This window comes from Tetrao urogallus, assembly GCF_951394365.1.
Source record: "Tetrao urogallus genome assembly, chromosome: 12".
In the NCBI taxonomy this organism is placed as follows: domain Eukaryota; kingdom Metazoa; phylum Chordata; class Aves; order Galliformes; family Phasianidae; genus Tetrao; species Tetrao urogallus.
In genome coordinates, this window is record NC_136825.1 from 16,458,872 (window position 1) to 16,530,960 (window position 72,089).

Genomic DNA, 72,089 nt, shown 5'->3' on the forward strand with positions numbered 1-72,089 from the left:
TGTCTAAGGAGATATTTGCAGTGTTTTTTCTTAAATACATATATCTCTCTCCTTTCCTGTACTCATGCTTTTTCCAGTATTAGCTGTAAACAGCATGACCATAGATGCAGCCAGAGAGCATTATCTGCTGATTCCAGGAGTCCTTCTCTGTGCTTTCTCATCTGCCCTTTCCTTGCCACACTGGTGTGTGTGGCTTCTAAACAGGTCCAGATCCGACCACAGAAGGGAACGAGATCAAGCATCTGAAATACAACCTTATGCATTATATTCCTAATTCGAGGCTGTTTGGTTTATTGAATCATGCAGAACAAATGCCTGGCCATGCTTCTTCCAAAGCCTATTCTGGCTACAATTGCACAGCTGGGTTTGATTTGCTGCCCATAGGAAGGGGGAGGAATCCCTGCTACTCCAAGACAAATACAGATCTGGGATGTGGCTGCAGCTCAGAATTCCTTGCTATCCAGCATAGGATGATGCGTGGAAAATAAAACACAGCACAATGCAGCCCTCAGGTTTTTGGAGCCGAAAGTCACAACACGCCTAGAAAATAGCCCCAGTTTGGAAAGGATTCAACCACAACAGGAAGCATGCTCTTTCCTTCCCAGGGCACAGGCAGTAACTCCAGCTTCTGAGCACATCAAGGTGTATCCCCATCTGGATGCAGTAACGCAGCCTGAAAGCAGTGAGGAGAGGAACCACCTATGCATACTGAACAAAGGAGTACACAAAAGCATTGCTGTGGCACAAAACCACGGTGAAAGAAGGCCGCCCTGCTTGTGCTGCTGGCTGAGCTCAGGGCAGCATACGTGTACCAGGTCGGCCATTCGTGCCGCAGCCGGGAGCATCGGGCTGACCCAGGTCCCTGCAAATTGGTGCAAACCCACGTCAGTGCACTGAGGGCTGCTGCCAATGTGGTTATGCCCCAATTACTCTTTGGCTGCGTGGAAAGGTTCGCAGGTCTTTTAGGTTTGGGGGATTCAGCACAGAAAGGATATGTGGTGCAGTGGGGGAGAGTGAAATGAAAGATGTGGTGGAGAAAAGACAAAGGATTGGCAAGAAGCACAAAGAGCTGGATATATCTGACTTTGAAGTACAAAGCCTTGTGGAGATAATTGTAAATAGCCATTAATTGCTCAGAGCGCAGCCTTACTTTCTACAAAGTCTGTAAGTTGCTCCTCTTGCCTTGATGGTCATAAGATAACAGATTGCTCCGCTGTATTTCAGGGTATAAAGTCCATGCGGCCTTTTTTCCCTTTCACTGACAGCACTCCCCGATGACCTGAGCTACCACTGGTTGCTGGATACCTGCCTCAAGCAGGACACAAAGGATATGTTTTGCATCTAAAGGAACAAGGCAGTATTTTACATATTCAGCATGCTGATTAGAACTTCATGCTGAACATCTTATCAAGGAACCTGGATTGTATTCACGTGGCCCCTTACAGAGAGAACAAATTTGGTTGTATTCTTCTCCAGGGACATGCATAATGAATAATCTCTTGGTACAGCAGAACAGGAAACAGCTACAGTTACTCCACGTGCTGTAATCTGACACAGCCATTATTTAACAATAAGATGAATTCTGATACATCTGCTTTGAAATTGTGAAAGGTTGCACAAAAATTTTCAAAGAAAAAATAGCCAAGAACCATTTTATATATACCACATCACCCCAAAGTGTTCATTGTAGACCTCTTTTCATTCAGGACTGCACAAAGGCTTTTTTAAACCCTTGGTCAATCCAATTACACATTCTTTTCCAGCTTGCCTTGCTGCGTGACCTTGGCCTTAGAAGTAAGAGGAGGCTGCAGCCAGGGCTGAGCTCATGGTGCGGGGCTGGGCTTCCTGGGGGGGACCCAGGTACACCGAGAGCATCACCCACAGCCTCAGCACTGAGTGAACAGCAACTGCAGCCCCACATGCATTTCATAGCAAGGAACAACCACTGTGTGGGGAGCAGCAACAGAAAGGATGCCACATTAGGACAATAAGGGGGAAGAAAAACGTGTGTTCTTTAGCACAGATCACGGAGCTTCCTTCTCTCCACATCAGTTTTCTTGTCTGGCTTCTACTCAGCCTATGAAGAGAATATCCAGTGATAACACAGGAGTGGGGCTGGCATAAGTCCGTTTGGATCCACCTCAACAATAACAAGACAGACGGGACTGCTGGAGAGCCCAGTGCAGAGCTTCAAAGATGATGGGGGGCCTGGAACATCTCCCATATGAGGAAAGGCTGAGAGCTTTGGGGCTGTTCTGCCTGGGGAGGAGGAAGCTGAGGGGGGAATCTCATCAATGCTTACCCATATCTAAAGGGCAGGGAAGTCAAATGGATGGGGCCAGGCTTTTTACAGTGGTGCCCAGCAACAGAACAAGGGGTGACAGGCACGAACTAGAACACAGAAGTTCCAGATAAGCACAAGGAAGAACTTCTTTACTGTGAGGGTGACAGGGCACTGGCACAGGCTGCCCAGAGGGGTGATGGACTCTCATTCTCTGGAGATACTCAAACCCACCTGGATGCTTTCCTGTGCAGCCTGCTGCAGGAACCGCTCCAGCAGTGGGGCTGGGCTGGGGGAGCTCCAGAGGTCCCTTCCAGCCCTTACAATTCTGAGATTACAGTCTTAAGAAGCTCCTGTGCACCGAAACACGTTCAGTTTGTCATTTGTGACCAAGACGGCATGATTAATGAGGTGATAACACACACAGACCTTCGGTTTCACATGGCCATCACAGGAGTGGTTCTAGTTAACTGATTTTAGAACTTGGCAGCACAGCCTGGTTCCTAGTGCCTGAAAGGCACAGCAGGGCTAATTCCGGAAGTTTATCAGTTTCAATCACAAATAAAACTGTGAACACCCCATAACTGACCTTCAAGACCACACGGCTAGGTACGAGCAGGACTTGAGCTCCCATCCGTACCGACAGCACAGAACTCGATAGAACCTTCCCGCTTTCCCCATTTGAGGAGCAACACGGCTGCACAGCACGGGCTACACGGAGTTTCACCCTACCAGCTCAGCACACCCCGGGCCTGCAGCGGGAGCGTCGGCACCGCCCGGGCCGGCTGCAACAACAGCCGCAGCTCCGCACGTGCTTTCAGCCTTTTCCTTCCTTCAGCACGAGATGCGGGACAACGCACGACGACGCTCTGGCGTTCCCACGCTCTACTCCGGGACCGCGGGGCCGTTCCTTCGCACGGCGCGCCGTCGGCCCACCCCCACCCCGCAGCCCCCAGGCGCTGCCCGGCCGCGGAGCCGTTGCGGCGCGAGCGCAGCGACACGTGGCACCCCGCCCCTCGGCACGGCCGGCCCGCTCCCGCTGGGCGGCGCCTCCGCGCCCGACGACCGACTACATCCCCCGGCGGTCCCCGCGGCAACACGGCGCCGCGTGACGTCCCTCCGTCCTTCGCCGCCCGCTCAGCAGCGCGGGTCACGAGGCGCCCTCGGTGCGGCCGACGTCACGGGCGAGCGCCGCGCGAGAGGGCGCGGGTGTGGGAATCGCCGGGTGGGGGCGGGGCCGGCGGGCGCGCGCGGGGCGGGGGCGGGGCCGGCGTCGGCCCGTAGCGGGCGCCCTTCCCCCGTGAGTGACAGAAGGCGCCCGGGCACGGCCGCTCGCGCCGAGGTCGGAGCAGCCGCTCGCGCCGCCGCCTGCCGCGCGCCCCCCCCCCGCCTCGCGCCCCCTCCCCTCGGCCGCGCGCGGTGCCATGAGGCGGCCCTGAGGGGCGGCGGCCACAGCGCAGCCCGGCGCGGAGCCCGGCGCGGCCCGGCAGGGCGACGGTGTCCCGCTTCGCCTCGCCGGCCAAACCCATGACTACGGCAAACTGCGGAGCCAACGACGAGTTCGACTTCAGGCTGATCTTCGGGGAGGACGGGCAGCCCGGGCCCGGGCCGCCGCTGGGCCCTGCAGGTGCGGTGCCGGCCGGGCCGTTGGGGGGGCGGGGGGGCGGCTTCCTGTTTTCCTCACGGCGCGGCGGGGGGGCGGGGAGCGGCCGTACCGCTCTCAGCGCTCGGGCCGGGCCCGGCGGGGCGATGAGACGACGGGCGATCAGAGGAGGGGCGGCCCGGCCCCGCCGTCGTTGGGAGGGGAAAAACTGAAGGGAGAAAAAAAAAAAAAAAGAAAAAAAAAAAAAAAAAAAAAAAGAAAGACCGAAAAACTCGGGTTGCCCGGGAGACGGGGAGGGACGGGGCCGGGAGGAGCGGGGCGGAAAGCTGCGTCCGCAGGGCGTTGTTGCCGCGGCCGCGCCGTGCGGGGCTGCACGGCGATCGTGCGGAGCTGCGGGACGGCTGTGGGTGCGGAGCTGCGCGCAGCCATGTTGGGCCGCCTGCGGGCCGCGCCGCTTCGGTGGGAGAAGTGCTCCGCGTTCCGTGCGGCTTGTGCCAGAAGTGAACTCCGGCTTTCTTAGTGTTAAGTTTTAGCTTACAGATTTCTTGGACAAAAAAAAAAAAAAAGGGGAAAAAAAAAAAGATTTTCCTTCCTTGTTTTCCAACTTAACGGGACGGGAATGTTAAAAAGCAGATGGTGCGTTTGGGAAGGAGACCTGAGTTCTGCTAGCCAAAATAAATTCATTATGGACCAGATGGACAGGATGCGTGCAGGTCGAACGGGAAACAGTGGGGATGCTTCTTGATTACAAAAAAAATTGATGGCGTTCCAATTTCTATGCACTTTCCACATAATACTGTGTTACTCAGTGAGGGATTGATGGAAAAAAAAAAAACATTGGTTGGAAGACAGGGCAGTGTAGTGGGCACAGAGGTGATGGGTCAGGAGTTAGACTTAATGATCCTGGAGTTCTTTTCCAACCTTAGCAATTCTATAATATTTGTATTTTGGTAGTATTCAATAACAAATGGTTCAGATGCTGCCTTACATAGACAGAAATTTCCATGTTTGATATGGTAAGACTATTTTTAAGGCAAGTTTGAAAATGTGACAGTTGGACCATGAAGCAGTCAGTTGCTGTAGCACTCAGTAAGAGCTCGTGTGCCTGCATCCTGTCTGCATCCCTGGCTGAGGAGCTCCTGGTTGGTGGTGTGCAGATGTGGGCTGGAGGTGGAAGGGTTGGGATCAGTCAATGGAAGCACTGCTAGAGTTCAGCCGTTAATGCTGCCCGTGTGTTGACGACTGGAATCTGTAAAAGCACAGATCCAAATTGGAAATCTTTTTATCTTTCATTTTTTCCCTCATCTGAGTACAATTGTAGAGAAACTTTTTTGTACAATTGAAGAGAAACTTTTAGATCTCCATAAGGAGAGTATTTAAACCATATGTTTCATAGCCCTATATCTCCAGCTTCAGTGATGATGGCAGTTGCGTGGCAGAATAAGCATAAGGGTATTTTCTTTGCCAATGGAAGGTCATGTTAAAACATGTAGGTCACAGGGAAAGGTGCTTAATTTGAAATAAATAATATTCAAATTGCCAAGTCTCTTGGGATCACTTGAAGACAAGTTCTTGTGCTTCATGCTGTATCTCTGGATGTTTGGGATCGCATCCCTGTGAAAGAGGTGTTGGGCACAAAGTTCTTGCACAAATAGCACAGAAATCTATATTAATGCTTTCGTTTGTGCTGAGACTGCTGTAGTGATAGCATTTAATTATTCTGGATATATGGATGTATTTATAAGTTTTTTTATTTTTAATTTTTGACTTTTTAATCAAAAGTAAGAAAATATGATCTTTCTTTCATGTAATGTACTTCTGATTCCTGAACTACCATGCAGATGTTGATCTCAGGCTGGAGATTACCTTTTTGTACGACTTTAAAAGGATAGTAGGAGGAATTAAAGCAGCCTGTTTCCCAAGTTAATACATAAAGCAATTTCAGTGGTTTTCAGTACACTTGAACCAGAGTACTTAGTTTTGTGCTGAGTGGCAGAAAATGAGATCAGTGTTCTGCAGCAGTGCTTGCACATCTAGTCTGAAAGTGGCAGTTCATATGATGGGGGGGAATGCATGAAGGATGGTTCAAAAGTGCTTAGAAGTCCATTGTGATACTGCAGTCTGCAGCATACTTCATTTAAATTCAGAGGGATTGCTCATTTCACATACCTTGTGAGCTGGTGTGCAAATTTGGTTCAGAAGCATCTCAGGTAGTTGTAAATGGTGATCAGGCACTGAGCGCATTCTGTAGCGCCTTCCTCTTCTCTTTGGTAGTTCAGTGTCCGTGTCCCAAGGAAGCAGCAAGGGGTTGCTTTCATCTGGCAGTGTTTAGCAGCCAGTACAGCTGGTGGAGTTCTGGGGATTGATGGGCTTCATCTTTCTGACGGAATAATCCAGGCCTTCAGTGATAGAGCACTCTGAAGTGAACCAAATCCCTTTGCTGCAGAACTGTTCTGTTGCAGGAGCATCTGATTGCATCTTGCCACGTTCTGTCAGCTGCACTGAGGTCCTGTAAGTGGCTTTGCCAAATGTATTTGAGGTGTCTCCACCTTTTTGCTAAAAGGAGACTTTTGAGATTTCTGCATTTGATACTTGAATATTGAAAAAATGTATATATACTTTTTTTCTGATGCCCCCACCCTGCTTGCCCCCAGTACTTCAATGCAATTCAGTGTAATTTTGAGAAGTTTGAATTTTGAATTTATTAGGCGTTAAGCAAATAAGCATTGTGGTGTCCGTGCTGCTGTTAAAGCTCATCTGTTGAGGATGAAGTTCACTGCTGAAATACTGAGCTGTGCAAAAGGGAGCAAGGATGAGTTGCTGTGATGTTTCTTAAGCTGAATTTTTATTTTCAGAGTTTATCTTCTGTTTCAAAAACTGTGCTTTTTACGAGGGAAGGGCTCTTTAAAGAACTCAGAGTATGTAGTACTGAGCTGGGAATTCAGGATCTTGTAAAGTTCTGAACCATCCAGAATTATTTCTTGTTGGTATGTGAAATGTGGGGTGGTTTAAAATCAGAGGCTGCAAGCGGTTCAATATCCAGAAAAGGAATTATTTAATTAGGAAATACAGGCAGTTGAGTGGTTGGTAGTGCAGTTCAGAACCCTGCAGAAGCTCTGTAAGAGCGAGAGGCAGGCGGAGGCCTTGTTACCCAGGATGGCTGCCCTGACCCCCAGCCTTTTGTTCTGCAGTTACGGAGGAGAAGAAATTCCTGTTACCTGCTCGCTTTCAGTGTTGGTTGTCATCCTGTGTCGCTTTTTGTTTGCTTTCACTGGATTTGATTGCTTTACTGCAAAAAGCCAAAATTATTCTCCTTGGAGTTTTTGTTCATAATATCTGTTTTATTTTCTTGGAAACTGTGAAGAAAAGTAAAAAAAAAAAAAAAAAAAAAAAAAAAAATCTGCATATTTTCCGTGACTTGATATTTGGTTAAGTAATACTGTTTAGTAATCTTGTTACTGGTACATTATTTCTCACAGTCCTCCTTACCTCCTGAGAAGAAAACAGACGGAGTTGTGGGTTGTTTGATTTATTTTGTTTGTTTGTTCTGTTTTTGTGTCCCAGTTTGGTGATGAAGTTAGTGACAATTCAGAATGCCTTTGTTAGCTGGAGCTGTGCTCCACTGAAGGACACTATAACTGGACTTGGCTCTGAGTTTATTTGAAAGCTTCCATAATTCAGTGGTACTTCAAGTTTTTTTCTTCTAGCTTAGAGCCGTTAGCTTACTGGTTCAAGGCCATTTCCAAATACCGATACACGATGCCATCGTGAATATCAAAGTAATACCATATTTTCTCTTTCAGGCTTCTGTATTTATTCTTCTTTCCCTGTGAGCACTTTGGAGCTCCTTGGGCTGCTCTGCATGTCCTGCTGCCTGTGTGCTGAGCACTCCAAAGTGATGTCTGCCACTGCATTGGCCTCAGCAACTCAGCTGTTCTCTGCAGCAGAAGCGGGCATTGCATGAGAGTCTTTTAATTTAGGAATGTAGTAGAAAAATATTAGAACTGATGACTTGTACTGAAACAATACTGTTATACTAGTCTTTACAGCTTTGCTTTGATCACTGATATCTAAAGTAACCTCCACTTCTTCAACATGTATTTGTGACATTGCTGCCAGAGGCTGTTGGTAGAGAGTAGGAGACAGGCTAAAATGTTTATAGAAGTTTGTAGTGTGCTTGAACTTCTTGTTCTTTTCCCTAAGATGGTGATTAAGGTAGGCAAAGCTAAGAAAGTCAAGTTGTGCTAGGAAAGAAAATAGTCTCATAATTAGACAGGGTGAAAATTGAAGGCTGAACGCTGGCAGTCGTGTGCTCAAGGTGCGAGCAGAGCAGGGCTGCTGTGCTGACATCCTTTCTGTGACTGCGTACTTCTGGCCCTGAACTGCCACAAAGTCTGCTTTCCTTCACCAGGAGCAGCTCGTGGGATGTGATCTGCTGGAGTCTTTTTCAGAGTCCATCTTTCTACCCACCTGTTAAGCCCTTTTAGTCCATTTAGGTTTGGTTGGCTGTGGGTAGGGGAGAAAGTCTTTGCACAGGATGGTAACTGAGGTTAATGGGTATAATTTGAGCCATTCGTGTAAGTACAGCAGTATGTGTAGGTCTGTAAATGTTTGCTTTGCTGTACTAAAGAGAGCTCCTCAGTTAATGCCAACATCAGCTGGTGCAACAAAGAAACAAATGAGCAAGTTGCTTGAGTCTCTTTCTTTTTTTTTCTTTTTCCCTCTAGAGGTAAACCAAAATATTTGTTTATTAGATATTGAGCACTAAATGTATTTCAGGAGGAACCACCACTTGAGGGGAAATTGAACTACTGCCACAGTTTTATTTCAGAAGGTGGTGATTTCTGTGACGTGCACGTGAAGGCTGATGCGCAGGGCACGATGCAAATGATGCATGGGCTGCGGTTATATGATGTGCTGGTGGAGGGCAGGGGGGCCAAGCAGCTGCAGCTGGCTGAGAATAGAGGGTCTGTGACATGGACCTTGTGACGTGGAGATAATAGAGAGGTACTGAGGAAGTACCGAAGAAAAAATTGTATTAAAATGAAATCTGGTATCAATTAAGTCAGAGTTGCTTGGGCTGCGCTAAAACAGAAATCATGGGAGGCTGACACATTCAGATGCGTTGCTTCTTTCCATACTGTGCTCACTACATGAGGTCTCCATTGTTTGAATGAAGCTTGACCAGAACGAGACCATTTGGCAAAGTACCCAATTCTCATGTGTGCTGTTGCAAGGCAGTTGTAGTTGCACGTGATCTCATGTCATAACTTTCATGGTTTGGCTCTCTGCATTGCGCATCGAGGCACACTGGTGCACAAGTTTCAGAAAGACCACTAGCTTGGCCAAGCGTCACCTATTTCATGTGAGCATTCAGCCTCACATGCCGCTCTCTGTTCCCCTTCCTCCCACCTGGATGTTGGGCACAGTGCAAGCCAGAACAAATGCTGAGGCTGGAAATAAACTTTCTTTAAAGAGAAAGTAGCTCTCTGCTTAAAATGTGACTGTCTTTTTTCCTTTTGTTTGTTTCCTATAGCTGCAAGCAGTTGATTATATCCCACTAGAGGACTAGTTAAGTAATGTTGCTGTTGAACGAGTGAGAAATAAGAGTAGATTGGGCCCTGCTTAATAGTAAGCAGCAGTTTGGCTGTTCACAGCAATAACGTAAATACTGGAGTTGTTGCCTGAAGCTGCCCTAGCGGGCCAGGGAAGTACGTGGAGCAGCGCTGGCAGTCAGCCCAGCCTGTAAAGCAGCATCCAGGTCGGTGCGCTTGTCCAGGCGTGCCGTGTGGGGCTCAGATGACAGTGGAATTTAAGATGAGTGAAATGATCGGTAGGGCTAGGTGAAATGGCAAAGCAGGAGCAAGCTTATTCCCGAGTCAGAGTTCTGTTCTGCCTTCAGAACACCCATCCGTACGGGTTTTTGTCAAACGCCGGTGGCATAGGTCGTTAGCAAGCCTTGTGAAACTGTTCAGCCTGAGGAGCTGCCAGCTGTCGGTAAGCTGGCTGGGTGCGGGCTGTGCATCTCGGCAGTTCGCTGCACGGCTGCACTTCATCATTTACTGCTCCTCTGGCTGAATATCCCACCGACATTGCCTGCTGTGGATTCTTGTCAAGGAAGGGATGATGGGGTGATGGAAATTGTTTTCCTTAGGTTTTTGAGGAGGTCTAGTTTTTGTTTTTAGGTACTTGGGGAAATGGGAGGAAAAAAGAAGTCTTGTTTGGTTTGGTGGTTTTGTTTGTTTTTTAACTGTGTAAAAAACAGTTGTAGGTGAACACATGGGCAGGTACCTACAGTTGATTCACCACCCCTAGAAATGTAGAATGTCATTATTAGCATTTGTTTGAAAAATTGCTTCTTAGATTGTTCATCACTTCAAAAAAGGAGAAATAGTTCTAACAGAATATTGCTACTTGAGGTGGGATTTTCTGAATGTTTAACACGTTTGTTGAGGGAAATATTCAGAATATTGATTTACCTTTAGGTCCTTTCAAATCTAGGCTTTTGTTTTTTAGATATGAGCCCATTGGGACTGCAGGAGGCAAAAACCTTGAATTCATTACTTAACGAGAATCTGTATTCTGTGACTGTTAACTTTAGTTTTTAGAAGCCAGTGCTGTGAGAGAGAGTTTCTTCCATTCTGTCTTTTAAATTGCTTTATATTGTTATGAGCAAATAGAGAAATGGGAAGATCGCTTAAAGATAAACTCGGCGATTAGCAGCCATTGTGCTGCACCGCGGAGGGAATTCGTGTTGTGACTGGAGGTAGCTGGGACAGCAACACCCAGTGTTACCTTCTAACTAAATTGATTTACAAAGTCCTTGCATCACCCGAAATGAAACCCACACCAAAAACAGAATTTCAAGCTGATGATGAGTTCAGGATGCTTTTACTAACTGTGACAGTGGTTTGCTGCTTTGGCTGACTGGATAAAGTGCTGTAATAATGTCTGCAGTAATTTATAAGCATGCATACGTACTTTAAGTAAAACATAACAGTTGCCTGAGTCACAGACACAGAGGAGCAGCAGAGATGGAGTAACGACACAATTACAGGTTTTAGCAGGGTCATTTGGGACAGCCGCACTCAGGTGACAGTGTGAGATGAGAATCTGTAGTTTAATACAAGGAACCACTAAAAAAATCTGCCAACATTTTGTATTGTGTACAGCTTCTTCAAATTAGATCAGAGTTCCTGTGTTTCATCGGTGTAAATTATCAGGTCTAAGTGTTCAAGCAGCAGCTGCTAGTATCTTTTGTATTGCTTGGCACTTCTGCTGGCCGGGGGAGGATTTGTTTTTGAACTGATTGCGTCGGTATCTGGTGAAGCCTTCGCTCCTGCTGGAATAAACACGAGTTATTTAGGACTCTACAAAGAAATATATAAGTTCCAGAGTTTGCATGTGGCACAGTCATGTTCTTTCTATTTTGGGGGATTATTCTGAAAGCTGCTGAAGAATTGGCGTTCTTTCTCTGACTCAGTGTTCACTTGGCTGTTGGGTTGGCTTCCCCTTGGCTGTTTCCCCAAGCACCTGCCTGGCTGTTAGATTCTCATTTCTGCTCATTATACCATGTCAGTCAGTTAACAGAGTGAATTCAGGGGGTTGCTAATTCTTCACTGATGCGAACACTTCTCATTCTGGCTCGTTTCAGTCTCTCTTTGAGATTTGTGTATGTAAAGTTTACATATTGATGAGTTGAAGCACTGAGTTATCTGTAGGGTAGGCTTGCCTGCAGTGGAATGGAAGGGTTTGCCCTGGTTGTGCTGCAGGACAGCTGCAGAAGTACAGAGTGGCTTTGATGAGTGTGAGATGTTCCCAAACTAATTTGCTCAGATCCCATTAACACCAATCTCAGCATCTGTGTCACACTCTGTTTGATCAGAAAAAGACATGCCTCCAATTCTGCTCCCCTTCTCGTACTGTATAACTTAGCTTTTCCCTGCTGAAACTTTTTGCCTTCACCACTTGTGTTCTTTTTCAGCAAACTTTCTCAGAGGCCACAACCTATGTCATCATGCTTTCCTATAAACCAAGATACTCATTTTCTTGCACACTTCTGTGCTGGGTGTGTTGCTTTTATTTTGCTGTGGCCTTACTTAAGTGCTCTGGTCATGGAAAGTCAGCTTCTCTGCAGTGCTTGCTCTGGGACTGAAGCAGACGATACATTGGTTGTCTCAATATAGATCAGGCTGCTGTCAATAAGCTCGTGGGTGTTAGGAGCTGATCAGTGGCCAGTGCAGTCATGTCGGTGTAGTTAGGTGACAATTTCAGTTTCTAGATAGAGCAGTAACCAAGGAGAACCCTTTATGAAGTCTTTTAGGTTTGCCCCCAGAAGTGAGATGGGTTGTGAGTGATAATTCAGTTTACAGTACCAACAATCCAGACAAACCTTTGGCCAGCGCGCAATTCCCTTTTTCTCCTCAGTTACTTGCTGTCATTTTGTTTCTATCACTGCTCATCTTACTGTGGTCAGGCACAGCACAACAGTTTGAATGCTTGGTCTTCTCTTGGTCCCTGCATCCACACATACCAGGTGCTCAGGGGATGCAGGACTAAGTTCTTTTACAGCATCTGGTTAACTGAACAGGTAAAATATTGTACTCTATCTGGAAAAGAGCAGTAACAACTACATGTTATTAAATGCTGTGTGGAGGCATTGCACCATGTAAAGAATCTCTGAACTGCTTGGGTCGTGTTGAGCTGACTTTCAGTCTTACACTGAACGGTGGATGAGACTTCAGGCTGGAGGGCAGCAGCTTGCCTTTAGCTGTGAGGGTCTGGTACCCTGAAGTAGGATGTCCTCTGGAGTGACAAACCCTCAGGGGGAGAAGGGAAGCAAAGAGCAGCCTTGGAACTTGCAGATTTTTAAAGCAAGAAGCAAATATTTTTCTTTCACCTGTTATGAATATTAATGGATAATCCTTAAATACCGAATCACAAGATTTAAAAAGCTTTCACTTAAAACCTTGCTTCATACTAAGCAGAAATACTGAGAAAGGCTGAGAGGGCGCAGGTCTGAACAGTGCCTTGTGCTTCCGGTTGCTGTTTTCTGTTCTTGTAACTGAGCATGACAGTCCTGCTGAACCTTACTGCTACAAGCTGGACTCTTCTGCTGCTTTTTACATTGGTCTAATCAGCATATCTCAAAGCACTTTGCAGTGAAGGATTAGGAAAACTTGTATTTTAAAAACATGGAAGAAAGTGGCAAACTGCATTAATCTCAGTTGAGAAACAAGCACGTAATTTTTTTGGAACATGCCTATGGCTTGTTTGATTTTCATGTTTATTTAGTCTTTCTTATGTGCCAAATAAAATTTAATGACTGTTATTTCCCTATTTGGAACTGAAGTCTGTTACGTTAGGGTGAGGCTTGATGTGTGTTACTCCACGGCCAGCCATTCCACTTTAAGTGTTGTACCAGGCCGTGGCCTGAGGCTTTGACTGCATGTTATGTTTTTGTTTGGTAGTGCAGCCACCTGCGGTTCCTGTCCTGGTTGCTTGTTTCTCCATATATCCTAGGGCTTATGTTACTGCACTGTAAATCAGATTGCCAAAATCATCTGGGTTAAAAATACGTCTCTTCTCATTGCCCTTCCCCCTTTGTGTGGGTGGGTGGGCAGTTACTGCTGAAAAAACCTAAGGTGGAGCTCCATCCTGCCAGCTTGCCTGTTCCTTTTTCAATGCAGTGTCAGTTGTAAACATTTGATATGCTGTATGATTCTCTTGCTTCAACTACTGCAGTTCGTTACTGTTCTGCAGTTCTACTGAGGACAGCTCATTCTCATCAGACTAGAATTTGGAAGCTTCCCCTGTAGAAAAGATTCTTTTTCTTGCACATTTCCATTGTCCTTGCTTAACACAAGAAGATGAGTAATATTGGCAAGTGAAATGCTGATGGCCTCTTGCGTATGTGACTGACAGAAGTACATTTATTTCTGTCCTTTTTGAGTAATCAGATATGCATGAAACAGAGCACAGAATCATCGAACAGGGAGAAGTCCTTCACAAAATGAGGTTGATGTAAATAATCTCTTTCCTGAAAGCTTTGCACTACTGCAAAAAAAGTCCAAAGAGGTGTTTTCCGTCTGCTCCACGTTGTCACTCCAATTGTTTTACCAATTTATGCTTTTTTATTACCATATTTGGTGGCTTACTAGTCAGTTCTACTCCTTTATAAACAAACATGTGGCTGTGTTTCTCAAGCTTTTTTGAGTTGATCGTTATTAAGCTGCCTGCTAGCACTGATTAAGCTTGTCAGAAGACAGGAATTGTCTCTGGAGAACTAACAGGTTGCAGTGGAAAGCTGGAATGAAATATCTGACTGTAGAGCTTTAACATGGTGGTGTACCAACAAGAACTGATCAGTTGTGGTTTTAAGTGCATAGTGGGAAAACAGTGGCTCTGGAGTATTTTTGGTTCTTTGTGAAGATTTTCTCTTCTTTCACCCCAAGAAAGAAGGCTGCAACTTAGCAGGATACTGACATTTTAGAAATGGAGCTTCATACACTTTTTGTTCACGTTAACAGATACTTTTGTGGCATTCTTGTAGTACCATCAAGTTTGGAAAGAGATGGTGGTGGCTGACTTTGGCAGACCTGAAAAACAGAGCAGGTTGTCATTATTTATTTTTTTTAAAAGTTTTTGGGAATGGAGATGGAGATTATGTGACTTGTGTTAGAACACAGATGATGTCTGTGGCGGTGCTCAAGTCTTTCCTGATGCTATTTAAAGGACTTGATTACTGATCCTGTTTTCACAGTAGTATTTTTGTAAGACCTGGGTCGTGTTGCACTTGCTTAGTACCTTATGGCAACTCCTATTGTCTGAGCCTGTTTGTTTATGAGCTTACAAACCTAGGATAATAAAGTGGTTTGAATGTATTTGGCATGGGGCTCGTGTTCAGACATTTGATAGTAATTGACCTTCCTTCTGTGGAGAAATCTGGCACGTTGCACAGCTGCACATAAGTGTGTGCCAGTGCGTGGCTGAGCAGCGAGCAACTGGTGGGCAGCATGACTAGATCCGAATGTGCAGTCTGATGCAGCAAGTAGTGAGCAAAGTGCACTTCAGAAACAGTTGTTCTGGGTATTATTTCATTATGTGCCCTGGTTACATTGAAGAGTAGTTAACAGCTTTGTCAGAGATGAGCCAGTGCTGTTGTAACATTGAATGGGAGCTGCTGTACACCAGCCTGCTTCCAGACTGTTGCAAATGTGTGCTCAGAATGTCGGCCTGCCCGGCTCCTGTTGTTAAGGGGAGGCACAGACACCTGATGTCGGATTGCATTGCAGGTCTGCAGCTTTATATAGCTGTTACACACTTCATGGATGTGGGAGATACGCTGCCTTTTATGTTCTCTGTGGTAAATGAGTTCTCAGCAGGGTGTGGAAAAGGGCTTTGCTGTGCTGCTAAAGACTCACCGGCTTCTGTGTGCTGGCAGCATTAAACGCCTCAGTAAGTTAAAGCAAAGCTGAACTGCTTTCTGCATTGGCTACCAGAAAGACCTTCGTTCGTAAAACAAAATTAGTTTGATGTGCTTTTGTTTGTAACCCACCTGGACTTCTGGTTTTGTTTCCTTTTCTTCTTTTTAAATGCTAACTGGAACAAATTAGTCCTATAACTGAAGTTAAACTGATTGGTCTGTAGTTCTTCAGTACTCCTTAACCTTTTATTCAGTCCTGTTTCTTTACTCTGCATTACTATTAATTTCATTAATTTACTTAATTGACTTCATGAAGAGAAGACATTTAACCATCTGCCCTTTCAAGGTCGTGGCAGACTTCTGATACGGATGGCAGTGCTTTTGTTTAAATCCTTGTGTGTTGCTGTATCTGTCTACCTAGCATCTTGCCTCCATGTGTTTGTGGTATTTTTTTATGCTTTACTTTACTAATCTGATTTATTTTCTGTTTCTTGAATGGTTCTTTCATATATTTTAAGGTTGAAGGCCTCACGGCTAGGCCAACTTGCATCTTGTCCCCATAGTGTTACTGGGATGCAGTAGGTCTCCTGTTAAGATTCCAGATGCCCATGACTCTGTTTTTGCTTTGGGCTGCTTTGTAACTCCATTTTGCCTTCTACTGCCTTTTGTGAGACTTCTGTGAGTTTATTTATTCTCTGCTTTCCCGAAGCCCTGCATTGGATTTTTTTTTCTGAGCTATTGTCTCCATTTTATGGATTGTCAGTCTTTCTCTCCTCACCCCCTTCCCCCTCCCCCCCCACTGGTTTCTTTTGCCCAAGTTGTATTTGTCTTTGTAGGCTGCCTTGTTCCTTCCATTTAGTTCGGGGGCCCATCCAGATCAAATTCTCCCTACAGTTAATATGACAGAAGAAAATTACTGGTAACTCATTCAGTAGAATTGATGAGACACACTGTAAAAGTCCCAGCGTTGTTGTTTGTATAAGCAGCTAACAGATTATTTTAACACATGGCTATGAGGGGAGAGTCAGAGGATGGTCCCAAACTGAGATAAAGCTGCCTGTTTATTGATGTTGTCCGAGAGCTGTATGTAGACTTCAAAATACATTGTCTCCACAGTCATAAGTGTGCTGCTGGGGGAGTGTTTGTTAGATTCCTAGGCCTTACTCCTGGTTCCTGGCTTCCTGTTTGTGGAGTGTGCACATGGGATAAGGGCAGCAGCCGTGCCAGGATCCTTGGAGGCAGTTTGTCACGGAGCAGGAGCTGCAAAGCTGGGCGCAGGAACGCGCCTGCTTTTCTCCCGCAGGCCTTCCCAGCCTGCACTGATGTTCCTGTGCTCTTCCACCTCAGCTCTGTGAAACGTGAATTCTGAGTGTACCTGTGTGTTTTGTAAACCCAGTGGCGCTGAAAGAGAAGCTGTCTTTAATATAGTAAGATTTCTTGATCATTGCTGCAAGAGAAATAAATAAGGCTCTTTGCATTGCTGAGAGTTTTAACCCAGCAATGTACTGCTGCTGTTCCTAAAGCTGTTCATGACAGTAAATGGTTGCACACACAGGACTGTTGATTTTCTATAACATTTTTAACGTTATTTCAGAATGTCTTTAACTGTGTGTTTCGTTTGTAACTTTCAAGTAGCTGGATAAATGCTTAGTAATTTAAGTCATCCTTTTGTCAGGATTGCCTTTTTTCTTTCTTGACCAGCTGTCCTAATACTAAATAAGGGAACAAAGACATCTGTGACCCTGCATATGAATATACCAGTAAATGTGGAAAATCTGTAACTAATTACTGCTTGCAGTTCATATTTTGTGATGGGAAACAGCACAAGATTTTTTTTTTCCCCCAAATTTAAAAAAAAATCTTCAGAGAAGATAGAGAAATGTAATTCTGACAGTGTTGCTAATTATGTGTGTGACAGGCGCGATAGTCCCTTAGCAGTGTCGTGATGCTGTTAGTAAATGCTTATTTATAAAGCAGCACATAATAGTTTTTTGTGCTCTTAAAACGTGTAGTAATAGTAATGGCATAGTTATATAAAAAGTGTTATGTATGACTGTAATATTGCATGCAACATCACGCAGTACTGAATGTTACTCTTAAATGCGTTTTTGTGCCTCTTTCAGAATACAGAGTTACAGTCTGCTTTTTGGTAGCACTGTGCTCTGTCTCCACTTGAAAATGCTTTCTTCTTGTCTCTGAGGAGATGCTTTCTTGCTTTGTTCCTGAATAATGCCTTTTAGTTAATTTTATGCTGATTGCTCTGAATGAAACTTAGAATAGAATGACTTGATTAACATCCTACATTTTTTTTCATTATGGAGAAGGCTAAAATGCATGGCTTCCTGTCTGGGTACTTTATTTGATTGTGAGAATAAATTTATTTAAAACCATTTTCATTTTATGTAGCAAGGCAGCAAACTGAGGGACAGCGTTAAAATACTGGTTAGGGTAAATGTGTATCTTTTTAAATGAGCAGAAACTTCTGAGCTGTGTGAATTGGCTAGATGGATCTTTTGCTTGATGGTAACTTCTAATGGATCTTGAAATCTGAAAAGATTGGGAAAGTGCTAATATCCTACTTGGGATCCCTTTCAGAAGAGAAAAGAAACAAATAGGAGTGGTCAGGAAATAAGGAAATAAGTCATTTCAAAGACAAGTATCTCATACTGGCTCTTAATACTGAGAATCAGGGCAAGAGTTCCTGCTTTGGTTCTATGAGACAAAGCTGCTGAATCCATCACGATTGCATGCTTTTCTTTGGAATGTATCCTGTGTTTTGGTTCAGTTTGTGAGATCTGAGGCTGTTCTGCGTTGCCTTTTTTATGCTGGATAGCTTTCGCTCAAACTTTGTGAGACTTGAAAAAGTGCTGTTGTGTGAGATGGGTGCTTACAGTTTTCTAGGAAGCCAAAAAGACCTTTGGAATGAGATTCTTTGTACTATATTTAATAATATTTCTTGCTAGGCTTCTTCTGGTTAAATATTATCTGTCATCTTCATTGAAGTTTGAGTCGCTGGAAGATACTTTCTGATGTTAAAGGAGACAAATATTACTCATGTCCTATTCTAGTGCTTATAATTGTTGACTGGTGAGATTGCAGAAAGTGTCATATTTGTTCATATTCATGTTAAGATGATCAAGCATCTGATTATGATAAAACAATTAGGAGGTGAATAAATTGAAAATAGTTATGAAAGATGATGATTGAGTTGAGCGTTTCATATTAGACGCTGTCAAGATTTTAAACCCATGTTCTGTGTATATTACATATTCAGCTACTGAAGATGTGGATGAACTGCAGAATCTGATTGAAAGCAAGATTTATGAAAGAAAACTTGAGCTGTAGTCATACATAAATATGTAAATGGGAGGGATCTAAAATAATTAGCTTTATTTTTTGTACTATAATGAGATGTGTCTAAGGTGTTGAAAAGGTGTCTGGGAAACAAAAGGGTTTTGTGTCATTTTTCAAGTAATTTACTCTGATTCAGTTCCTCTTCTTTTTCAGATCTTGAATCTGATGACTGTGCATCCATATACATCTTCAATGTAGACCAGCCATCATCTTCGGTAAATCAGCCAATTTGTATTCCTCGCCATGGACTGCAGTCTCACTCCTCTCCTCTGTCACCACCTACAAGACTTCAGAGTCATAAGAACTATGAAGGAACCGGTGAGGTACCAGAATCCAAATACAGTCCACTAGGTGGACCCAAACCCTTTGAGTGCCCCAGTATTCAGATTACTTCTATTTCGCCTAACTGTCATCAAGGGATTGAAGCCAATGAAGATGAATTGCACACAAATGGCACAGAAAATGAGTATATGGAAAGGCCTTCACGGGACCATCTCTATCTTCCTCTTGAGCCATCATATAGGGAATCATCCCTTAGTCCAAGCCCTGCCAGCAGCATTTCCTCCAGAAGTTGGTTTTCAGATGCTTCCTCTTGTGAGTCCATTTCCCATGTTTATGATGATGTAGACTCAGAGCTAAATGAGGCAGCTGCTCGATTTACCCTTGGCTCCCCTCTGGCCTCTCCCGGTGGTTCTCCAAGAGGTCCTAATGATGAATCTTGGCAACAGCCTTATGGATTTGGGCATGCCTTGTCACCTAGACAGTCTCCCTGTCATTCTCCTAGAACTAGCATTACGGATGAGAATTGGCTAAGCCCTAGACCAACATCAAGGCCCTCCTCAAGACCTACATCCCCCTGTGGGAAACGGCGACACTCCAGTGCTGAGATTTGCTATGCTGGTTCTCTCTCTCCTCACCATTCTCCTACTCCATCACCTGGTCATTCTCCCAGAGGAAGCATAACAGAAGACACATGGCTAAACACTTCCATCCATAACGTGCAAGGTCTTAATTCCGGCCTTTCACCATTTCAGTGTTGTACAGAGACTGATATTCCTCTTAAAACAAGAAAGACCTCAGAGGATCAGACTGCTACTTTGTCTGGAAAAATAGATATCTGCCCTGAAGAACAGGGTAACTTATCATCTTCCCTTGAAAATGCAGTAGATGACTGCTCTGGTTCTCAACATGCCTTGAAAAAAGATTTGCCCGGAGACCAATTTCTGTCTGTTCCTTCGCACTTTACTTGGAACAAACCAAAGCCTGGTCATACTCCTATATTTCGGTAAGTTGTAAGAAAATATGGAAGTCCTTCAGAAGGTTTCCTTCCAATGCATCCTATGTAGGCATGCTAATGTGCTTATACTTCTATGCTATACTGAGACCTCTAAAAGAAAACTTCTTTTTTAAATGAAATGTCTGCAGCTTTTGTGCATGCTTAGATTGTAAGCAGTTGCATCCATTCTGAACAGTTAGCATTTTAATACAAGTGAGGTGCATGGAAAAAGAGCATGGCCAGCAGGTTGAGGGATGCCATCCTCCCCCCTGCCCTGCCATGGTGGGACCACATCTGGAGCACTGGGTCCAGTTGTGGTCTCCCCATTTCAAGAAAGAGAAGTGCTGGAGAGGCTCCAGCTGAGGGCCACAAAGGTGATGGGGGCCTGGAGCATCTCCCTCATAAGGAAAGGTTTCATTTTTCCTGTGACTGTTCATCCTCCAGAAATGAGGGCTGAGAGGAGATCTTACCAAAGCTAATAAGTATCTAAAGGGTGGTAGTCAAATGGATGTGACTAGGCTTCTTTTGGTGGTGCTCTGTGATAGAACAAGGGGCAGCGGGCACAAGCTGGAGCATAGGAAGTTCCATACGAGCATGGGGAAAGACTTCTTTACTGTGAGAGTGACAGAGTGCTGGGTGACAGAGGCTGTCTGGGGAGGTGATGGTCTCCTTCTTTGGAGATATTCAAACCTGCCTGGACTCTTTCCTGTGTAACCTGCTGTAGGAAACCTGCTTTAGCAGCAGGGTTGGACTACGAGACCTCCAGAGGTCCCTTCCAGCCCCTACTATTCTGATTCTGAAAAAAACCCTGAATGCTCATTTTATAAAACTGGCAACACAAAAGAGGTGGAGGTTTCATTTCGTTGTATTTTCACTTGCTTCTTTCGGGTTGATAGACTTCTACAAATTGGGGTAGAGAAAATAGATTTGCGTGTCATGCTGAAGGCCATCTAGAATTCTTTTAATAAAAGGAATTCCTTTTTGAGCTTTGGCTCCAAGGGTATTTTCTAACTGTGTGGTGCTGAATTAATTGGGTTTTGTCCTTCTGTAGTTGTGTGCTTGCAGGATAATTTGTGGAGACTCAGTAGAAGGAACTAGTTCAGCTGGAGGAAGAATTCACTCTCCCTCCTTCCCATTCTGTTATTTTTTTAGGTGAAGCAGGTCTGTGATCTCTGGGACCACAGAACTTCTGGGACCACTTGGCCACAGTGCAGTAGGTAGAGTAGAAATGAGAACTGAAGTCGCATTGCTGCTGACTGGGTAGCTATTGCAATTACTCAGCTAAAAATTATCTGCTTCCTTTTTGAACCTTTTTATTGCTCTGCTAGGTTTGAAACACAAGGGGTGGAAGGGGCTGGGAGGTGAAGCTATCCTTCTGGTTTTGTGTAGATGTTTTCTAATAATGTTAGGTTAGTGTATGTAAAAGTTATCCATATGAAAACATGCTGTAGGCTTAAATGTTGGTGTTCCCATACTGCTGTGTACTGATTTGAAAATAAGGGATTGAAATAATGTCATTCTGTAGTGGCAGTGCTTGAGATTAGTTCTTCAGGGATATGGTAGATGGAGAGATGAATGTAGTGAATGAAGCAATTTCTTAGCAGGGGTAGGGGGAAAGCAAAAGCAAGAGCTAATGATTGACCTAACACAGAATGTCAGAATTTATTTAAAAGCTGGTACTTTTCAAAAATATAAAATGGGTGTACGTGCAGAAGAAGGTAAAGACCAAATCTATTGACAAGTAAACTGAACAAAGCAAGCTGTGTACCTCTGCTGCCCAAAATACACCCTGAGTATTGAATTTGTGGAAATGGTTACGTTAGCAGCTGTATCCTCAGTGAAATGTTGAACTATTTAGCATTTGTAGCCTGTTCCACTGGTGCAGTGAGCCTGCACGACTTCAGGATATTCAGGTGTTTCATTGTAAACTGTTTTGATTTTGATGCTCACGAAGTAGGGAAGCTCATTTAACTTCTGTTTTAGGAATAAAAATGAAACAGAGGGAAATCTCATTGAAGTAGTCTATGACAGCAAACAAAAGCAGGCACCTCAGTAGTCATAAGTTTGATACTAATTGCAATTCATGTGTTTATTATATATTACATGTAGGTAGCTCTGAAAGTAATGTTTCCTGTTTATTTCCATGGAACCTGCATCAGATAGAAAGAGCGCAATAATACGATTGGATAGAGCAGATTCTCAGCTACAAAACATTATTTTTCAGCACAGTCACCACTATTAGCTGTGCGTTGTCAGCAGTGATGAACAAGAGCCTGCATGTCACACTCATAAAAATGCACAGAATGTTGGTGGGGAGGTTCTATTGCCATATCACCAACATCCACCCCTGCTCTTGTGGGCCAGCATATAAAATAGGGGTAATTACTTTCAGAGCAGTCCTTACGTGCACTGTATTGCATGATATTAATGGTAATATATCTTGCAAAATATTTAATTATCGATTGAAAAATTGCAAATAGACAGTTCGTAGGATATTAATGAGTCGTGCATTATTTTATTTAACCCCTGCAACTAATTGTGCTTTTGTGTCCTGGAAGTAGGTATTAACAAGCAAAATCTTTGAAATACAATGTTAGTTTATTCTGTTGTGCCTCTCCTTGTGCAATTGTTAGATTTGTAAATTGATTAAGAACAACTTCATGAACTGACAGTTGTCTTCAGAATACTGTATCAAAATTTAATCCGAAGTGCTGTGAATTGAAGGGCTGCCACACAGCTTCTTTGTCCCAGTGGCGATGAACAGAAGGGCTTTGATGCATCTATTGGCAGTTCAGGACAGTTCTCTTTGGTGGTAGGTACTTCTCAGCAACTTGAGAGTATTTTACCCGCAATTATCTAGCAGTTACAGCTGAACACTAGGATTGCTGACAATGTTACCTACTTTTTCAGGAAAAGAATCTGTAACCGTAGTGGCAGATGGTGAAATACTTGCAGCAGGCAGTTCTGTCGTCTAAGTCTGGAGAAGAGAGAGCGGTGGATTTATGTTGTATTTTTAGCATGACTATTGGGATGTGCATCTTTAATTGCTTTAGAAGAATAAATCTTTCAATGTGAGCAGACTGTAGGCGAACTTAGTCTGTGTGTAGTTATCCATCAGTTCGTTGTTACATGAGATAACGCCAGTTGTGCTGCGATAACGAAGCTTTAAAGTGAAACTGTTTGCAAATCACAGACTTTCAGGGTAGATGCTCATTTAATTGAGACGAGCAAGAGGAATTGGAACCTCTTGGATTTGTAATAAGGGAGGCTGTTGCTTTAGTGTTTACACACCATTAATGAATCCAAAGAAATTCACATAGAGTTTAATATATGACCTCTGTGCGATGCAGATGCTTCAGTTCTCTACTTTGTTCTGACGTGACAGAATATGGATTTTACTTGATGGCATGCTGTATCAATACTCTAAAGCATATTTAACTCTTGGTCTGCTAGTAGTAGAACAATTGAGATCCCAGGGTGTGTCTTTAAAATTTATTACTAGAATTTGTGATTACTGAGAAGCAGGAATATATTCATACTGAGTTGCTAAAATGATCTTTCATTCCACCTGTATTCAGCAACATTCTAGGCATGGATGCCAACAGAGCATCAGGCTATACCTGAGCTAGTCGCACGTGTTTCAGCTGAGGGAGCAAGGTTAGCAGTTGCTGTCTGCCCAATGAATTTCCCAGGAAGACTGCTCCAAATGAAAGATAAACATTTTAAGGTTTGAACAGAATCATGTTCTATGGCTGTAACTGGCTCCAGAACACTGCATGTAGGATAGAAGGAAAAATAAAGGGTAAGTCAAGTGCAAGTAGTCTTGTTTCTAGAGTTTGTTTCTTCCTGTGCGAGAGAGGCACAGCCCATGCTGAGCCCTGACTTCTGTGGGTTTGGAACATGAAATGTGGAAGTCGTGTGGTTGTCCTTTGGATGAACAAGAGGTGTTTGTTCAATGCATGCAGCCAGAAGCAGTTTTGCATTAGAAATTGTGACTGCAGGTTAAGAAGGTGTTGACTGAATTAGTATTTGAACACTGAAGTGATTGTTTCAAATGCAGTAGCTTCTGATGCTACTGAAGGGTTCCTTCTTCTGAGTTTCCTTTAAATAGCAGCTGTTCCCTAAAGCCTTTAATCTTGATGTGATAGGAGTATGAGCTTTTGAAGACTAGCATTAATCAGATTATGAAATTCTCTTGGTATTACTGGTAGAACGTGTGCAGGTTTACAAAGTGGTGCTCCCTCAACAACATGCTGGGATTTGGTTTGAAGCAAATTCTGTATTCTGCTGCATGTAGAAGATCGATGTGACACAGCCTCTAAATCTTAATGCTGTGTCATTGGGCAACTTTTTGAGGGTTTCCAGTCTTTGTTGTTTGCTTGTTTGAGTTATATTTTTGGGATCTGCATATGCATGTGTGCTTGATCCCTCCCTCCCTTTGATATTTTGTCTGCTTTCAAAGAATGACAAAATCTAGACACTTGGTTATTTTCCTGTGTCCATGTTTGTTCTAGTATTCCAGATACTTTTTTCAGGAGATAATGGGACTCTGAGGCAGCTTGCGCTATAATTTTACTAGTTAATTGCAGAATTAACTTCTCTGAGAGGTGTGGAGTTGTCAATAGCAATGAATACATTTTCTTGAGAGAGTTTAACATAGAATTCTCAGCATAATGTCTCTCAGTAGTTGGTATGTTGTCTGTGGTGTGCATAGTACACCAAGCTCTCTTAGGGACTGTATCTGCTCACTATGCATACCAGCTATTTTGGCATAGGGTATTTGTTTATAGGAGAGAAAAATAGTTTTGAAAATAGTAAAGAAAAAATTCTTGCCTGCTAAAAAGAGTTTTTAAAGAAGTTTAGTATCTTCTAATCTTGACATTTTCTTTCCTTTTTCAGACTGAAGACTTGAGTCCACTTCTTCAATAGCTATAAAAGTGAATGGCAAGGTCTAGTTGATAGCCAGTAATAGCATTTAGGCAGTACACGTTGGCCTATGGTAAGTAACTGGAAGGACTGGGCTTATACTGCATTCCTCTGTTTCCTCTTTTATTGCTGACATCACCGGTCTTCTTCCTACCCAGTAAATACTATTGCTGTGGAAGGACCAGTCCTCAGAGCTGCATGCTGGGAGAAGAAGAGTCTTTGCTATACACTGAGTGCTCATGGACGTGATTTACTGCTCACGTTTCTTCCTTTCAGTAAGAAGAAAGGGAAGTACTCCTGCTCCCCTTGACTCCCGAATGGGACTTCAGGAGATGAGGTTTAATTTACCAGGTGAGCTCTCTCCTGAAGTGCATTAGAAGTACTGCATGAAGCAGCAGGTCAACAGGCTTGTAGGTTGTCCTGCCATGGGAGGATGACAGCAAGTGGTGCCTTTTCTTCTCCCCCTTTTTCGTGCCTAGTGACAGTGATGTTTGCAGTAAAAGGTGGATGTATGCTGCTGCAGGCTGAGCCCAAGTCCATCCAGGTACTTACTGGACAGAATTTTTTTTCCTCCCCTTCAATCTAAATGTTATCTCCTTTTCCAACTGTGGGTATGTTTATGAGTTGTAGCTGAATTCTGCAGAAGGTAACATTTGTCTGTCATGCATCTGCAGCTATTTGTGTTTGTGAAAATGTGCATGGTTTTGGATAGGTGGGGAGGCTTTTCCTGTCTCGCTGTGAAGGAGAAATGAAAATGAGCTTTCTCAGGCAGTGATACAAAGCAGTATCTGTCCGTCTCTTTAGAACCTACTTTGCTTTCCCTATTGGTCAAAGCATGGTAATAAGAACTATTTTATTTTTCTTGTGTATGTTCTTATGTGATACACAGCACTATAAATGTTCACTTGTAAATGTTTATGAATTAATCTGCTCTCCCAGGTAATTACTGACTTGAATCTGGCTGTTCTTATCAGAATAAGCATGTGAATTCATAAAGGTAAATGATAGGTATGAAAAAACTGACGATGTTACATGCCTTGTTTTCCTTTGAGGTTCTTCCATGTTACTTTGCTGCAATTTTTTTAATTTTATTTTTTCTCCTTCCCTGGAGCAACATTGCTACTGGATGTAAGGGTACAAACTGTGGACAAATAAAGCAGGCACTTGAAGGTGGCCATTGCAGTAAGTCTTTATGCTTAGATAGGACTACTGGTCTTGAAAAATTGAACCATCATATAGTGTTTTATTTTCATGATAGTTAGCAAGGTGCTGTGCTTACCAATCTTAACAAAGCAAAAAATATTTGAAGAGAATAATGAAGACGGTTGAAAATGACTTACAGGTTGTTTCCTCTCACACCTCTTGAACTTGCTTGTTGGTACCCATGAGGATAAAAATTAATAGCATTAAGGAACAGCACTGGTAATGTGAGGCAGGGAGTCATACAGTATCTTTCTTCTAATCAGGTGTTGGAAGAAAGAAATACAGCACTAACAATCCCAAAATGTTTAACTGAAGATTTTAATGCTTCAGTAAATTTGGGGAATTTTCAAGTAATAGCGTTAGGCTAATAGCTGTTCTTGTTTGGTAACCATTTGTTAGGAAAGCGAATCATGATATTTTATACACACGTTGTTTTGATTCCATGCTGGCCAAATGTCATGCTTCATTTAACCATAGTGTTCATCTCTTGACTGCAGCACATCTTCGTTGCCACCTCTTGACTGGCCTTTACCAAGTCATTATGGGCAGTGTGAACTGAAAATAGAAGTCCAGCCTAAAACTCATCACAGAGCTCACTATGAAACAGAAGGAAGCAGAGGAGCTGTAAAAGCGTCTACTGGAGGACACCCTGTAGTGAAGGTAGGATGTCTGGCTTTCTTGAATCCAAGATAACTTTTTCTGTTAAGTACAGTTACTGGCGTTTATGATGCTGTGGATTGTTGCCTTCTGTGAAGCTCGTATTCCTTCCTGGGTAAGATTCTCCTCTAGCTGTAACCTGTGCAATGTAAGAGTTAGCTTAGATTTGGACTGTTTATCTGTAACAGCAAGACTTGTTCCCCTTCTCCCCCGCCTTCTGTTTTGTCATTGTTTCCATTGTCTTAACTGAATCGAGCAAGTTTTATTGTCCCTTAGAACAGTTTGTTTTTTTCAGTAGTGAAACTCATGTAGATACAGCAATGCAGACAGCAGTTCTCTGACTGAGAGGGTGGTGATGCACTACCTGTTTTGATACCCAGTACTGGCCATTAACAGCTGTTGATGAGCTGTTTTGACTGGCTTCTTCCTTACTGCTAAATGTTCCAAATGCTGAAGACATCTGAAGCGTAGTACTTGTATGCTTCACAAACGCCAACCAAATGTTGCTGAGATCAGAGTTAGATGTAAGGTCCTGATAAATTTGGCTTGGGTTTCATATGAAAGTTCTGGCATAGTGATCTTTGAAGGGCAAAATGCATGGGTGTTTGATGTTGTGACTACAAGTAGGTACGGTGCTCAAGCTGAGATGTCTCCCCGTGAGGTGACGTGTGTACATGTCTCAGTGCTGAGCAGACTTCAGGATTAGTTTACCAGTACTTGATTCTCTCAAGCTCCGAAGCTATGCAATATAAACAAAGGTGTACCAGCAGAAATTAAATCTGTTGGACTGACTGTTTTCTTGCAGTCTCCAAGCCCTTTGTCTAATGCAGTTCTTGAAGACTGACACTTAGTCATGTTCTTTGGGCTACATTCCCAACTTTTTTTGTTATGATAGCTTATCTTGATTTTTTTAAATTTTATTTTATTTTTTAATTTTTCCTCTTTTCTTCTTCATCTTTCTGTAGACTTTTTCATCTGTACCTTTCCTTGCTCTTTCTCTTCAAAAAAAGACCGGATCTTGTCATCACATCTTTTCTTCCTGGAGTGTCTTTCATCACTCTTGTCTTCTGCCATTCCTTCATTTCCATTCTTACTGTGAGCTTTTCAGCCAGCTTTCATTTTCCCTGTGGAGTTCCTCAGTGTTTTCCTCCTAGTGATGATACCATGACCCAACCAGCTCAAACCTCCCGTTGGCAGACATGCTTGTTTCATAGTGCAGTAGAGACAACAGTCAGGTGCTCAGCAGGGATGTCTGTTCTGTGTGCTAGAGAAAAGAGAGGATGCCTGAGCTAGGCTGGGATCTGAAAGAGGTTAACTGGAGACATTTCTTTTTGTGGAGCATCGCGTTGTTTTAGTCAGTGGAGGACAAGTAGACACAACTTTCACATGCCAAGGTAGCTGGCACTGGCGTTCAATACATTGTTAGTAAGAACAGAATCTTGGGAGATTGCAATTGACAAAATAAGTCTCTACTGAGCTTTTGGAAGCTATTTATTTATTTATTTCTTCTCCCCTGGTGCTCGTGTCCTGCGCTTCTATTTGTGTTAAGGGAACCAGTTTTGCTGATGTTTTCCAGACTTGACAGATACCCGTGGGGTTTCTTTTGTTCACAGTACTACTGGATGCTTCTGTAGCAGTGCTTAGACCTAAGTCAGAAAACAACAACTCTGTAACCTATGTGATTTATTATTGTCAAAGGTATTTATTCATGTAAGGATTGTGAAATACCTTGCCATGACAAGAATGCTGTCTTAAAAAAGGGCATAGTATTTATAGTTGTTTCACAGTCTTGTGCTTAAATATGTGCATTGTGCTGTGCTGCTCTAAAGTAAAATGAACACAAATTCAGATCAATATTCAGTTTTGCAGTTTGGTCTCTTCTGGCTGGATTAGAAATTGTTGTTCTTGATGGGAAAGAGGAAATTGTTATGAAACAAAAGAAGGATTTGAATTAACTTTTCACTCACTGCTGGTAAAAAAACCAGTATGCTAAGGGCCAAGTTTGGTGAAAAGTAAATACTACTGTGTGCAGACACAAACCATCTAAATGCAAAGATGCAGTCTTTGCTTGCACTTACGGAAGTTTATTGCACAACTTCAGTTCAAGATATGTGTTACAATTTGACTTTTTTTGTGCTCTTGGTCTTACACCACGTAGATCCATGTGTGTGATCACTGCAACAACGTACTGGGCATTTTCTTGTGTTACGTGTCTATAAGTTAAGCAGGTCAGAGATGAGGAAGGATATGGGTGCTTGAAGGCTCTTTCTTGCTTCAAACTTTTTGTTGCTTTTGAATTAAGAGCATATGCAAAAAGCACTTAATTTCCTAACTATGAAGCCTCTAGTTCTGCATGTACAGGTGATATGTCATTTAAAATAAAGATTTTAAGATATTGCGTAGCTTCAAGCCATTAATCTATTAGCACATGTCATTAATCTATTACTAATACTGTACTATACCAGTTGCTAGGAAACTAAGCTTCTGACAAATTTGGCATCATCTGTTGTGAGTACATTTAATCAGCTTATTTCCAAATGTGAGGAAATGAAATGAGTTGAGCATCGTGCTTTGTTGTGTAAGTTCATTGACTTTAAGGAAGTAATTCTGTAATGCAGTTGTCTTATATTCAGCTTTTTAGTGGCAAAAGTTCCTAAATAGCAGATAACTGTTGCTTTAATCTCTGCTTGCCTGAGGGTATGTTTCAGCTAGTCCATGTAATTTGGCATTACTTACTTTACCTGAGTAGAAAAATCCGTGAGATTTTTCTCCCTCCCAGTTTTCACAGGGTGGAAATAAATATCTTGGCAGCAGGGCTAGCAAGGGGAAAGGTGACATTTTGAAATTGTCATGCAAATTGTGTGACGATTTTGTAATGCATAATCAGGAGACAAAAGCAGCCGTTGAGAGCCTCTGCCTTCATCTAACTCAGTGGATTAGTGTTTTACATATCTAAGAAGCCTTCTGAACAAATAGCTGCTGCATTTTGTCTGAATCTTGTATGAATGATCATAACCTTCTCACTCTTGCCCCAGATCATACGTACATAATAACATGTTTGTTCTACAGTTTGCTAGAATGAGATTTTCCTGTTATCTAAAGCGGTTCAGGCTTTTCAGGAGTCCTCGTGTGTGATTTAGAGCATTTCAGGATGGACAGAAACACATCTCAGGATCTCTCAGGAATAGTTTCTCTTTTTTTAGCTTCCTGTTCTAAAATTATTTATTAAACAAACAAAAAAAAACAAAAAAAACACACCACACACAAAAACCCCACTTTCTATTGTGCACAACAAATATTTTCATGTTTTGTTCTGTTCCTCTTGAGGAAGGTGATCTCTGACCTTACAGTCAGTGTAGAAGGGGCTTTTGAGCTCCTTGTTCTCTATGCAAGTAGTGTGTCCTGTGGCAAGGTGCTCCCACAGTGGGGATGAGTTGTAGGTGTGAGCAATGCTAAGAGGAACGTTCATCTCAAGTGATGGCATATCTGCAACAGGTGTTGTGTAGGTTCCACTCATGGGTTGTGTCTCGTATATGCAACGTAAATTTGGGGCAGTGGTAGCTATTAGGAAATTGCTTGAACCATATGTGTCTTTTTTAGCCGTAACACTTATGGGGTAGAATCTTTCATTAGTTACTCTGCCATGTGCAGAGCTCTTACAATAGTTGTATCTGCCAGAACAGAGGAGGGGGAGCATCATGTGAAATTTGTATGTACTCAGCAGTGTTACAGTTGAGGAAAGATGTTGGATTAAAAATAAAAGTATTGAAGAAAAAGTGGTGTATGCAGTTGTAGTCGTAGAAACTTCTTACCTGAGGCCTGTGAAGGAGGGAATGAATGTCAGCTCTGTTTAATATGGTCACAGAGCATGAGGGGCATGACTGAGGAGTTGCAAGAGGAGAAAAAATATACTGATTTTTGAATGACATGAAAAGTTCTGAACCAGAAGGGTGTCCTCTGAAAGCCTGTCGAACTGCCTGAATGCATGTATGCTGTAACTGTAACCTACGTGGAAGGATCTAACTGAGAAATGTCAGAGATGGTCCAAGAAGTTAATGAAAGATCATATAAATGAGCGTTTGCTTCCTGGCCTGTAATTCTGTGCTGTCACTTTTTTTCAAGCGTTCTTTGCAACCAGTTCATGTAACTTCTTGAGTAATAGGCGTTATATCAGGATTCTCCCTGTTCTCACAGCCCAATAAACCGCATGGTTTTTCTGTGTGTCTCATGACCTTTCCCGTTCCTTCTGTCTTCATTTTTTTCAATTTTAATGCTTTTTTATTTGTCCTGAATTCTTCCCCTTACTTGTACATCACCAGAAGACAGGTTGCAGCCCAGCTCTAATTGTTCAGTATTGTTTGGTAACAGTAACCTGCAAATATATGTAGAAGGGAGAAGGTAAGTAAGTGTCAACCTGTGTGAATCATGTAACTGGCTGTATTGGACAAAGCAGTGACCTTTGGATGAGATTCTAGACATGAATATATTTCTAAGAACAGATATACATGACTATATAAACATCTGCTCTAGAATCCCCCAGATAGATAGCAAAATTACACTGATGCATCTAATGTATGTTTGAATACTCAATCTAGAAAATGCTTGAATATGAAAGGAAAAAAAAAAAAAAGTAATGTGGCATACTGGATCAGTAGTGGCAGTTGTCTGGTTTTTGTGTGGTGTGGTTACTAAAATGTGGAAAAGTAACCATCATTTTTTCCCAAAGCCAGGCCATGCATTTTCTGTAAGTTACATAGGCTTTCCCTGAAAGGCTCATCTGAAAAACTGTCCATCGCATAATTTGGCACTGGAATTTGGAAGATCAGAAATAATGCAATTTTTTGGGTAGCATAGAGCAAACTGAACACGGCATGTATTGTGATGGCGGGTTTGATGTAGCTAGCAGTTCTGCAGTGTGTGAAGTTGAGTGTCCATTGGAGGGCCACAAAGATGATAAGGGACCTGGAGCGTTTCCCCTGTGAGGAAAGGCTGAGTGACCTGGGTCTGTTCAGCCTTGAGAAAAGAAGACCGAGAGGTGATCTTATTAATGTTTATAAATATCTTAAGTGTGGGAGTCAAAAGGACATGGCCAACCTCTTTCCTGAGGGCTGTGGGGACAGGGTAAGAAGTGGCCATAAAATTGAGCATAGGAAGTTCTGCACCAATATGCAAAGGAACAAGGAGTGAAGGTGATGGAGCACTGGCACAGGCTGCCCAGGGGGGTTGTGGATTCTCCTCTGGAAATACTCAAGACTTTCCTGGACTCCTACCTGTGCGCCCTGCTGTAGGAGGCCTGCTTTGCAGGGGGTTGGACTCGATGATTTATAGGGGTGGGTCACTTCCAGCCCCTACAATTCTCTGATTCTACTGCTATTTTAACTATGAGTTGCTTTCCTTTCTTTAGTAGCATGGAATGGCACAAGAGTCAGAGCTGAAAAATACTCTTCAAAACATGCTTGAAATTCATATTAAAATAGTTTCAAATTATCTGCAAGCAGCGTGTGTGAAATTTCAGAAACAGAAAATCTAGCTTTTTAAACCTTGAAGGATGTTCAGTACATTGTATGATCATATGGTAATATGCCAGTAATGCACTGGCAGTTTTGTTTTGGTCCTTTGCAGGACTCATTCGTCTTTGTGATGACCTTCAGAATGCTTTTAATCTGGACTTGTGCCACAGTCTAGTAGTTTATTAACTTTTGCTTTTTCATACTTCATTATTTCTAATTTATCTATTCTGAATCCCAGAGGTCTGTATTATTATAACATCTTTAAGTTAGTCTACTCAACAAATTTGTTAGCAAACGAGGAAGGAGGACTCTTTTCTGATGTGCATGCTATTCCTTCCTACATCAAATAATCAGCTGATTGATAATAGTACCACAATTCAGGAAGAGGAAGTAGATGTTTTGTTCTAACATTTAATTTTAAAATCAGGAATTTAACTTCTTGTAACATTAAAAGCTTTGTGGACTCGGAATGAAATTTAAAAAATAACCTATTCCCATGCACTAAGTGTTTCTGAGCCGGTGCTTGGGGTATTGTCAGAGAAATCTGAATGGAGTTCCCTTGCAATGAATGCCTCCCATTTCATGTGAACAGTCCACAGGAGATCGTAGGTGAGCCCTTTCTGCACCTCTGCAAGGCCAACGAGGTGATGATTGTAGTCACTGATATTTTTTTTCAGTAGTTTCCCTGAACTAATTTCTTGGTTTTGTACATATAGGTCAGTTCAAGCTTTTCAAAATGCCACTGTTGATAAATGCCTGGAAATTGCACCACCAGTGTTAGTTGTTCTGTTGCTTCGGTGCTTGGGTAATGTTAGCCAGAGTATGCCAAGCTTGTTGGTCCCATCTCCATTGTCTCCAAGGACAAAATATCTCAGAGGCTTTTTTTTTTTCCTTATGATATTATTGTGGGGAGCTCTGGCAGGTTTTGTTTGGTAAACAGCTGTTTGAAAGTAAAGTAAAACTTGCGTAGTAAAAGTTCCTTTCTTCTCGGGTTGTTTAGATATCATGGTGAATTATTCCATGTCTTTATTTATACAGTTGTAGAAAGTAAAAATACCTAATACAAGAAAACAGCTTTGTTTTTCCTTTCCCTTTTGCCTTCATATAATTGGACCTTTTCTCCTCTGTTGACCTTACTGTGTAACTTTGGGGTTGCTCTAAGGAATAAGACACCACTGCAATGCATCCAGCTGTCATGAGACCATTAAGGAAGAAATAACTAGTTATTTTGATCTTGATGATTGAAAATGTCTCATTAACATATTCTCTTTTTACTTGGTAAAAATTGCTAACTATTGACCTGCATGAGTTTACTGTGTGCAGTGCAGTTAATGAGGCTGGAACTGCTTTGGCGTGAGGCTCTTCTGGCTTATCCTGTTGTGACCTTCAGTCTTTAGCCTTCCAGCTTTAGTTTAACTTACGCATGCACTGACCTTTGCTATGGAAACGATATAGAAACACAAAAGCAACTTGGCTGAGTTTCCTCTGCAAAGCAGTGGGTGGTGTATCAGTATTCTGTTACAAAGGAGGGTTTCTAGAGGTCAGTAGTGACAGTACACAGTAACTTATTAGCTGGCTGCAGCACACTGCTGGCTGCTCCTGGGAAAGTGGTATATTTTTTTAAAAATAATGTTTTTTGTAGCACACAGCTGTAGGATTGTGTGCGTTCCAACATTTATTCCATTGATGTGCATGGGGAGAAAAACAAACAAAAAGTTTGGTTTTGTTAGTCTTTCTGTGAATGACCCGTGACTGAAGCTCACGTAGGCTGATATCGTAGCAATTTATTGTAATGGATCTTCATCATAGCAGTTCTGCAGCACTGACCAGAAGTTTGTAAAACAGGTTAGTTTTGATACCTATGATCTCTACAGAAACATTATGTTCTTGCTGTACAAATCATGGGTTATCTACTACAGTAAGCTCAAATAACAGGTACCAGAGTTTCACTAGACAGTTGAACAGAACATTATATGCGTTTTCTTAAGTTATGTAGGTATTTTCATTGAACAAAAAATGGCATGTTTTTTTGTAGGCTTAAATGTTTGGGCTGCTTACCACACACTATTGTGCCTAAGATGAGCTAGGAAGGAAGTGTAACTAACTCCACTGTCACCAAGTCAACATTTCTAAGAGTCAACATTTTTTGAATGAAAACCAAGCTGTAGTTTAATGTGTTTTAAATTTCCAAGTATGTCATTTCTCATAATTTGAAGTTGATTGTGGATAGCAAACCTCTATTATTGCATCAACAATGGTGATTCGGGCTCCAGATGCCACCTTTCCTTTGGGGAGAGCTTGTCATGTTGCTGGTCCATTCGGATTCCTTGGTAATTCAGTCTCCAGTGGGGACCAAGGATGGTGGGTGTAAAGGTGTAGAGGTTCTATCACAATATCTTAGGCTTGCTGTCACCAGGCTTATTCTTGTACTGATGTTACATTCATGCTCTTCTGCGTACTGCTGAATACAACTACAGTGAAATAAAGTAGGAGTATTTCAAGATAAATTAACCAAGTAATCCAGCATTGTCCTGTGTTCTCAGGAATGATATGAAATAGGCTGTCTTTAATTCCACGTTCATGCTGTGCTAGGCACAGAATGTGGCTCAGGAGGAGGGTCATGAATGATTCTCTAAAAGAAATAATCTTCATGCTCACAGAATTCTGTTGTTAGTGTGATACTGTACTGGGACTTACGTTAGACCTTAGCTCCATCATTTAGTTTCAGAAGCATTAGCAATTAGCATTAATTCCACTGGACTGTCCTTAGTATTGACCATAAACCAAAGCAGCGTAAAAAGAGTAGCTAATCTACAGTATGTATGGATTGTGCGTCTTTGGAAGTGATCTGCAGGCCTAAAAATAAGGGAGATTAATATCATATTTAGTGAATAAAAGGGAACTTGTGCTTTAAATGCAAAACAGCTCTCAGCCAGAATTAGAGATCTGTAGCTGTTCCTGTCACAACATGAATGTGAATCACAGTCATAGATACTGCAGGAATGTAATTGGGAGACAACTATTGCTGTTTCTGACTAACCCATCCTGCTTTAATATTACCTTGGCCTTTTTGAAGGACCAAAAAAATGCTACAAAGATAGATACGATGGGAAACTTCCTCAGAAAGACATTATGCAAGAGAAGTGTGCCATTGAGCAGGCTGAGCAGGCTCTGGAGATTACCACCACTGTAAAACAGTCCATTTTAGCCCCCAGTAGTCTCCAGCTTCCTTCTTACTAATGAGGTGCAGGCATCTTTTCCACAAGATCTCATCTCATTTTTTACTAATTCACTGCCCCCCAACAACATCTTCTCTTTGATTAACAATGCTGTGTAAATTTACTGGTGTACTCTTGTGGAATCCTTGTAATGCATACCTAGACAAGAGAAGGGAAAGTGCTAAAATCTAAAGCAGCTCTCTCCAGCTGCCAAAAGTTTCAGCTCCACGTGTACAGCTTCCATAGGCAATTAGGTTTGCCATCTTTTTTGCTGTTGGAAACACGATGTTTAAATATGAAAACACTTAAGCTGCTCATTGCTTACTTGGAAAAAAATATTTCCTTGGTTCTTTGTAGCTCCTGTTTCTGTGATCAGGCCCAGAATTACACTGCAGTGTAGGAGACAAGGTTATTATTTCACTTTGCCACTGCTTGCTTACTTGTCACACTCACTTGTAGACATTATTTATATTTATAGTTTAATTTTGTTTACTTTTCACGTTCTCTTTTAATTTTAAACATGAAATACACACAGTAAATCACTTTATGGAAAAGTAAAATTTTATGAAGTCTCTTCTAGTTTTCCAGCATGTTATTACTCTGCCTAACCATATATATTCCAGTGCCTTTAACAGCCTTCACCACAGGTGCTTTACAGCAGTGCATGAGAAGGCCGTAGTGTAAGTGTCTGATTAACACAGCTCAGTGGTGGTGGAGGGAAGCTTGTTTGCTTTTCTTTTGAGATTGGTTTAAGCTTTTATTGCTTTTCAGTGTGTATGAAATTCTTAGGGGTTATGTTAATGTTATTATAGAACACTTTAAATCATGAGAAGCCTGATTTATATGTTTCTGATTTGTAACACGCATAGGTTTTCTCTAAATTATTGTATGAGTGCATTCTGTTTCGTTACAACATTCTTCCTTGCAGTGTTGCTGGAGCATTCAGTTTCATATTCATCTGTTGGTTAATCTAGTATATATGAACCAGGAGTACAGTGCATGCATAAAAAAGTTTGTATTACAAGATCATCATTCAGAAAGTGCTCTTGATAACTTGCTGATACGTAACTGATCTGTTGGTGGGATGGGGATATATTTTTTTTTTTTTTGTCTGTCTTTTCTGCCTCTTTCCCTTCCTCCAGAACACTTTGCAGAATAACATTTGGAAACTCAGCCCCCTGTGTCTTCCATAGCATATGTGAGCCAAGCATAGAGGGCGAATTCAGGAATAATGGAAGTAGTGTTAGAAACAGATCTGAGCAGTGCTCATGTGGAGCAGCCATGCTGCCTGGGAGGCTGTACCCCTGCAGCACCGGGTGTACTTTGCTTCACTGAATTTAGCTCCTGCTCTGTGCAGGCTTCTGTACGGTCTCTGCTGGCAGGCTGGCACGGCGTTACAAGTCTGAGTGTCATTGCTGTTATCTAGAACTGTTGTGTATGTATCTGTGTGTATGTTGTGCGTGTATCCATTGTTAAAGAAGGTGGAGATAGCTTTAATTGGAAGTCAGCTTTGTCACAGTGACCCTGCTTGGAAGTTATTCAAGTTTTTGAATAGGTCTGGCTTGTAATTTTTATAGTTCCTAGTATTAAGAGTGAATACGTTCCACAGTGCTCACGTTCAGCCTGTGTTTCATCATGTTAATACTGAATTTTAGCTGGGGAAAAAGGATGGTGGAGTCACAGCCTTGAGGATTTTGGAAAAGGTGGCTGCTGTAGATGCTAAATTAATATATGTACTTAGAGTGAATAATGTGTAAAGAATACTTAAGTGTTCTAAAAGAAAGGAGATTTGTTCAAAGAGTGTTTTGGTATTACAGTAAAATATTTTGTAAAGATGGAGTCTTGCCTCAAGTATTAGAAGGAAATTATCCTTAATTAATATGAGTCCCTCTGTCCCACTTTCAGTGGGATGATAAGAGAAGGATGTTGTGAGCTGTTTGTGTTGCTGTAGTTTATGGGTGACTGAACAAGTGCATGGCAAGAAACCTGTCAGAACACTGACAGTCACAGCAGCTTTGTCTGTACTTTAACATTAGTAAATGCTTCAATATTGCATTTATTTACATGGATATCAACTCTGGTAGCCTAGACTTTTGTTAGTGACTGAGGTTTTAGGTTTCTTTTTCTGAGTTTAGCTTTTCATACTGAGAACTCTAGTCAGAGCAAAAAGATTTTACATATTTGAAAGAATATAAGCCTATCAGCAGTAGAAATACGAGTATAAATGCAAATAAATGCAATCCTTTAAGAAACCTGATGGAAATTAGTCAATTATAGGACAGAGTATTGCATTTAATAAAAGTTGCCGTGACTTTAAGCTTCGTGTACCTTTAGTGGCAGGTACTTTTCCTTCACTGTAACAAGGATCCCAAGAGGTAAGGATTGATCAAGCTATAAGAAGATGTGACTTTTTGATTAACATTATTACATTTGTTTTTCTGCTTGCCTGCAAACAAGTGAATTGCTGACGGTAGCTGGAATCAAGGAGGAAGCAGAATTTGAGTTTCAGAGCTGAAGTCAGTGTGGTTCAGTTATGGACGTTTTGTGGTAGAAGTTGGACTGGGCTGGCCTTTTGAAGGTACAGGAAGATCTGGGGACAGCAGAATCCAGAATTCTTTGCCTTCCAATAGTTCCTTTGCTGTAGTAATGGTCCAGAAGTTGCTCAGCCCAGAACAATAGAAACAGCAATTCCAAACTGCTTCCTTTCTCTTTCTTCTCACACTCCCACTCTTAACAAAAAACAAACAAACAAGAAAACAAACAAAAAACCCCAAACACAGGAGACTGAATAAGTACGCAAACTAAGTACTGCTCTTTCACACAAATGCAGAAAAATGAACTAATGTTTAAATACACCTTTTTTTCATCAGCTCCTGGGCTACAGCGAAAAGCCTGTAAACCTGCAGATGTTCATCGGAACTGCAGATGATCGCTACTTAAGGCCTCATGCATTTTACCAGGTGCACCGAATCACTGGAAAAACTGTTGCTACAGCAAGTCAGGAGATAATCATTGCCAGCACAAAAGTTTTGGAAATACCACTTCTTCCTGAAAATAATATGTCAGCCAGGTACTTTGCAGCTCTTGAGCTGATATGTCCTTTTTTCTTTCCCATTTGTACTAAAGGAACATTTGGTAAAACAGCATATTTGTGATTCATGATAAATGTGTCAGCGCTCAGAAGTAAGTCTGCAGGTAATGTTAGAAGTAATGAAGCAGGGAAACAAGGAAGCTCATGTGATTGATGGGAAGATGAACGACTTGGGGGTTTATACTTTCCATCTAATCTGTACATATGTATGACCCCACATTTGTAGAATTGCATGTGAACTATAACTGGCTGGTAGAGTTCAGCTGCTTGTTTTTCAGTAACGTGGTTGTCTGACTTCTCATATCCTGACAGACATTTTCTCTTAAATTTTTTTTTTAACAGAGCTTGACAGATGTTTTTTTAACAGTCTTGACAGATAGAATGTGCCAAATAACAGTTTAATACTGCTTAGTTTCAGCAACAGTTATAATGCTCTGTTCTGCCTGGAGAGTCCATGAAGTGAGTGAAGCAGCTATTTGTTAATGTAGCTTGTTGTCTATTTCTAATGAGACTCGTAAGGCCAGCTTAGATTTCCTAAAGTTACAGATCTCAGGCTTCTTCCACTGAATGCTCTGGAATCACAGTAACAGTCTTCAGAAGCTTCTGTGTTATTTCATTGCAGTATTGTGTGCCTTATGTGAATAATCAATAACCATACGGAACGGAAGCTGGGATGTGACAGCTGCAGTTCTGTCATTCTCTCTTCCTAAGCTGAACTAAATATCATCCTTGTAAATGTTCACTGTGTTACACAGCTTGCTTTGAATAACACTAGAGGTTGAAAAAAGCAGCAGCTAGGTGTTTGTAAGGCAGAATATATAAAATTTGCTGACATTTGACACTAACATCTGTTAATGGAAACATTTAAAACAGCCTAACGTGGGGAAAATTTGCATCATCTTCATTCTTTAACAGAAAGGCTTGCAGAGTATACGTAAGCCAAAATTTGACTTGTTTTCTTCCATTTCTCTTCTAATCCATCCTTCCTCACCTCCCTCCAGTATCGATTGTGCTGGTATCTTGAAACTTCGCAATTCAGATATTGAGCTCCGCAAGGGAGAGACAGATATTGGAAGAAAGAACACCAGAGTCCGACTCGTGTTTCGTGTTCACATCCCACAACCTAGTGGAAAAGTCTTATCTCTGCAGACTGCTTCCATACCTGTTGAATGCTGTAAGATTGCTTTAACTATATGTAATTCATACTCATGTTTCCTGCACGTGTCTGTAATAATGTCATTCTGATGACATTTACTGTCAGAATGTCTGTAATAATTGTGTGTGAAAAGTATTGTGTGTAAGGAGCTTAATTAAGAAAAAAATGATACCTGTTTATTTGAGGATGGTACTTAGCAGTGGGTAACCTGGAGGTTCTGAGGAGCAGTGTTTTAAGCTTTAAACCTAATACCGCAGTCACACAATATCAGCTTAAGAAGCTCCTGTATGCAGAAGGAGGCAGTGGTGAAAGTATTTGTTTTAGGAAGAAATGATACCTTTCATTTACAACAGTCTGTATGCCATTACTTGTTGTTTTACAGCAATACCTGATGAGCAGCTGAACTTGTAGGAAGTTCATGTCTTTAAATGCTGGCAGTAAGGAAACGTATCAAATAAGAAAGTAGCTTTTAAAGTACTTTTTAACTTACTGTTCCTAACTTGAAAATTGCATTTGCTGTAACAGTAGAATCTGTTGGGTTTAATGAATTCTTTTAACAAACAATGAGAAGCATGTTGAAATTAGGTAAATAGAGCAAACAAAGCACAATTTATATACTTATATATTTGTATATATTAAATTATACATTATATATATTTATAGGTGACTTTTAGTTTCTACTCCAGTGCTTTAGTTTAGGGCCATAGGAGAATTGCTGCTATGGTGATAACTGTGAGTAATGTTTTTCTTCTTCCTTTTGTTTTAAAGCTCAGCGATCTGCTCAAGAACTTCCTCAGATTGAGAAGTACAGCATCAATAGTTGCTCAGTCAATGGAGGCCATGAAATGGTGGTAACAGGATCTAATTTCCTTCCAGAGTCAAAAATCATATTTTTTGAAAAAGGACAAGGTAAATGCTTCCCTCCTTTTATTCCTTAACAACAAAACAAAAAAACAGCACCTGAGCTTAATTTTAGGAAGAAAGGATGTTTTTAAAAATAACAAAATGAAGTCTGAAGTAGGAATTTGAAACTTGAGTTTGAGCAGTGATCTATAGGTGGTTGGCAGTGATTGCTGACAACAGAGCTTGTGATTCGGGAAGACAGCAGAACTGGCTTTGAGAAAGGATGCAGTTAATAGATCATATCATTTATTTTCTTCTCCTTGATATAACAAGAAAAGGTGAGAAATGAAAATGGGAACTAATGGAAATGTACTGGTTTTCACTGGTATTTTTGGTGTTACTTCATGTTTTATCATTACGTGGAACTTAATTATTTATTCTGCTTCGAGGCTTTGGTTGCAATCAGAGCTTTTTCAAAGGCACTAGCTTAGCTCTCCTGTTATTTTAGGTTAAAATTTTAAAATATATCTCAATAAATATATTAAAAATACATGATTAAATATGTATATCACAAAACCTAATATTAAAATTGAATTTTTTACCCAAAGTCTCTGATTCTTCAGAGTTGCAGTCTAAGGGCTCATTTAGTTTTGGTGGTTGCCTCAGAAACATACAGGCTCAGTTCCTGCAAGTCTCAAATAGAGATAGAAAATTCACTGAGAAGTTACACTTGTGATGTAAGAACTGTCTGTAACAGAATGTCAGTGTGGAAAATTAGTAGAAGAATTCTGCTTTTTAGCTGGAGTTAAGCCTTCTTTTCCATAGTTTTGTCATTTTCCAGAAATAACTACTATTTGCATAACAAATTTTGTTTAGCAAAGATATTTTCATAGCATTTTTGAGCGTCGAATTCCCCAGTTGATGTAGTTGCATTATTACTCTTTCCTGAAAAATTGAAACCGGTATTCCAGTTCCAGCAGTGATAATTTCACTTGTTCAAGTGTTGGATAATTCAGCATCTTGAAGCAGTGTGTATATGTAACGTGTGCACCTGTGTTATCACTAAACAAAGTAAATTAAGGGGTTGCAGCTAAGTCCAATTCTGCCACATCCTTGTTTTTCTTAAATATTTAAGTAAAAGTGTGGTGTTGATTTTGTTTTAATTGGCAAACGTAGCATGAGTTGCTCTTTTAATGTATGGTATATGTTGATATCCATTTTTTCAGGTTGTACTTTTAAACCCTTTTGAGGACACACTGCTGCTGGACTGTAGATTAAGGATGGCAGGTTGTGCTAGGTCAGAACCAGGAGGATGTTCGCCAAGGTGCAGTGACTTCCCTCACAGCACAGACAGCTTGCCCAAAGTTGAACTACAGGGCCTTTTGGTTCTGCAGCACGTATTTGTCTTCATTTTATAACCTTTGGCTATGTACAGGCAGCTATGGTATATATTGTTTCTCACATGGTGACTGAACCTGTTAATCTTCAGCATGTTTGTTTGAATAATCCTAAGCAGTATTAGTTATTTACCTTCATTTTTAAAAATTAGTTGGGAAAAAGAAAATCCCTCCAACCACACTGCCTCCTTTAGAGTCAGATCCAGCTGTTTGTAATCAGGTTCAGTTAAATGCAGAATGTTACACAACATTCAGCTTCAGTGACTGTAGCACTTAAACTCCAAAGAATCCCTATGCAGTGCAATCTGTTTAAAATGTATCTCACAGAATTGCTGTTTTATGACTGACAGTAAATGCACTTCTCAGGTATTTAACATTAAGTATTTAAGGACTGTAGAAGATGCTTTTTGCTTCAATTTTTTGTTAATTTCTCCCAACAGATGGACGACCTCAGTGGGAGGTAGAAGGGAAAATAATTAGGGAAAAGTGTCAAGGGGTGAGAAACTTTCTTTTTCTTTCTTTAGAAATTATGTCTTAAAGTGAGGAACTACTCCTCTTCATTGTTCTGAAATTTAGACTTTGTTTAGCAGAAGCAGATATTGTCTGATTCAGACAGACAACTGGAGACTTCTAAATTGCCTTGATTCTTTAAAGTAGCCATTAAGATGATGAGCTGAAAGAACTGGAAGTAGCGTGCTTGAGAAAGCATTGCAAAAAGAAATTCAAATTGGACAAAAAGAAAACTGAAAATAAGTTCTGTAAGATGACAAGTAATTTCCAGCGCATTAGAATCTTTCTTTCAAGCTTGAGTGAGCCAAAGTGCAATTCTTTTTGACTCCTGGTGTATTTTATGCACTGGCAGCCAAATGAAGCATCATTTACAAGTGTCTCTTTAATTACCAGTGCTACCTTCAGAACACTTCGGTTTAGGAAAGAAGTCTCTGGTTTACAGTTTGCTAATAGTGCTGCTTTGATATGTAATATGGCATAAATTTGAAGTTCATCTGTTGAGGAATAGCAGTTTGCTTTAGTTTTACTGTTGAACTGTTTTGGTTCTTCTGTGATTAATAGCAGTTTCATTTGCATTTAATATGTAAAACTTTTTCTTCAAAACTTTCTTACAGGCAAACATCATACTTGAAATCCCACCATACCACAACAAAACTATTACAGCTGCAGTTCAGGTGCAGTTTTATCTCTGCAATGGCAAGAGGAAAAAAAGCCAATCTCAGCGTTTTACTTACACACCAGGTACTAAATGTAAAAAAAGTAAAAAGCTGCATTTTATATATATTTTTTAAGGTAAACATTTGAAAGTAGTTCAGACAGTCTTTGTACCTTTGACAGGTAGATGCGACTAGCTTTGAACAGTCTGAAATTTAGAGTAATAAGCCACAGTGCTACAACTACAGCCCATTATTTCTTTGTTACACATTTTACAGAATAATTTGCATTTTACCATTTTTTGAGAATGATTATAAGTCTCAGAATTTGCTTCTCATTAACCAGTGATGACAGAGAGGGCAGTGAGGTCACAGAATATCAGGTTCTGTGCATCTGGTTCTGTGTTTTTTTTCCCTCCCAAATATCCACAAAAACAGTTTCAGATATAAGGAAAAGAAAGAAAAGGTTTTTTTTTTCCCCAGACATATTGCAGCCCTTTCTGAGATAATATTTTTGAATTTGAACAGAAGTAAAAACCGTGTTTCAGTTAAAAAAAACAAAACAAGTCTTAATCCTTTATGTTTGGCACGAGACAATACTAGATATACAGTGCCTCCTGCTTTGCCTGCCACTACCTTGCTGTTAAGAAATTTGTGCCCACTGAGAGTGGTCATAGTTTACAGGGGACAAACGATGAGTCCCGATCCTTTACTGCTGTTTGGAGGACCTAAGGTCAGATACCTAACGGAGTCTTTTTTATGAATATTGAAACAGTCTTCTTGAAGATAACCTATATGCTGGCAAAGAAAGCTTCCATTAATTTACACCCTTTAAATAAGCTCTGCTTGCTGCTTGTTCTGTAAAAATACAGACTTTGTGCATAATTTGAGCAACATTACCTCAGTAAGTTGTGCATTAGGTGTACATTTCTTGTGTTATCAAATATAGCTGTTGCTATTCTTAAGAATATCAGCTCCTAAGATAATTACAAAAATATCATCTAAGATGCATCCTGCGATGCATATTCAAAGTGGAATGAAGTAATGAAACCTACTGCTTAAATAAGAAGCTATTCTACTTATAACTGCAGCTGTAATTGCACAAGCATTTAAACACCCATTTATTAATATGTTTAACACTTCAGCATTAATGTAAAACGTAGAACAGCAACCAAGCCTTAAAAAAGCCAATATTTTTCTACTGTTTGTTCTTAAAATCTGTATCTTTTCCTGAGCCTACCTCTGGCTTCAAAAAAAAAAAAAAAAAAGAGACAAGTAAAAGTGGTATCTGTTTTTAAAAAAAAAAAAAAAAAAAAAAAAAATTTGCTTTTTCCTTGTGCCTCATTCTGAACTCTTATCTTATGCTAGGAGGATTCTTCTCTTTTTATGCCCGTAGTGCTAATTCTTGAAGTCAAAGAAAATAAAAGCATAGCAAAAGGAAAAAGGAAATTAGAACAAGGATATTAACAGTACTATCATGGTTGTTAAATGACAGTGCGTATGCGTTTATCGCAGGATGAAAATGAATTGGAATTGTAATACACAATTTAACTTTTTCTAGTTATAATGAAGCAAGAGCACAGAGATGAGGTGGATTTGTCTACTGTTCCATCCTTGGCACTGCCTCACACAAGCAACGTCCAAGGCCTACATTCTATCCGAACTCAGTTGCCTTCACCAGAGCAAGGCCATCCTCATGACAATTTACTGTCTACATCACCCAGGAGCCTTGTGTGTCCAGTTCAACCACCATATACAGCAATGGTGACTTCAGCGGTATCCCACCTGTCGCATATGCAAGGTAGAAACCTTAGTCCAAGTGAAGAGTGTCATGTTTTGCCCCCTGCTGTGGTTCAGTCTTTTCAGGTAACATCACCACCTCCTGTGAGGCCTTCCTATCAGCCTATGCAGTCCAGTGATGTGTACAACGAACAGTCTGGTCTTCCTATGAACTCTGCCTCCAGCCAAGGATTTGATGCTATTTCATTTCAGCAAGACACAGCTGTACCTCATCTGATAAATCTTAGCTGCCAAGCTCTACCACCAATGCCGTTCCATTCTTCAAATCCAGGTTCTGTGTCAACATCGAGTGCAGCAGGGCACCCGCTAGCACGCTCAGCACATTCAGGACAGTCATCTTCGCACCTGCCGTCGATGGGATACCACTGCCCAAGCGCCGGGCAGGCCTCCGTCCCTTCTGCAATGAGTCGCTCCCTAGGGCAGTCTTCTCCCCAGCTGCAGCAAGTCCCATACCATTCTACAAACCCAGCGTCCGCTTCCCCATCCCCAACAGCTTCCCATCCTTTGGTCCATTCACCGCTGTCCGGACCATCGTCGCCCCAGCTACAACCTATGCCTTACCAATCTCCTAGTTCAGGACCTGCCTCATCTCCCCCACCAGCCACTGTAAGTCAGTCGGGACAGCACTCCCCTCAAGCACATAGTCCTGCACTGGGAGGTCTTAGTGCAGCTTCATCTTTAGTGCACCATCCCGTGTGCGATTCATCTCCATTTTCACCAGATGGGGCAGCTATTAACATTAAACCAGAACCTGAAGATCGAGAATTGAATTTTCAGATAGGACTACAAGACATCACACTGGATGACGGTAAGTGGATTTAATAGTTTAATTCTAGGGTATAATTACAAATTACACTAAACCAAAACTCATTGAAGGAAAGGGTTATTTTGTTTAGATCACACTCCACAGAAGTATATTTGTACTATAAAAATGCAGTCATATTTTTGCATCCAAGCAATGACTTATTTAAAACTAATAGTAGTCATACAGTTGAACTAGCTTAGCATACAGTCTGCCTGTAGCCTTTGTTTTTAGTCATAAAACAAGGCCAGAGAATTAATTCCTGCATATTTACACATTATCTACGGGGAATTAATTTGAAGCCTCTTCTAATTGTCTTTCCAGCATATTTCAGTGAAAGTCATCAAAATATCTGAGTTACATAACTGTAGTTCAGATCATGATTTCATGGAGCTATCCCAGTTTCGAGAGGCAGGCTGTTTTGCTGAAAGCACCGCACATGCATTTTGGCACCATCTTAGTCTCTTCCTAGACTGCAGAAAAGCTGCCGTCATTCAGCACCTCTGCTCACTGTAGCTGTTAGCTTTCTCCTTACCGCTTTGGCTACATTTTTGAGAAATTCACCAGCTTCCTGTAAACAAGGACCATGATGGGAGGCATTCTGATGCTAAGGCCAGACCATAAAATCCTTAACTTCTAATACCTGGACAGTGTTCATTTAGAAAACCAAGTGGAAAGTAGCAGTTACCAGATGCTGAGTGTTGGGAGTATTTTAGGCATGCGTGAGAAGGAATTCAAAGAAAGCGGCAGATTGAAGTGACTGAAAGAGCAGAAGGCCTGGCCTTAACAGGTATGTAGAAGGTATTTGATATTAATGATGGGCACCTTACTAGTATCTATTTTCTCCAGTAGGTTTAGCTGTAGTTTTTTAGTTATTCCTTGCAAGCGTAGGCTATCTGTTAAATATCCACATCAGTCAGCTTTCCTTGAATTAGAAAGGAAAAAAAAGAGACCAGCTCTTTCCAGGACATGCTGAGAGAAGGGGAAGACTTTAGGAAACAGAATATTTAAAATTTCTACATCCATGCTAGAGGAGTGAGAATGAAATCTAACGTTTCCAAGAAGTGTCACATTAGAACCTGTCTCTTAGCCTGCTTCCCTTCACACCCACAAAAAAGATACAGAAACTGGAAAATAAAAAACAAACCACCTAAATACTGTAGTTAAACTCTTCACACTGTAAGCAGAGGCATTTAGCATTTATGAGCAGCTCAGTTTGGAAGTTCCTGCCTGGAAGTCAGAATAAATGCACAGTAGAGAAAAGAAAGCAAACTTTTTACCCCTATGGCACAAGTTGGAATTTCTTCTAGAAAGTGTTTTTTCTGCTTAACAATGAAATTATTGAGTTGTTTCTATGCTGACAAACATATTCTTTCAATAGCAAGAAAACCTGAAAGAGCCATGCTTAAAGTGTACCCATTTGCTAATATGTTAGAGAAATAAAACCAGTATGCAGAAGATACAAATGACCACAGTTTCAATAATTATTCTTTAAAATAATGCTGGCTGTGGAAGTTAGTCTCATAACCTGTGGCTACACTGTTTGCTTCCTACATGGAAAACAACGTATTTTTAAATGCTAAACAGCCCCCTGGCATAAGCTGTATGTTTACAAGCGCTTAAGTGATGTTCATTGCAGTTCAATATTACTGCCATTCAGTGATTGAATTGTTCAGACGTAGAATTCTGAGAAATGGAAAACTGGTGGGTTTTATTCTTATTCAGTCTGCCAGTTCAGGTTGGATGCTGAGCCTGAAACTTGCTGTTCCAAAAGTCTTAAAGAGCACAGTGACATGAAACAAGCCGCTCATGTTCTCACCATGAATAAATACACCCTGTCTTTAACCAGTTTGTAGTTTAAAAAATATGTTTAGACAGGAACTTTTAAAAATGTATCTAATATTTTACCGTGGTTTATGAAATAATTAGAAAAACTTACTTTTGTTTATTATTGAACCTTAGTTTCCATTCAGATAGAGCTAGACACAAATTGCAGATTAATTACCTCTAATGTTATAAAACCTAAAAAAAATCTAAACATAAGTGGACTTAAAAATAAATATTAATAGGGTGTGTTCTCCCAAGTAACATATCAAACATGAAAGCTACATTTAACTAGAAAATGGGCTTTTAAATAGGTTACCAATGAAGACAAGTAAACTGCCCCCAAAATTATTTTAAGGCCAATTAAAGTTTTTGTTTGAATGATATCTTGATTACTGCACTCAGTAGCTTAAGACAAACAAACAAGACAAACAAACAAAATCTGACAACATAAATAATCTTCTTTCAGAAAGGTTCAGTATTTTAAAATCAGCATAGATAGTTTCTTTGTCAAGAAAATAAAGTACTGGAATAGAATTTGAGTGGTGTACAAAATGCTACTTCTAGTTACTAAGCTGTTTAGCTTGCCAGAGTATAATTTGAATTTATAAAAAAAAAAAAATGAAGGTAATTATGTAAATCCCCTTAAGCAAGACTTCCTAAAGTGTGCTTCAGTGTGCTTCCCTTCAGCCAACATCCTGGCTGCTTCTTCAGGACAAATCCAAAACTTAATATGGAACTACAGAGCTACTACTTCAGTCTTGATCCAGCGTCTCTTGGAAGCTGCAGTATTGGATTCACACTTTTCGGTTCTTTTGCAACATCAGAAACACTTGGCAATGACAGAACAGAGCATCATTTTAGTTTAGTTCTATTCCTTTGCCCGTAACACAAGTAGGGCCCTCTTCAGACTGAGTGAAAAAGGCTTTCAGAATTGGAAAGTAGATCCTTTACCTGAATTACACTTACAGGAGAAAAAAAAAAAAAAAAAAAGTTAAGCCAGTGTAGCTTTTTGTTTTCCAACAGGATCTGACTGATATTTTAGGCCTTTCCAGTTGATGCCTTGAATTTGCCCTTATTCCCCAGTCCTTGCTTCCCACACTTTATAATTCACTTAAAGACTCTAAGGACATTAGAAGATTAAAGAAAATGTTTGATACATAAGACAAATTCAAAGTAATTTGTATTTTAGGCTGCTACTTAAAGGACATCATGAAAACCAGTGCTATTTTCTCCTGCTTAGGACTTTCCAGTAGTCCATCTGCACAAGCTGATATTGCACTGCATAAGAGCAGCTTCCTATGCTTTATTTGTCCCATTCCCTTCTCCATCTCCTCCCCTTCTTCCTTTAACAGCTTTCACTAAGTCCTTCCTCTGCCTGTCTTCGCAGGCTGACATTTCCCTGTATAGATAGCAGAATACTTAGGGATGCAAGTATAAACAAGAAAGCTACAACAGTTGGTCATTTCAGTTCTTTCCTGTATACGTGGTCCATTCTTTGTTCTGTTGTGTAGTCATCTAATAAGGGTCCCATTTCTCTTTACAACTGGAAAAAAATTAGTCAAAGTTGCCTCCAATCCAATTCTCTGATGAGGCCCTGTTAATTTTTCACTTTTTTTTTTTTTTTTTTAAAAAAAAAAGCTTCCAGTGTGGTAGTTTGCCTATCCCGCTGTCAAGTTCTAGATTTAAAGCTTTAATTCTAATACTGTTGATCTTACAAGAGCCTAGGTTTATTTTACGGTTTAGGAGCAAGTTTACCTTGTATTTCATGGCTTTCTACAACGACAAGATTTCTAGCATGTATTTCTAACAACTGTATTTAACCATTTTAAAGTATTATGTTAGTCTGTATTCAGCAACTCAGGATGACCTTCTGCTAATCCTCTAACATTCTGTTACTCATTACATCTCCGCTACCTCAAGCAGGAGATTAGAAAATCTAGTACATGGATTTATTATAAATCATAACCAGAAATCCTCCAACAGCTTTGTGTACATAAAGTAATAATTCGGCTTTGTCAGATGCACTCTAAGCCACTTGCCTTCATTCATTATAATAGTTCTGTTTGATATCTCTTCAGTCAGTAAGCTCTCTTGCTTGGAAGCTCAAACTTCAGATTTTCTAGTGAAGGCAGAACAGATCAATCCAGGTAGCTTTTTACTTTACCTCCAGCTTAACTTCTGTACAAGCTGTAGTTGAACCTTAATAGCAGTAACTAGCAAGGAAGTTCTGAAGAATGACTAAGTGGTATTTCTCTATATCTAATTAAAACGTATGAATTAACAGTTACTAGTTAAGCAGCTTCCTGCACAGCAAAGCAATCAAGGTCTACAGAAACAGGAATACTGAATGCTAGAACAACCTGTTGCCACACGTGTCCAGGTCAAGGCATGCAGCAGAATGCAAAAGCTGCAGCCTGCATTGTATGCAGGACCTGCAGAATACTTGCAATTCTAAAAGCCATTCAGAAAATCAGACTAGTGTAAGCCGTTCATCAAGGTTGCATTTAAATACCATCTCTCTTTGTATTCTGTATATTAGATACCATCAAGCAGTGCAGGAATTGCAATAAAACAGTTTTACATAGGCTGCTCTGAAAGTAATGCCTCTTGTAGTTTTCATGGAAACTACAGCAGAAACTACAACAGATACAAATAACAGTATTTGACAGAGCAGATTCTCAGCTGCATAACACTGTTTCTCAACAGTCACAACCATTAGCTATGCATTTCTGCCAGCGATGAGCAAGAGCCTGCATACCACGCTCATCAAAATATGCACCAGTGGAAGGGAACCACTACTGCTGCTGCCACTGCTGAAACGCACCACCCAGTGCCTCACTGTGCTCACAGCCCCTGCCTGGTGTCCGTAAGTGTCCAGTGAGCACCAGTGAATGTCATTGGGTGCCATTTTTTTCCTGAATGGAGTAGGAATTCAGCGACACACCTTTTCTTCCTTTACACTTTCAGTCAGACACCATTTTGTCAGACTGCCCCTCTGCTGCTGTATGTCACACAGCAACAAAATGTAACTCAATTTTGATGGAAAGGTTCAGTCTTGACTGCCACATCACTCACATCCATCTCTGACATTGAGGGCCAATAATAGGATGCATTACTTTTGGAGCAGCCCTCAGTTCTCCTCGTAAGCTTATGGACTGCTTCAATACATCCTAAGGTTGAACAAGATGGCAAGAAAAAACTTGATATGGATGGAAATGTGCTAGTTTTAATTAAGAGTGGAAGGAAGAAAGATCCAGACACTGAGTACTAGATTGAAGGGAAAAGGTTGGAATGATGACAAGTGAAAGGATGTTATCCATCTCTGGTTGTCAGCAGTTAGAAGATATTATGATCATATATCCTAGTGAAGTCATTCACTACGTTCATAAAACCGATGCCAGAGCAGTATCTTTTTAGATGATCAGTTGTAGATTGCTACTGCATTAAGTTGTCTGGATAAATCATCAGGAAGTTACAGCCAGCTAATGTCTGAATCCTGCTGTGTGTCTCGGATGGCTGCATGATGCCTCATAATTACTGTAAGAACACCTCATTGTACCGCCCCCAAAAGGTTCCCATTTAAGAATTAGAAGAGGTTGGAAACTTCTTTTGGGAATGCAAAGGCTATGTGTACACCATGGTGCAGATACTACCAGGAGTAGCAAAACTGGAGGGAGTTAGACATGTCATTGCAACACTGTAAAAACACACCCAGACACTTCTGCACTGCTTTCCACAGCCCAGCTCTAAGGCTCACGCATAATGCTTACTGTATTAAACTCATTTTCTTGCTTGAAAGAAAGAGGCAGTTGTGTGACATATATCATAGTAAAACCAATTCATTTAAATGCAGAGCGTGATATAACCATGGCATGCACAGAGATTCTTGTTACTGCACAAAGTAACTTTACAACTTCTACTGCAACTCTACAGGCCGAAGGTGTGTGCACACCTGTCTGTACAGCTGCAAATGTTATGTGCCTGTGAAGACTGTACTCTTAACACTTCTTACATCCCGATTAAATAAGTTTAAAAAAAAAATAATAAAAATCAGTGAAGCTGAAATTTCTAAAGTAAGCTCATTCTATCACTTGAAGTAGTAAGATGGTGAGCAAGGCAGCTCACCATGCCCTTGGTAGTTTGCCATTCCAAATGTGTGCTTCCATATGCCTGTCTTTGATCACAAACCAACAGTCACAGCTGGCTGCTCCACAGCAGGGAGGACTGAGGGTTAAGTATAGCCCTGCAGCTGCTTTTTTTTTTTGGAGGGAAAGCTGACACCGTATTACTTGGTGGTTGTGGGAAGTCTAAATGAGGTTTAATACCCAGCACTAACTAGTGTGATGTAACAGCTGATCATAAATGCAGCTGATCTAACTATCTGGAGAAGACAAAAGGCAGCTTATATTCAAGGAAGCTTGTGCTGGGGTCTGCCCATAATGTTCTTTGAGGTTTACTGACACTCTTTCCATCTGCAAGTACACCAATTCACTGACCTGTCTTCTCAAATACAATCTCCTAGGTAGATGCAGCAATGCTACCAGGCCTAGGCAGTTTATACAGTCTGCTACAGACAAACTTCCTTTGCAAAAAATATAAAGAAACCCAGTCTGTGCTACTTACTGCAGCAGCACTAGAAACAGTTGTGCATTTCATAGCTTTTGAGATCTGCTGTTCTAGAAACAGCACATCTGGTTTAAGTCTGGCTGCCCACACCTTCTTTTCAGTTCATAGCAGTAAAACATATATGAGCTTCTGAGTAGTGCTACAAAAATACTAAGCTGCTTGACTCCTGTAGGAAGAGATGCTGAAAACCAAATGGTGGAACTCCATGAACTTCTTGGTCTGCCTAGTTCCACTCAAGAATGGGTACAACTACAGTGGATGAGATTTCTTGATTTCATTTAAATTGAGAAGCCTTAAGTTCAGTGTTACATTCTTTGCATACAAAATACATTCTAACGTTACTTAAATACAGAAAACCCTCCTGGAATGTTTGCAGAATGATGAGATAGAAAGATATTTTTAATGTATGTTTGTCTGGTACATTAAGTTCTGTCCAACTTCATTGAAAAAAATCCATATAGTGCTATATTGTGCACTTTAAAAGGGCCTTGCTTTATGTACCACATTTCACAAGTAGCAAGCATTGTGTGCCTGAGGCAAAGCATGCTTCACTCCAAGTGGTGCTGGCAGGAAAAGCCTTGTTACATGTGTGACACCTGCAACACATCTTGTCAGGAATTTCTTAGAGTCAGAATTCAATGCTGTCAATTTTGTCGGAGCACTTAAATGACTTGAAACCTTTCCATGCATTGAAATAATTAAGAAAAATTTACTCGGTCATCTTTCTCTGCTAGAGTGACAGATAATCTCTATTGTATAAACTATGACAACTTCACAGTGCAGATGCTATTGCTCAAAAGGCCTAATTAATTCCACTGTTACCCGTGGAGGCTCTGTGTGTTTATTGTCTGCTCCTTTTAAAGCCTGAGCTTGAGAAGATTCTCTGTAAAAGTTAATTTGTTTCATCCACAGGCAGTTTACTGCTCATCTCCCTGGATTCATTAGATCCCACCAGAGCCAATGGGAAAATGCTTCATATCCTGTCCTTCAAAATGGCAGTGGACATTTCTTCAAAACGCAGATCAGGCTTTCCACTTCCCCTTTAAATATGTGTAACTTTATGCTTTAAACAATTGAGCAAAAGCAGCACCAAAGTATGTAATCTGAACTGCTTGAATTTCAGGAGGGAGTGGGAATAAAGTTCTTCCCAGTAGTCATTCCTACACAGTGCTCAGAAACTACACTGGCAGAGCAGATGTGTGGCTCTGTCCAGAAGGCACCATTTAGTCAGCTTTCAGAGTAGTTTTTCAGATTGTATTAAAGTCCAGTTTACTAAAGTGTACACCACCATCTTGGACAGAACAAAAAAGTATCCTAGTTCCATTTTTGCTGATCAGAACAGCGTAATAAACACAGTCTTGTTGCTTACATTAATAAATACATTATCCTACATTAATTTCTCCTCCAGGATCTACTTCAGTGAAGTACAGTTCTCTGCTTCCTCCCTAGTTTCTCACATTGCCTCTATCTGCTAGAGCCACCTACACAGAGATAACACTTTGTTTTCCTGCACTTCTTCTACACTTTGTGACCCAGCTGACTGAAGAGCAATACCTTGAGCAAAACACTCAGTCTGACAAGTAAGGGGAAGCTAACAGCTGTTCACAGCAACAAATTCCTTTGTTTAAGAGATAAGAGAAATGAAAATGAAGGTTTTATTGACTAGCACTGTTTTGCCTGCCATGTTCAGCAGAGGTGCTGTCAGGAGGCGTAAGCACTACTAACTTTACCGCACTATGTAAAGCAAGTTGAGAAAACTGCAAGAGGAATACTCTAATGCAAATACTGAATGAAGTTCATCTGGTATAAAATTAGGTAGACGTTGAAAAAGATCAACATTACCTTTATGGCTCTGGCTACAAATTGAAAAACAATACAATTGACAATTTATAAATAGTTATTTATGTCAACGTATGTAGAAATTGTGGATGAAACTGGGTATTTGAAGTTAGTACTATTAAAAGAAAACTGAACGTCACTTCCTGGTTGAGTGAACTGTAACTTCTTGGTTTAGTCCAGTCAGTAGTTATGTCTGTCTTCTTCTCTGACACAGACAGTTTTATCTCTGACCTGGAATACCAGCCATCAGGTTCAACAGAGAAATGGACTCAACATTCAGCACTCATGTCCAACTCCTATGTGGAAAATCTAGAGGGTGAGTCTGCTTATGAAAATGCTTCAATGTTTAAAATTGGAGCACAAAGGAGAGGGGAAGGTGTTTTAATAGTCCTAACATATACAAGTGAAAAGCACAACGTAGTACTTCAGTATTGCTATAACTGGACACGTGCATTCTGAAATAGTTGGAAATATCAGAAGTTGTGAACCAGGTGTACGCTTAATGGAGTAAAAGCCTCCACCTGAAGTATATCTAGCTGCCACAGAACTTCCTGAGTGCTGTAGAATCTAGTAGGGTAACAGAAGGATGTGAGATTTTTAAGTCTAATAAAGCCAGGGTGGTAGAATGGCCAGATCAGTTAACTGAGAAACTTGGAATGTTTCTCCTTTTTTATAGATACAAAGTGATGTCAGTTTAACTACCAGTCTAAGTACCAGAAATACAGATTGTATGGAAAGAATTCTAGTTGAATGTGCACTATAATTGAGAATGATCATCTGAATTTGCTTTAAGATGTTATCATCTTCTTTATTTCACATATAAACAAAATAATTATGCACTGTGACTCTTAGTAGTGACAGTGGAAATTGATAAGTAGCTTATTGGTCACATTCGTGTTTATAGTCATTTTTAAGTGTTTTTCACCTTATTACAAACATGTCTGCGGTGCCGAAGAACTGTCTTAACCCTTTAAATAAATAATGCACATGTATGTATGCATATACACACATATGTATGAACACATTTTACTTTTACCCAAATATTTTAAAGGGTGATACCTGTAAGTGCACATTCAATTGAGGACTGCTAACACTTAATGAACCTAGGTGGTCTTAATAAAACTCTTACACAATTAGTGTGTGAGCTTAAATTTACTCTCAGAACTAACTTAGTTCTGCTTTACCTGTTTGCTTGTCAGAATGTAATCAGTAAGGTAAGTAGCTACAACTCAGAGTGCCAAAGCTAGAGAATGGACTGCTGACATTTCTGGATTTTGAAACTACCTGTTGATTAGTACAGTACTACTTAGGGCTACTCTAGACTGCAACCAGCACAACTCAGAATCTAGTAGGATCTGTTGAAAGAGTTCTTGGGTGACAGAGTCATTGTAATCATAATAAAGCAAACCAAAGAACCGACGCATGCCAGCAAATTTTAAGACCGAGATTGGCGAAGCCTGCCTGTACGTTGACATTCAGGTCCCTTTTTACAAAGACACATACACAGAAAACCACATGCAGAGAGAAACATGCTTATGCACACATGCTAGCATCTGAGAAACATGGTTGGGAAAAATGGCATTTTTAAAGTTGAATAATTGATACTTCAGGTACTCAGTCTAAGAAGGAAAAATCACTGAAATACTAATGCTGTAATGGAAACTAATATTTACACATGAATGTTAGAATGTTAGGTTCTGTATCTTAAGGAATGCCTAGCATCAGATAAGTGAGCTGTCAGTCAGTGGGATGGATGCTTATGGATCCTGCTTCCAGTTTTAAATCTGAAAGAGTATAGCTTCAGAATTACACTACTGAACCCTGAACTGCTAAAAGGAATTATAGTAGCGAGAGTGGGAAGAGGTGAAAAAGCAGAACTGCCCTGATTCCGTACAGACAGAGGTCTTGTCACCGAGCTATTTTCAAATAAAGCAGTCTTAAATTCAAAGGGGACACTTCTGTGAAAAGATTCACAGTTCTATTATAAGGATGATAAATGCTAAGAATGAGCATGAAATGAGCAGAGAAAAACACACTACTACATCAGTTGTGTGCCTGCATCTTGTCCCCGTCTGTCCTCCCTGATGTCAGAAAAGAATTAGATGCATACAGTTGTTGGGAGCGTTTCAGCAAAGATCAGCTAACCCACTCAGAAGTTGCATTGAATCAGCCTGGCTCTGTGGCCAGCAGAATGAATGAATGAATGAGGAAAAAGCATGGAAAAATGACAAAATGAATGGGTGCCATGGAAAGGGTAACACATAACATCATCTTGGGAAAGTAAATGCATTCACACTAAGTAGAAAAATCACATAGCAAGTCCAGTGCTAATAATTACAGTCCTTATGGCTACTTGTAGTTAAGCTTCAGAAGGGAGATGTTTCAGTACATTGTGCATGTCAGAATTTTGCACAGACCCAAAAGACCATAGAGAAAAATGCAGACAGAATTGTTAAGCGCATAAAAGTACACTGCCTCTGGAATTCCCTAGGACAGACACGTGTTGGAGCCTGGTGAACACTGTGGGGACGCAGCACTATGTGTTTTTTCCTGCTTTTCCCTTGGTCTTTACTACTGCCCTTACATTAATAGTTCTTAATCTGAACTGGTTTCCTGATAGTCCTCCACAGAAGTATTTTTGGCCTATGAAAACCTGAAATGCTTGGCAACTGCTTGTTACAGAGACTGTCTTGTTCTACAGAAAGCATGGACATTGATCCCAGATTACCAGCTTCCTGCAAGGGAAAGGAGGCTGCTTGCATTATTAGCAGGAAGGCCTTTAGGGTGTAGGAATCATTTGCTGCATTCCTGTACGAAATGTTTGTCTCTCAGCACTCACAGAGATGGGGAGCTGTGGTTAAAACAATTTAGGCAGATGTCAGTTTTTGGTTGACATTGTAGCTAAAAAGAGGATGATTACACTTCTGATCATTGCACTGAAGACACTTGTCTCAGGGTTTACATCTAACTGTGTCTCAATAAGAAATATTTAGTAAGATGGTAAGGTGTGCAAGATGACTGACAAGTTATGGGTCTGGAACATAAAGTGATGTTGTAGCACTGATAAAAGAAATGGGGGGGAAGATAGACCTTGCAAATATGTAAAAGGACTGGTTTGTCTCTTTTAAGAGCTTGTTACTGCAATTTCCTCAAGACTGTTCTAAAAATTCATCCAAAACCACAACCTGTTCTTAGAAAGCACTTTCTCTTATGATATTCTTGTGTTTCATAACAAAAGAACTCCATTCTGCTCAAATCAGCTAATGCAGATAATTTTCAAAAGGTGAGAATTTCTTCTAAGAAGTTTATCAGTACAGCACACAGGACACATCTGTATGGGAACAGCTGTAAGGATTACTCCCCCTAGCTTTGTGTCATTGCACAAATGGTGAGCAGCACAACCTAATTTTAGTTTATTTAAAAACTCTGGATTGCGAATTGCAAGAGTTCAGCACATCTTCATGAATGGCCTGGCTGTTCATGCAGCTAGCAGCTGGAGCAATAGCTTTTATCAGCTGTCCCAGTGCAGGGACCAAAATGCAGTGCATTTTGAGCCATGCTGTATTTGACAATCGAGTTATTAGAGCACAGTTGTCACATTAGTAGTGGGAGAATCTGCCACATTTCAGTGTGAATTACAATGTGTGCCACTGCTCTGTTTGTTTGTTTTAAATTTGATCCAAGATCAGCAACGTAGATTGTTAGCACACACAAGAGTATTAAATATTAGCTGGATTTCTGTAATTATTTGTATATAAAATATTTCTAATTCCTCATCCCTAGTGAGTAGAGTTCTGGGACTAGCGGTCAGATCACCAGGCATGAAACGTACAGGGGAAGCTTTATTAGGAAAAAGGTAGTTAAACTGAGAGCCAAGGTGCTATTCCCCATCTTAACTCTCATGAGATTGGGCTTACTCAAAAGGACAACACAGCTGTAAGCTGCACACCATTCTTGAACCTGGCAGACAGGCCACAGAACTTGAGAACACACTTGAGAGCACTGCTGCTGAATCCTGAGAGCTTAGCAGCCTTCCCCAGGAAACTTTTGTTGAAGGAAGAGAAGAAATGTTACTAAAAATAAGTGCAGGTTTAAAATAAACAAACAAACCATCATCAGCTCTGGCCTCTCTCTGGACTGACAAAACAGACTTCCTATCCCAATTTGTCACATAAGAACTTCAGTTTTGCTAGCCAGCCTTATAAGAAATCTGCATTTACACTCATGAATTTAAATGTTTTAATCACGGACAAATAAATGTTCTGGAGTAACATTGATTGTCTGTGGAGGAAGGCAATGTGTCGTGCATTTTAGTACTAACTTCCGGAATACTAATTTAGTCTTAAGTATTTTCTCAAAAATTAACACAGAAGGCAAACCGTGTGATTTTTACCTTCAGTTCTGTACATTTCTACACAGACTTCAGCTCTTCTTATTAATTACATTATTTACCTTTTAAGCTGTCTTAACTTATAGTACTGCACAGTTAGACAATTGTGATTGCCTACAGGAAAGCTAGGGAGGAACTTTCTATAAGCAATAACAGAAATGGCTTTAAACTGGGAGAGTGTAGATTTAGACAAGGTATCAGGAAAAAGTTCTGTACAGTGAGGGTGGTGAGACACTGGACCACGTTGCCCAGAGAAGTTGTGAACGCCCCCCTCCACGAAGGCTTTCAAGGCCAGGCTGGAAGGGTCTTTGATCAACCTGGTCTATGGGAGGTGTCCCTGCCTACAGCAAGGAGGTTGGAATTAGATGATCTGAAAGGTTTCTTCCAACCCGATCCATTCTATGATAATGCCATGTAGATATAGCTGAGTATCTCATATTTACTGCCCTGAGTTGTACATATCTTCATGAGCTATTACAAAGGACTAAGCTACCTAATTCAGCATGACTTCCATGAAGTGATAGGGTTTTGTTATTGTCATTTTTTGTTGGTTTAGGAAAAAAAAAAAAAAAAAAAAAAGCTTCTGAAAATCAGCCTCCTCTAGGAAATCTGCTTTCCTGATTTAAATGCCCACTCTTCCATCTGATAGCCAGCATGCTGCACAGGGACCCCCCACTGTCCCCATTCAACCCCTCCACTACTTAAAAGCATGCTGGGCACAGCAGCAGCCATGTGCCTCAGCCCATGGCACGTGACTCCCAGAACAGCCTCGCCAGGTTGCCTCAGACCTGGCAGCCAGGCTGCTGTGCTGCAGAAGGTCAGCATGCTTTGACCCCTGCTGCTTGCCTTCTGCAGTCTGAGCTGTCTCTGAAGCAGTTTTACCATCATATGTACATAATTGATATCACCCTAAAGACTTTGGAGTTTGCAGGCTTCCCCTTACCCCTTTGTTCCTTATAGACAAACCTGTCTTAACATCAAGCTAAAAACTGCCAAAAAAGTTCTCTAATACAAAGCATGACAGAGCTATAATTCATAGATTTAAAAAGGAAAGTTTGCGTAGAAGTCGATTGTTTAAAACAAACTAACTAACTGATAACTTTAATACTCTACATAATGAACTGAGCAGAAACTTGGCAAATAACACACCACATGACCAGCTCTTGTTCTCATGACATAAAGTCATTTCCAGAAAGTTTAATGCCCTTTGGCCGCACGTTATTCGGTTTGTAAACACTGTGGGAGCTACAAGGCATAGGCAGCATAGACCACTTTGTGCTGATGCTGCCTACCATATATGCACATACACACTGCATATAAGATAGACTGAAACCTGAAGTAACTTGAAGTCTAATAATTTCAAAAGATAAGGATTTAGCTACGTTGCTTCTTGTTGTACCACTCATCAACATTTTAACTGAGTATTTGCAGTATTTGATTTGTGCAGCAACATCCTGTTCAACAGCATGCAGGAAATAATAGCTGTTGGGGCCCCTTAAAGCAAGCCAGCAAGTGCCCTGACAGAAACTGATGGAGCATAATACTTCTAGGTGCAAAAATCATGTCCTCTTGCACTAGGAATGATCATTATTCAACAAAAGGATCATATTATATGTATGCTTAGAGAAGATCCAAACAAATTCATAGCAGAGGCATTCCTAATATTACTATAATTTGGTGTACTCTATGTCTTGCAGAGTGACAGATTCTACACCTGCTGTGGCACCCAAACTGAATTGACATGCCAGTCAATATTAGTCAGTATTAATCCTCCACTGTAGAAAAACTGACCGTTTTTGTTACTGCAGCATTAGAAACATAAACATTCAGAAAACTGGCCAATTAAAGAAGTATGTGGTTTTAAAAAAATAATAATAACACATTAACAGCATCCAAGTTCTGAGGAAGTTCTGTAAGTAGCTTTAGAGAGCCTGGGGTTGGCAACTGTGCCAGTAACTCTCCTAAACACAAAGTTCTAAGAAACCTGTATTAAACTGACCTGTACTGTGCCTTTTATTGACCTGGCTTTCATGAATATGCGTTTGCTTGTTTTCTGCAAGTGTTATAGAGACGCTATGACATAGATTGCACTCCTGTTTAACTGTTACTGAAGTTAGTGTCCTAATTCATCCTATTAACTTGCTGCATCACGGCTTAGCACCGCAGTACTCCTTTTTAAAAGGGATGGGTTGTGTTTTGAAAAGCATAAAAACAGCCTTTTTTCTTTTCTTTTTTTAGTAAATGAGATCATAGGAAGAGATATGTCACAGATCTCAGTGTCACATGGAACAACAGTGGCCACCCAGTCTCCATGTACGTGCCCTGGATCTTTGGAGACAAGAATATCTGATGGAATCCAGTAACAGATAAGCTTACAGCTAAACATACATGAAAACTTCACAGTCTCTCTGAATACTCTTCGTCCTCTTCCTCTTTAGACTTCCTGTGCTTCCAACTCTGTGGCCTTTATGAACTGGAACAGTGGATCCTTGCAAAGCCCTTTTAGTGGGTTACATTTTTGATGTAGAGACAGAGCATTTATAATTATAGTTCATCGGATGCTGTAAAGAGACTTCTTAAAATGGACACACAATCTGCGCCAGATACTTCTGTTTTGGAGATACAAATAAGCTTTGCTTTTTGCATTGAAATAGAATACTTTTATATTATAAGTGCTTCAAATGTGTGGAGATGTTAGTTTGCTCTTACAATACAATACAATATTCACAGAACTGAATGTGGAAAAAGATTTAATACACATCTTCAGTGTGCTGCTTTCCCTTAGAGATAGCGCAGTTTGTAACTGATGATTTGTTAACACCTTTTGGTCATTTTGGAAAGCCTTTAAGCTTATATTGTTTAATTTTATTTTTATTATGATCTTCCAGTGGCAGATCATACCTGTCATCTGAAGCCAATGCCATGGAAGCCATTGTGTATACAAATACTGTAGTGTTTTCTTTCTTAGAATCATAGGAAGCAAAGCCAAATGTAGATCTGCACTTGTTTATAAACTGAAAATGTTACTTGATAGGCTGCAAAAAGACCATTCCATCATGAAAGTGTTGGGATAGAAATGACATTCCAAAATTTAACTTTTATAACTTTGTGGATAATTTTCCTGTACTTTATTAGCACAGGTTCCTTGAAATAGGTTTTTCTTAGAAAGTTACATTTGTAATCAAATTTGAGAAGTAGGATTTTAGATTAAAGAACAGCAACATCAAAGCCATGTTAGATAACAGGAGAAATTTTAATATTTGCTGAGGATCCAAGTGTTCCTGGTAACCCTGCAGAATGCATTTTTCAAGTCACCAATTCAGTGGCATTCAAGTTTTCCATGCAATAAATCCTTTGATCACGTCTGTATCTTTTATGTGCTGTATGCCTCACCATGCCACTTTGAAGTCCTAAGGAGATAATGCAGCTCCTTAAACTGTTTATAAACTCAGTCTGCAAAAAAGTAATTTACTGTGAGCTAGTGAGTAAGTAGCATAACTTGCCCGCGTTGAATTGTAGATGTGTAAAGCATAAGCTACCAAAGAAATGCACCAGACTCATGGCAGCAGTACGTGGTGCTGCGCCCCAAGGATATGTTTCCCTCACCAACATTATGTGATACATCTGAGACAGTCTGTTTACATAATTACTAAAAATCTCAGGCCTCTATGATTAGGCACCTAGGAGAGGATCTAAAACTGCCTGCTTAGGCCACAAACGTTCCCTCCCCCTCAAGAAATGGTCGTTTACAGAACTTTCTGATATGGAAAATACAGGGTACAACAATCACAGCCAAATAAGATGAGAAATATACTGAATCTCAGATGCTCAGCAGACATTTTATCAGCTAATCACACGTGGAGGATGCATCTCTGTTCTCTAGATTATCATAGGCTCGTAAAAAATTACAGTAAAATTTAAGTCTTTAAGTCAACTCCATTACCAAATTGTAACATCCATACCCATAAGAGTGAATTCAGATTCCCAGTGTTGCATTTTGCTGGAAGACTATAGAGAAGACTTCATTCACCCTTATGCAGGCAAAGCATTACATCTACATTTAAGTCAGCATGCAAGTTCTAGCGTTAAAGTAGCTATAATCACATCTTATTAATAGCTGAATCATGTGCCTTTTTAAAAGGCCATTCACTAAGGAGGTGAAGCTGTAACTCTTGTCAGTTCCCTCCTAAAGCTACTGTGGTGGTGTTTCATAGTTACTTCAGACAACTGAACGCAGGGGCATGGCACGTATGCTGGGAATCTAAGCATCCTCCTAGTGAATGTACTGTTCAGTGGTGCAAATCTGAAGAACTGAAGTAAAAGATTGGCAGGGCTGTAATCTGAAAGGTGTGATATTACACTTGTCCCTTAGTGATGGTGCTTTACTCTGTCCTCTACTCATTTGTGATCATAGATAAGGGTGACATGCTCAGAAGTACATGTGCTTACGTTTTTGACATTAAAAAGACACCAAAAAGCCCCCACGGTAAGCTATGCAATTGTCTTCAGACTGTGTGCTGGTGGCAAGGCATGTTCCAGTTTTCAATCATTTATTGGGTCTTTTGCATTAAGCATTGTTTGTAGGAAAATTCTAACTTAAAAGCTTTTCATACCGTATGGGATTTATACTCCTTTATCCTACTGGTACAGATTCTCCTTGCAAGTTCTCCAAGTAAGTAGCTGGAATTCATACTGTACCTAAAATATAGGAGCCCATACAATACAGAGTTGCTATGCACTAAATTTTCTGATGCCTTTAAATACCTTGATGCCTGTAGACATAGATGCTTTCCTATTTAAAAATGAAATGAAAAAAATATATATATAGCTTTGGATACTAAAGCAGTTTTGTATTTGCCTTGTAAAAGCTTCAATACAAGGGTCTTAATTTTATTTTAGCTTGTGTGATAACGTAGGTAAAGACTGTTTATCTTGTATAATTTTAGTGATATAAAAAGCACACAATCTCTATTGGACTATGCAAATTTAATTAAACAGCAGAACCTGACAACTATTGATGTTTTGTTGGCATCCACTTTCTTGCCCTGAAGTCTTTTCTCCTTCCTCTTCCAAAACTTCTAATTTAGATTAACCTGAAGGAAAGCCTTAAAGATGAGGTAGCTTTTCTATAAGAAGGGCCAAAAGAGATCAACATTTAAAAAAAAAAAAAAAAAAAAAAAAAGATAATATTTTAATCAAAGGGGCAGGGAGTTTTTTGGAATTACCATAAACATGCCATCTCTGTTTCTGTAGTGAAACTTTCAGCTTGTCAGTGGAACTGCCATCCTTTTTAAACCAAAGAATGAAAAGAACATGACTGTTTTGTCCTGATACAAACAGAGCTTTGAAACTCTATTTTTGATACTCAGAATGGATGTCATTCCTTGAGGTTCGGAAATCATTCAAATTGAAGTTTTATATTTAAAAATATGGGACAATAAAGAATAAGTTCTAGATGTTTACAGAGCCTTGTATTGTAATTTCATGTACATTTTGTATTTTAAACATTTTTGTAAGTTATGATTGCAGTGCTACTTGCTGAAATAAAAGGGAAGAACTTGCATTTAGGCTCCTAAATCATAGTGTTGAAATAAATAAAAGAATGCAGATGTGGTGTCACTTATTCAAAATGCAGCCCTGACTGCAGAGTGGGGCTCTGCTCCCTCCTTGCACTGCAGTGCTAACATTGTGCTCAGACACGACAGATGAAGTGAAGAACATTTCGTACTTCCCTGTGAAGAGTGGTGATTCTGAAGCAGTGCACGTGGGGCTCAGCTTAGGCCCAACAGCAGCAAACCTATACGTATTCAGCAGGTGACCAGCAGCCCTGACAGTAGCAGTTTCTACAATAACCAGTGACTTCCTATTTGCAAAGTTGGTGGTTTCCACTCTGCTGATGTAAGATGATTTTCAGAGATTACTCCAGAAACTGCTGCTCAGGCATTGTAAAATGATCATAAAATCTTCATTCTTGAAAAAAGGGGGTAATCACAGGTGAGATAAATTGTTTCAGAAATAGATGTAAAATTCCTACAGACTGTCTTGTTTTATATATTTTCTATTAATCAGAGGTTGGCTAAATAAAGCAGTACTGATGGAAATGCCTTAAAATCTACATCCCACCTCAGTGATATTAGTGCCACTGAAAAGATTTAGTTATTTAGTACCCTTGCAGTTTGGCTGCAGGGTCTTACATTCATCTGTGAAATCCCTCCTGTGTACCTCAGTGTACTGAAGTATGCAAGTGTTCCAGTTCCAACTCTGAAGCAAAAGCTGTGGCCTTTGGTTACAATGCACACCTGCCCAGGAGAGATGAGGAACAGAGGTCACGCAGCCATTGCTCACATTGCACAGTGAGAACACAGACCAGTGTAGGATTAGCCTCTTATTTACAGTGCGTATCCTAACTGATCATGTTTGCCAATGGATTTTAATCTGCAAGTAGAACAGAGAGAGGTGGCCACTGTGTCAGTTGCTGAAGGCAGAGTAATTATATCTGAGTTTTGCTAAACATAGGACATAGTTTTTTGAAAGCTGCTCCACATGGTTTTAGTATGATCGCTCAGCATATAATTAGCATATACCAGCACTAGCAGTAACCCATGGATTGATTGTATATACTTTCCTGCCAGTTCAGATCTTCTTCCAGATGCTAATAAGCTGAAGACTGATTCACTATGATTGATAGCATCTGAAAGATGATAGGAAATGCATTCAAGCCAGGGCATGTAAAACCAAGCATGGCTAACCTGGAGTATTTGTGTTGACACCGTATCAGCTGTATTTCAGAGCAGAGATAGTGGGACATTATTCCAGGTGTCGTGAAAACATCACTAATAACATGGAAAACATTACTCTGTCATATCAAACGAGCAGAGAGAAGAAGCACCCTGTTAAGGTCAGTCCTTTTAGAAGAGCAATCAGAATGTTTGGGACCCAAACACAAGATGAAGCGATGGCAGAAATCTCACTTATTTTAATGTAGCTCCTTTACAGCATTCCACAGCATGTTTTACCTGCTTCCGTCTACTTGTTTCCAGGCTTCTGACCCTATCTGTGCTGTCTCTCCCTGCCCAATTCACACTCAAAGCATACAGTGGTATTTAACTCCACTGTAATGAGTTAGGTGAGGGTTGAAATCAGAATTTTTCTTATCACAAAGAAATCCATAGCACATAGGGAATCTTAAGCAGAAGCCACACCAAGCTGCCTGCGCCTGTTAGCAAGCCACGTTAACTACTGATCTTTTCAGCTCTCACTGAAGATGTATCCTGAAGGAGCAGTACAACAGAAGCATTTATATAAATATGTACTTTAAAAAAAAAAAAAAAAAAAAAAAAAAAATCAAAAAGCAAAATCTCATTTAAGTAAACCACATCTTTCTTCTGTTGCTGTCTGACTTAGGTTAATTTAGTCCTGACCACTTAAATCACTGCAGAAAGAGAGGCCTTTCTCCATAAGCTGTTTCTTAGAACATCTCTCAGAACTCACTTGCATACACATAGGTTGCTCTGAAATCAATGCCTCCTGTTTATTTCCATGGAAACTACAGCAGATAACAAAGAGCACAATAAAGCTACTTGATAGAGCAAGTTCTCTGTTTCTCGACTTAGTCACCACTACTAGCTGTGCAGTTTTGCCAGCATGAACAAGAGCCTGCATGCTGCAATCATGAGATCCTACACCAGCAGAGGTGACTCACTGTCACTGCTGCAGCTGCACCACCCATCACCTTGCTGTGCTCACATCCACTGCTTGGTCTGCACAAATGTTCAGCAATCAATGAATGTCAGTGGGTGCAGTTTCCCCTACTTCAAGATACTCAGTTCTGCACTTTTGCTCTGTTGCACTTTCACGTCAGACGCTATTTTGTCAGAGTGCCCCTCTGCTGCCATCCGTCACACAGCAACATGTAATGGAATATTGGCAGGAAGGCTCAACCTGTACTGCAGTACCACCAACATCTGCCTCTGACACCGTGGGCCAAAATAACGGGTTAGTCTGAAAGCATTGCCTCCTTTGTATATGGCAATCACAAAACAAGCATTTAAGAGAGGCAGAATTTGGGCTGGGCAAATAAGGGGAAAACAACAACAAAATATAATCTTAAAGTAATTGTCTGGTTTGTTTTTTAAGGCAATGTCTTGGAGCAAGATCATTAATTAACCAGTATGATCTTCTTAAATGTTGCTTTCGTAACGCAGGCAAATCTTTCTCAAATCAGCAATTTGAAGCCTGAGGCTACAGGCCTCGAACGTTTATTTCAAAAGACACTCCTGACATTGCACTCATCTTACAGAAATACTCATTGTGATGCAGCAAATAAAAACGCATTGATGCTAACCATTTCTGCATGTGAGAGCTGCAGTATCCATGAAGATAGAAGGGAATCAATAGGATAAATCAAAAAGGTGCACAACAGGGCAATTTGTGAAGGCTGGACAGACTGATTCGCTTGGTAAGAGGGCGGGGAGTATGAGCTAAAGGGCCTGGAAAGGGTATAAGCAAGATGGTCTGAAAATGAGCAATTCTGACCAGAGAGATCTTGGCCCTTTGTATCGGGAAATTGAGTGCCAGCAGGTTATTTTCTGACATTGGTTTCTATTACATCTAACTGACAATGAGTATTTGTACCCTAGATGCCGTTTACTGTAGGACATTTTTCACCATTATTCCAGTTTTGTTTCCATTATCAAGGCAGCTCCACCATCACACCCCACTCAAGACTCCTTCCTCTAACATGAAAAAAGCTACTACCAGCTTGTCCTCTTCTGTGGTTTGTGATCAACATCACAACTTTTGAAATGATAGACTGCAGTCTTCTGCACCTAAAGAGGACTCAGATAATCAAGAAAATAGCATATGGACATGTGGTGCTGTGTATTCAAGTATCACCTGAAATAAGCAGGATGTAAAAAGGAATAATGTTCTCTCGAAAGTCCTTCTGTCAGTTCAGTGACCCGCACTAAGAGGATCTGTTCATACGTGTTCTGTCAGCCTTTAGGTGTGTTCACCAGCCAAGTCTTTTTCACACTACTTTTAGAAGTCACTTCAAGTAGGAAATTCTGTGAGTATGACACATAAGAACAGATTTTTCCTGTCTTTTGACACTTGAATAAGTGCCCTCAAAGCCACTGTGCAGCCTGCTCCAGAATACTGGTTTTCTGTGATTCAGTTGTGTTTTAGAGTTTAACATTAAAAAAAAAAAAAAAAAAAAAAAAAACCCAAAATCTTCATAAAGGCACAAGCATTTACAAATCTGAAGCACTTTTAGCTCACAGCAGATCTGCAGATTTCCAGTTTACTGCCATTATTTCAACATGTTCTCAACATGCTTTACAGCAGCGTCTCTGGCACACTGGTTGCTCACCCTGTACCATTTGCTTGGCTGTGTCACAGTAGCTGGATAAGGAGTGTGACTCATCAAACCAATAGGACAAATAAGGCAACTGTGAAACTGAATTAAGTGCTACTATGCGATATTTTTTTCTAAGTAAGGGGGGGTAGGAGGGGAAAGTTATGCCAAGAATGTCATCATTGCCATCTGACTTCACCACTGACAGCGGTTATAATGGAAAAGTTGCACAAACAATGAAGGTAATGAACAATCTAACACCAGCTAAGAACATGGCTGAATGCCATGGGGGTTTGGAGACGCGGACGTGCATTTGGTGGCTGGGAGCACGGTTTCACTGGGACTCTAAAATGCTGACTGACTGAGCCTAGCCCCTTTGGAAATAATCCAGCTGCTAAAATGATACTGGAGACCAATGGCGTTTCCTTAGCTAGAAAGAATACAGAGCACACATACAAAAAAGATTTTGGTTACCGAGCAGGTCTGTCTTCAATTGCAGTCTTCCACTGCTACAAAAGGTAACCTCAACTTCTGCCTAGCATCAGAGAACAGAAAAACCCTTCACAAATATCTTTGTGATACTTATATTGAAGTTGTACAAAATATCCTTAGATAAACAAGAGTTAAATGTATCACTGGCCAAGCATAGCATGCTCTAATATTTATTGTTCAATTTTTGTGTCATTTTTACCCTTTCTTTTTGATTCCCTCTGCAGACACTGTGCCTTCACTGTTATGCATCACTTGCAATGTACTGCAGTATATATTTTTTTCCCCTCCCTAAACAGTACATGAACCCTTAGCAATTTGAATAGCTTTCAGGCTAGTTTGATTAAAAGGGATTTCTATCATTTGCAACAGGAAGATTGCTTTTGGTTGGAGGACCACGGTCTAAATACAGTACAATACTGGATAACATTAAATATTTAAATAGGGACTAAGTCTTTCATAAACAAAGAAGTGAAAATGAGAAAGGAGATACACATCTTCCCTCTCAGCTTGTAAGATACATTGTAACTTCACAACCTTTGCCTTTACCCAAAATCTACACCAAAAGCTCACTCAGCACAGAATGCCATTTTGCAGACATCAAGAATCTGCTGCAGATGGGCTCAAGTGATCAGATCAAACTTGTGGTTGGGCACCTCAAAAATGCTCAGAAGTGAAGTTGAAAGAAACACATTGCTGAGATGCACAGAGCTTGTTTGTTGAGCTGTTCTAAAAGCGTATCTCAAACACCTTTGTTTAAAACAGGCAGGTACCTCCAGATCTTTGGTGCTGCTGGCACTCGGATGGATAAAACCAATATGACTTATTTCTGACTTCTTTGATTATTTTTGTTGCTGTTGCCTTTTCCCTTTTGGTAATAAAGACAAAATGCAGATGGGGTGTAGAGAGGATGGTAAAACATTCAATCAACTTAGAGATCCCCTCTTTTTGCCACGTGTTCTAATCACCCCTAAGAAAAGTCAAGGGTAGGAAACAAAAGTTCACGGTGACATACAGCTCTCCTCCCTTCTCCCTCCAGAAGCTCACAACATTTAACTGAAGTCCCTTTTGCGTAGGGAAGGTGGTGTGAGTGCTCAAGAAGCACACGTCTGAATCACGTTTTGTGAGATTTCTCAAGGCACAGACAGCATAAGGCGAGAAGTTTATAGCACACTGGGCTTTAGCCAAGAGGTAAATCTAGGATCACGTGGAGTTGGAATGATTTCTCACCTCTTGTATATTTTGAGTCACTCCATTCTCAGTATGTCCCCCCACCACATAAGATAAGCGAGAACAGAAGATGAAGTCGCACATGTAGAGAGGACATGGGAAAAGAGCTTTGGTCTGCCTGCACTGAACTGATCAGGAGCTTTGCAGTTTGTTTAGCACCCCTCTGTAGCAAGCTCTAGTAAAGTCATTACTGCACTACTACTTAACTGGAAGTAAACCAAACTACCTTTGTTTACTTCAGTTAACCGAGGACTGGCCTATCTTTTACCTTTTCCTGAAGAAAGACAAAACAAAACAAAAAAACCGCAGTGATAGAAAATAACCTTTTAGCCTTTCCCAGAAGATACTAATGAAACAACATCATCAAAACGTGTCGTCTCCAACTGAAACAAAGGGAAGTCTGGACTTCTGGTGCTGCTGCTAATACAGTAATCACCTATGCTTAATGATAGAACTAAACAAAACAAAAAAATGAAGTAGCTTGGTGGAAATTTGTTTTTACAAGAAAGAAAATGCTGTGAAGTATATAAACAGGAAAAGATTGGAAATCTGCTACTGCAAAGGGGTGGGCAGTGTGTGGTCTGTATCAAGAGTCAGTAATGAGCTGTGTCAGATGGTAGCTTGCTGTTTTCCACTGTGCAGACAAACTGAGTACAGGCCTCAATAAAACTGCGCTCTGTGCTATCCATCAGAGAACGAGGAGAGAGTTTAATACTTCAGAGAAGAAAATGAATGGTTTAGTAAAAGAACTGATACTTAATACGTGGAGGTATATTCAAACCAGCAGGATGGTCAGACTGTCTCCTCAAGAAAAGCACAGTGTGTGGAAGCAGGGGGATAGCAAGAGAGATTTAACTGATACAAATCCCCAGAGACTTGAAAAGAGAACACTGGCTGTAAAACCTAAAGGTACTCAATAAAAAAGGAAGAAAAGAAAGGCTAAACTCTTCAGCAGCTCTTACCAAAAGGGGAAGGAGCCAAGTGCACAAAAGAAGAGCTAACTTCCATAGTAGACTAAACCTGAACTTATTTACTTCCTTCTATACTTAAAAAAGTGCTTTGCTTTTGAGCATTATTATTAAGCTCTATGTTGGCAGTCTAAATCCCACTTAGCTCAGGATAGTTAAAGCAACCTGTATATAGCTGCCAGACAGTCCTTGCCCTGGCACAAGCTGTGTCTGTCAACTGAGACTTCAGAACACTTCAGTGAGTAACATAGGTCCCCATTTCTGTTAGTTTCAACCAAGCGTGTGGAAAAAGATGCTTCCCATTCAGTCAATGCTGCTCAGGGAAGAGCTGACAATCTGGGCCAGAGAGCAAAAATAACCACTAGTCATACTGGAGGCTCTATGGGGGCAGTCAGTTACTGGGTACATACTTGAACCCCAAGGCTCACATGGCAGAGCATTGGAATATTGAATAAACTTTGGTAAAATGGACAGATATGTCTTAGGATTTGCCATATTTTCAGTACTGCTGTATCTTAGACTGTTTGTCCTATAATTCCAAATTTAAATCACTTTTCATTACAATTTTTTTCAAATATATGCAAAAAAAAAAAAAAAAAAAAAATCATGCAAGTCATAGTGGTTGTCAGAAGACAACCACCACTAAGACAGAAAGCAGTATTTAATAGTAACCATAGAAAGTCAGACATTACGAAATATCATAGCTAGCTGAAATACAGAACAGTTTCAAGTAGGTGTGACATCATCACCTGAATTGTGTAGAACACTAAGGCAAATTGTTCTCTGAAGTAGTATCAAGCAATCATCATCTGAATTCCATCAGGCTATTTTCCACTGTATCCCACAGAGATAACATAAAATCTCTGAAGTACTGTAATGCTCAATTCCAAGAACTCAACGGTTGGCATTTCAGGTCACGTATATAAAGCATTTTAGAGCCTTATCAGTTATGACATGCACTTCAACAGCCTCAGTATTTGTCAGCGTACCACATATCCCTCATGAGTTGTTTCATCACCTATCTTTCCTGTAACTCAAACTTTTAACTGCTCACAGCTTCATGAAAGACCTCTCTCCCATTCCAGATAGATTCAGCATTTAAAGTCAGTCTAAAACCCAAGGAAATTTAAGGCTTGAATGAAAAGATAATCACTTTTTTTTTTCCCCTTTCCCTTATGCCACCTAGTAATCCATATCAGATTCCATTTAGGAGAGGAAAAGGACCAGAGACACAGACCCTCCCTGTTACAAACCCTAATTCAAGAACCAGCATTAGACATGTTCAAATGATGCACTGGCCACGAGTCCCCAGCTCTCCCTGCACCCACCAAGCAAGCTATTGGGCAGCAAATGTGTGGGGATGAACTAAGCTGGGGGAAAAACACGGCTACTCAAGCACTTACATTATCTGTATCATAGATCTACAGTGACAGTAATGACTCCTGCCTGCAGGTAGAGCTGTTTGTATTATCTCACTCCATTCCGTTGCTGTTATTTTGTATCTACAGTCTTCTTTCTCAGCTCTATTTTTTTTTTTCTTTTTTTTTTTTTTCTGTCACTGAAAGAGACTCAGGTTTAGCTAATGCCTTATTCACATCCCATCAGCACATTCACTTCAGTAACAGATGGTGACTGGTGAACCCTAGAAACTTTTAACACG

At 40.7% G+C, this 72,089-nt stretch overlaps 1 protein-coding gene across 1 annotated transcript; it reads left to right on the top strand.

The window, feature by feature from the left end:
- Nucleotides 1-3,808: 3,808 nt before the first annotated feature.
- NFATC3 (nuclear factor of activated T cells 3) lies at nucleotides 3,809-54,310 on the top strand (the record flags this gene model as incomplete). Its single annotated transcript, XM_079541624.1, is given in 11 exon segments — nucleotides 3,809-3,908; nucleotides 18,817-19,948; nucleotides 26,566-26,728; nucleotides 38,324-38,523; nucleotides 39,546-39,718; nucleotides 40,469-40,609; nucleotides 42,381-42,436; nucleotides 43,065-43,191; nucleotides 44,665-45,711; nucleotides 54,212-54,278; nucleotides 54,280-54,310. Coding segments are annotated over 11 exon segments (3,237 nt in total).
- Between the last annotated feature and the right edge of the window lie 17,779 nt (nucleotides 54,311-72,089).